We start from the raw sequence: 72,089 nt of genomic DNA on the forward strand, positions 1-72,089 counted from the left end.
TGCGTTGTTTTATTTTCAGCGGTGTTTCTTTTTATTTGCAGCGTTTCTTTAATTTGCAGCGGCGTTTGTTTCTGTTTGCAGCGTTACTTTTATTTTCAGCAATCGGCCACCGTACAAGGGTATGAAGAAAAGCAAAAAATACACTTAAAAAAATGAAGAATTTCAGTAAACGCAGAATTACAAGCTTTCCAAAAGCGAAACAACTTTCTGGATGGAGTTTGCATGTTCTTCCCGCAGGCTGCTTTGTACTCTCACTTAGAGGTGATGTGAGGAGTTCAGTGATTCAGGAAGCCCTCGGAGCAGAGTCGGGGTTCCTGCACATCAGGAGGAGCCTGTCGGGGTGGTTCGTGCAGCTGGCTAGCACGCCCGCCGGACGCCTCCCTGGGGAGGAGACTCCGAGGCAGACACGAGACATGCTGGACAGATTATATCTGGAGCTGGAGGAGTCGGCCGGGGAGAGGGAGGTTAACGCCAAATGTACTGTGGATGAAAATAATCAAAATCTCTAACTGAGGGTGCAAATATCATTTTTCCATTCGCTTTTTCTTTCAACGGCTGTAATTCTGAAACAAAACTCTGGTAGCTCAGTGGCTACTGGACGACTCGGCGCCTAGTTAATGACGTTATCACGTGTGATCAAGTAACGAAAGACCTTAACAACAATGATGTTCAATACCACAGATTTTCTTTCCGATCAGATAGGCCTATATATAAAATTCAGGCTGGTATCGGCAATACCGATTCAATACTGATACATTGTGCAAATACACCTAATGTGCCCAGTAAATCTATTTTAGATAGTTTAAGAAAACAAGACATCAGAGTCACTTATTTAGCCATTTATTTTAAACTCAGAAGTATACTGAGGTAGTGGCCTCATTCACAATATAGTTGAGCTATTACAACAACAGGAAAAGCAGAGTGTTTGAAAAAGGTGTTTCCATCACTGAAAAAGTCTATATCTAATCCTAAGTAAAAAAATAAAAACCATAAAAAAATGAGAGAATAATAAAAAAATAAGAACTACTATAAAAATGAAAATGAAAAAAGTAGTTCCTACCAGCAGCGTGTCATTTAGACAAAAACTGAATAGCTTACTTACTTTCCACCGTATTCCTGTTAATGACATACATTACCACAGATGACTGAAGTATCAAAAGTATCTATTTTCATTTGAGAATCAATTTTAGAGCATACAGATCTGGTATCGGAAGTATCAATATTTCAGTATTGATCCACACATCACTACTTAACGATGTACCTCTGATCGCGGGTTCTCTGTGACCGTGACAAGCAGCTTTTCAGTGATCTGAGATCTACACACGAAGACTGAGAAAGATGGTTTGAAAAGGAAAAGTGTAACCGAGGAAGATGGTTGCAGTCTCAGTGAGAGATTTTGACTTCTTGGTCAAAGTTTCTGGAATCTGTGTTTTAATTTGAAAGGTCCCAGAGGTCTGGGCCTCTCAGTTTAGGATGCTGCCCCTGTTAATGGATGGATGGACGGCAACAACAGAAAATACGACAGAAAATACACCATTAAAAAAAATAATACTACATAAAAACAAAACTTTTCTATCATTTATTATGTCTTGTCCCATGTTCATTGTGATTTACTTCTTTGGACCCCCGTAAAAGAAATTTAAACATCCTACAAAGAGGTGAAAACATTGAAATTCCTCTTTAATAATCAGTTTTTTCCTTCTTTTGGTTTTACATGCAGCACGAACAAAAGTAATTTGGTTATACTGCGTTCTGATTTTCTCATTACGACATTCGCCCCACGGATGAAACGTGCGGTTCTGAACACGTGCCAACACGCAACAGTTCATCACAGCGAGCTCCGCTGCCAAAGTTGCAATTCTGCTTATTTAAGTTTTGCCTGGAAATTATTACATGTCATCAGAACGGCTACGTTTCTACAGAGTCTACATGTAAAACAATATCCCCCGAGTCCGTTCTCTGCATAAACATGGGGGTGATGGTAGGAATTGATGACTGCAAACTGAACCGTTGTCCTTTTTGTTCCTCACCTGTTCTCGTCATTACAAGGCCGGGGGTTAAGCACACTCTCCTGTTGTGAAACGCTTTAATAACGCTTCAGCTGACATAAAAATGAAGCGTCCAGCCTCCCGCCAGCAGCCTTTTAGGAAACGCATTCCCTCAAGTTGTTATCTCGGTTAGCTTTCGTAAGGCGACCGTCAGTTCTGCCCGGATTGTTTTCCATGTAAATGTTTTCCTATGGCTGCAGCTGGAGTTAAAATTATCAGTATTTTCTTTCCTCCCATCTTGACTTCATCATTTTCTTCTTTCATGCAGACGCACCGCTATATTATCGAGAATGTTAGTTCAGCGGTGATTGCCCCTGACGCTGTGTTTAGGGTCTGTCTTGCACGTGATAAAAAAAGAGGCAAGAAAAACATCCCCGTCTCTATCGCTGTCTGTTACACTTTTCTTTTTGTCTGCGTGGTGTCAGTTTACAGGGAGTTTCTCCCTACATCACCAAGAGACTCACACAAAATCTACGCCCCGAGGTTAAAGGCAGTGTCTCCGTGTCATTCAACAGCCAGTTTGGAGCAACTTGGCTGCTCTGAAAGCCGCCCCCCCCCCCCAGAAACACCAGAAACACCTCCGCCACACCTCCGGCCCTGAAGCAGAGAAGGCTCCACGGCTTCCCTGCAACACCTCGCCACTCTTCCTCCATTAGGTTGTTTTGGATCTGAGATTCCCTCCGGCTTCAACAACCTGTGATTTACACCCCTGCTGCGATAAGACAGGATTCATGGCCGAGGATTCCTCTCAACACACCAAACAAGATGAACTATGCTTGACTGTTGTGAAAGCTGGAGGAAAATAACGTGATGCTGAAAGTGAAGCTTGTCACCGTGGTCAGGGATCAGTGCCGTTGGCCCGCTGACAACAACTTCCATACTTACGTGATTGCTTTCTCTGCGATTCTTATCTGCGTGTAAAATGGGAAAAATTACCTCACGGGTGTTTTTCTTCGCCTGGGTTCACAAGGCTCAGCGAACTTTTATGTGCCTTGACAAACGTGTTTATGAAAGAGTTCCTGAGAAATAAAACAAAATTGGAGTGAGATGAATAGGGGGAGGAAGTTGTAGTTTCCGGGTGGTGGGTGAGGGTGGGGGGGGGGGCTGACGGCAGACGCGCCCAGGGTGACACCGAATCTCAGCATTCACCCGCACAATTGACCGCATGAGAACACGCCACGGGTTGCGTTTCCCCCTCTCTGGCGTTCAGCGATGAAAAGAGAGCGTTTGTCCTCTCTTGCCCCGTTTTCATCCCTGCAGAGGCTTGTTTGCTTCATTGTTGTCACAGCTGCAGCTATTTTATTTTTCAAAGACGATAGTTTTTTGAAAAGAAGCGCCGTGGAAGCTGTAGGAGAAATGTTAACCGTGTAATTAAGGCCCCCAAACGTCTCGATCTCTTGTCAGAAATCTGCTAAATCTGGCTGATGAGTCTGTTTGTCGGGAATAATCGTGCAGCAGATCAACACATCCAGATGTTTTAGCACCAGAAGTATGAAGTATGTAGTATGAAGATACAACCCCGTCTTTTTCATTCCAAGCATTTCCCATCATGCAACCCAAACGTATGATCTTCATAACTTCCTATAAACTCACGGTAGGAGCTCGAAGCATCAAAAGGAGCATAATTTGGGGTTTGGACCCAACAGTGCCAGACGGATGACAGGAAAGATGGGAGAAAGAATGATGAGGAGAAAGCCTTTTGTGTCTTATTTTTCTTATTTTAGTGGAAAGCCCCTGAACGAAAGTGCAGATTCTTCAAAGAAAGGACCGTAATAACATGAAATGGGGAAAATATTAGTTATTCATTTGAGTGACGTTGCTTTATGAGGGGCTTTGATTTCCTTCTGCATCAGTTTCTGCATATTTTAATATCTGTAAACGTGTCTGGATGTAACTGGGTCCACTGCTCACCATAACCAGGAGGACTAACACCACCCCAGTCTATTTGCTGTTTTTGTGTAGTTTCCTTTGTCCCTGTGCTCCGTTACGTTCCACCTGTTTCACACTGAACTAAAGGAGTAAATTATATTTTCACGAGTTTCCGCCACTTTCACGAGTTTCTGTCACAGGCTATCCATTTTATCATGTTTAGACATTAAAAACTGCTGATTTACATTCACACAGCATCAATTCTCGTCTAAAAGTGTTACAGGCGTGTCTGAGGCAGGTTTTTTATTCACACTGGGGCAGAATGGGGGCGTTGATGAGAATGAACCGGCGCTGGCGACTAAGAGACAGCAGGGATGCTGAAAACCTCCGGTTTCACTCAGAGCTGTTGTCAGTCAGCTGATTCTGAAACTCAGGCTCGCTCGTGGTTCTGAGAGCTCTCAGAGACACAGAACCGTGCTGCCTTTGTTCAGTCCGTGTTAACGAGCAAAACTGAACACAAACAAACGCAACAACGAGATTGTCTTTTTTATAGCAACACAAGGAACTAAATTCAGATCTACAACTACCATATTGATGGAAGCTGTGGCGTCATACAACCGCCCTTTGAGATATTTATTGCCACGGGAAGGAAACAGTCTGGTCTGACCGACTGGCTTGAAATGAAATGATGCTGCTCATGGAAGAGGATGTTGTAACTTTCTCTGCTACTTACTGTAGGAAGGATTTGAACACAATTCACATTCAGCCAGACGAGGCAAATGAGCTGCTTTCACATAGTCCTAGTCTTGTTGACCACTCAGAGGACACATAGGGCCAATCCCAATACACCCCTTACTTTTTACCACTAGCCCTCCCTCACTACCACTAGCCCTAAAAAAGAAGCCACAGATTTTAGGGCACTTGAAATCTTCCCAGGGCCCTGTCCCAATACACCCACTACCCCTACTTTTCAGCACCACCCCTAAATTTTGCATGCTACATCACTGCGTGGTCACGTTCGGGTACGTAAGCGACTGCGTAGTTACGTTTGCACATACGTCCAGTGTTGGGTGTAACGCGTTACTTAAAACAGTAACGCGTTACTTAGTAACGCGTTACACCCAACCTAACGAGATTACATTTGCCAGTAACGCAGTAATGTAACGCGTTACAGTTGTAATTTGGGTAATCCCGTTATAGTTTCTCTAAGACAAAAAAAAATATGTTACTTTAGTTACTTTAGTTACTTTAAGCTTTTCAGCTACATGTAGAACGGGAGAACAGAAAAGAAAATCAAACCTGTTAAGAAATTTGCTCCGAAAATTTCGGGATGATGATGCCTGCCGGCTCGGGAGCTGATTTATGGTTCCGCGTTAAATCGACTCAGAGCCTGCGGCGTAGGGTACGGCGTAGGGTACGGCGTAGGGTACGGCGTAGGGTACGGGGTACTGCGCGCTTGGCCGTGTAACCTATGCCGTAGGCTCTGCGTTGGTGTAACGAGGAACCATAAATCAGCCTTTATTCTGGGGAGGTTTGAAAAAGACTTTGCAACAACGGGCAAACGAGTGATTATGTACATTCACTGAGTGAATATTATGAAAGTAAAATATATATTTCTCGCTAGAAATGTAATCAAAATTCATTATTATGCAGAAACTAACTCAAAATATTGATTTTATTCACTAAAAAATAAGAAATGTTTTTTTTTCTGATTCAATCCACAAATGACGACGAAAAGCATTCTGGGAAATTTTTCTGGCCCTAGGTCAGCTAGGGTGCACCTGAAAACCCTCGCTCTGCAGGCCCCCTAGACCCCTAGATATGTGCTCTCCCCCTAGGTGAAAAGAGGAATTGGGACACCACTACCCTCACGGGAACGCGCAAAATTTAGGGGTAGGGCTGAAAAGTAGGGGTAGTGGGTGTATTGGGACAGGGCCATACTGTTTCTTATTTATCTATTTTCCCTTTGTTGATGTTAGTCCCTATCATATACACAGTAGATGAACACCAGATGAAAGCACTGTTGGGGTCGTATCTTGCCCAAAGACACTTTGACGTGTGTAAATGTCACTTTCTCACCATGTGTCGCCGACAATCGGGCCCTCCGACGGTGTGCTTGGGAGATAGGCGCTCCAATACCTGAGCCGCAGCTGCCTCGGGCTGACATAAGACCCTCTGAACACAGCACTTTTGGGTTATTGGATTTTGGGAAGAATTGCCGACCATAGGAGGACCTCGGGAAGATAAAACCCTGGGAATACGGGACGCGTGGAACATAAGAACCCAAAGTAAGAGCTTGGGAACGCCAGCGTTTGGTATTAAGTTGCTGACAGTCAGAAAATGGAATTATAATCCCCTTAATAGACTTGTGCATTTGAGTAATTTTGGTGTTCAATTATTGAAGGATGCACAAAGCTTTGCCGGAAAAGAGCGATCCGACTCAATCTCAGGATTTGAGCCCTGACCTAAACATTGCAAAATAAGCTTTACTGGGAAAACTTGATGCAGAGAAAATAAATGTAATTAATTGTGGTTATGACAAGAATCCCATTTCAGCCCTCCGAGCATCCCTCCCTTCACCCAACATACAAGCTGTAAAGAGTATTTTCTTGTCAAGCGGGTTAATTTATTCCGTGTCAGCGTGATACTGTAGACTGATGGATGAATATTTTCACTGAGGCAGAAATGCCACAATTGGAGCCTGCAACCTAAACTCGTCTCTCCATCCTGGTCTTACGCTTGCTATATGGTTTGTAATTCTATAGGAGAAGTGGGGGGTTTGAACAAACACACGTTTAAGGGAGGAGACGGGGTCGGCGGTGTGCGTTTCACCGCTCCCTGCTACAGTATTACATAGCTGCCCTTCACATGCCTGTCACCTCATAATCAATAACGTTGGAATAACACCCCAAACACGGCAGCCATCGGTAACCTGCCACGGTTTCACGCCCGGAAACCATCCACACTCGCATCACCCGTCCACCGTCGCTGGAGACGTCGCCGCTGCAGCACTTCCAGGCGTCGTCCATCATCTCGGCCCACCCGAGGGGATCTGTGGGTGACGGGACACATACTGGCAATAAACCCGATCCGTCCCAGGCCGGACTGGACAAACACGGGCTTATCTCCGGGTGCGGGCGCACACGAACACACACAAACACACAAAACCGGGGGACACGCAGGTGCCCCTCTGTTTAAGCTCCGAAAATAGCCCGCTGGCCTCTCCCTCCTCCCACTTTTCTGACTTTAATCCACATTTCTTAATTAAGTTCTTGCACGTTTTGTTTCCCGCCGTGCGGATTATGTTTGCAGCGCGGCGTATAAATAGCGCTGGGTAGGTGGCCTCATAATGGAAACACAGACATGCAGATATCAAAGGCCTCGTTCCCCCTCGTTCACATTCAACACACATCATTCAGGATCTCAGTGCTTCACAGATGTGTCTGAGCACATGTGTGTCTGCGTATCCGAGGCAAACATTCGTGCCTGCCTGGAGGTGTGTGTGTGTGTGTGTGTGTGTGTGTGTGTGTGTGTGCATGTCTTGCAGCAGGTGACAACATATGGCAGCTCTGTTTACATTTTCTCACAGAAACAAGGCCAGTAAAACTTTTATATTGGCTTGAAAAGGTTTATACGAACGCTTCAATCTCCGCAGGGATCTTTGCGTCCACGGAACGACTTTCCTTTCACGGCAGAGGTGACGGCGGCGGAAAAGAAATATCGGCTTTGCTTTTTTTATTGTTGAATTTTCCTCTCTTATGAGCCTCTTAGTGCATCTCTTTTTCTTTGCCTGATACAATTCTCACGACCTGCTTCCTCTCAAACGCCAGGTCTTATCTTATAGAGTCAAAACAGCCTTACATGTTCTCAGTGGAGAGCCAAAGAGCTAAATATGGTTCAGTTTCTTTTCTTTTCCACTTGGACACGCCAGACATCGTACAGCTCGAAGGCGACTGGTCGACGGTGGCAACAAAAACCTTTCAGTTTCATGTCGTGACCAAACCAATCATAACAAATCCCGTAGTCATCTGTCGTGTGTAAACTGGTGACATCATGTTTTTTGTGATGTATCCGGCGTCTCGTGTGGGAGCGTGGCCCGGCGGCGGAGCGTGGGAGTGACGGACGCGGCTTCAAACGCAGTGGACGTTGCGTTTTCTGACAGCTGTGTCGCACCGGCTGCGCTGGGACAAACAGCTGACTTGTAAACTGGAAGCAGAAGTGTCCAAATGACCCAGATCAGCATGTGGAGCGGGGTAGAGTCAACATTTGAAACGTCCCTCTGCAGTCCTCGGAAAGCCATAACATTGCTCTCACACTTGGGCCCCGCAGAGGATTACAAATGTGGTGTGTTTTCGGCCACTTGGGGGCAGCGATATGGTCCATGTGGTGAAAGTATCAGTAAGCGGTTGCACACGCACATCCAGCTCTGTTTTTGGGTCCCCGTCAGGTCTTGAGAGGAGAACTCAGTGCGGCTTATTTTAGTCGGATTGTTTTTCCAGATGGGGAACTTGGCTTTCAGTCAGGGATGAAAGTTAAAAAAGAAAAAAAAAAGCAGCAGGGGTACAAACACAAAAACAAATTACCACAAAACGCTTCCTCTGCATACCAAACACAGAGCGAAGTATAATACAATGAAAAAGGTCTGAAGTGGTGAAGTTATGCGCAAATGGAACAAAGTTTGGTCAGAGGAAAACAAAGGATAAACGAGTGGTCCCTCTGCGGTGACGAGAGCACGGATGAACAGTGGATCAACAGTGATCTTGAAAAGAAATGATGACTCTCTTCAGATTGACGGACAGCAGCAGTTGCTTTGCTGAGTTTCACAGTTATTGGAAGACTGACGGGTGAAAAGATAACCGGCTCTAGCCGCTGGCCCACCACCGCCGCTTGCCTTTCGTTCAGATCCAGCAGAATAATGAGAATAAAACTGCTCCATCTGCATACGTAGGTCTCAGGTCGTTCTTCTCCACACAACATTCTGCAGACAATCAACAGGATTAACATCAAAGAACAAAGAGGTCGTGTGTTTAGGTCATCTTCCTGTTGGATGTTTCCTCTGAGTCCTTGTGCTTTTCATCAGCCTGGGGCTGTATGTTCTCCTGCAGTTGCATCCTGGGAGGTTGCTTATAGTCTCATGGACCCGATGTCTCCTAATAATACTTGTGGCTGTGGTCAGAAAGGAGAAAGTGGATCTGCAGGGAGATGGGCGTGAAACTCCTCAGCTTGTTCTGGTCCACGTTCAGTGTTCTGAGCGCACAAAAAATGTAACTACGCAGAAGCAAGTTTCTAACCCCCTTTAAATAGGCTGAATTGCTGAACATATTGAAAACACCTGTAATACTAATTAACGTTAAACTGCTTAAAACATGACCATAAAGTCATGATTTAAGATGATTTTTAGGGGAACCAACAAAACTGTGTAAAATAGAATAGAATAGAATAGAATAGAATAGAACAGAATAAGCTTTATTGGCCAATTATGAACATGCCAGACAGGGAATTTGTTTTCGTTTTTTTTCGCTCACTGAACCCAGATTTAAATAAATACAAACGGTAATAGACAAATGGCTCCTATTAACATATCCATCCATCCATTATCTATACCCGCTTTATCCTTTGCAGGGTCACGGGAGTCTGCTGGAGCCTATCCCAGCTATTTTCAGGCGAGAGGCAGCACAGGTCGCCAGTCCATCGCAGGGTCACATATACAGACAAACAACCAGACACACTCACACTCACACCTACGGGCAATTTAGAATAATTAATTAACCTAGCATGCATGTTTTTGGACTGTGGGAAGAAACTGGAGTACCCGGAGGAAACCCACGCAAGCACGGGGAGAACATGCAAACTCCACACAGAAAGACCCTGCTTATTAACATATACAATTTAAAAGTGAAAGGTGCAGCAGTATGAGGTAGTCATGTGTATTAAATAATAAATTAACAGTAATGGCGAACATGCAAGTATACACGAGACAACTGATTTTAATTCATTTATTTTTCTGAAGGAATTAAGCTTTTATTATAAGACCTACCAACAAATTAGTCGACTTCTTCAAGCATCCTGCTGTAAAAAGCATTTCTTCAAGCTTATGGGAATTACACTATCAGAATATGTTTTGTTTAGTTTTTTATGTTTTGTAATTTGAGTCTTATCCAATTATGGAGTGGCTGGGATTGTCTCGTCCTTCGGTCTCTCCGTCCGCTGCAGATAGGGAAGGTGGGGCACGGAGGGAAGACATAACAGTGTTCAACATCTGGACTTGACATCTCCCATCGCCTCTCTGGAGCGCCGCACAAGGAAAACAAAAAGAGGCCCCGTACTTGTAACCCACGTCCCCATTCCTCCCATCTTCGCCATCGCTGAAGATGTCAACGCTGAAGGAAGATTTGACTTGACGTACCGTGGATTATAGTCCACATGCACCCATAAATCTCTGTGGTAACTCAGCTGAGTGACAACTTTGGACAGACTGATGAAAACTGAGCTCTGAAGGCGACTAAATATTCTTTACAAAAGAAAATAAAACGCATTGACAAAAGACTATGACGTTATTTACTAGCAGTTTTACTGGTATTTCACAAGTATTGTAATGTAATATAATTACTACTGTATTATCTTAAGCCAGAGTTTCCTCTTGTACTGTTTTATATCATTTTATTTCCCGTGACCATAAAATATATCATATTCCTGTTTATATTTCACCTCCGTGAAACAAGCAAAGAGCCACACATATAATTTCAATTAACCCTAGACCAAGGAGCCTGTTCAAACAATTAGTTTTTTCCTCCCTGAGTTCAGGCATCCACGAAGGTGTGGGACGAACCATCGCAGGGAAGGATAATGATGCTCTTGCAGATTCCCGATTTCTTGTGGTTGAACTTTCCCTCAACTCCAGAGGCAGCGCAGGGGCATGACAACTAGGGGAAAGGAAAAGCTGGGGGAAATTCCTGCCAGGGATCTACGAGTGTCTTAATACCACAGGAATGCACAACTGGAATGGTCTCGACTGCTGCGAACTGTCACGACAGCAGCAGATACAGAACCAACGACGCTGCGGTCGCTGTTTCTGCTGGTAACAATTATGAGGGAACAGCTAATAACTTTCATTTTATCATAGTTTTAAAAAAAAAATTAAGTCTTTAACATGATTTTTTAAAATGTTAATATACTAGAAACAGTAGTCAAAATAATATAAATCTAATCATTAAACTAGCAAAAGGGCTGACAGGCACTAGTTTTACTAAATGATGGATTTACAGTCCAATATTTCAGTAAATCTGCACATCGATAACAAATACATCCCTAATTAACATTTCATTCTTTGACCACCTTTATCCGTCTTTGAATGACAAACTGATCACTTTTTTCCCATCATGCAATCTTGACATACTGTACAGTATGATTGTATTTTGATGAGAGAATGAGGCGGGTGGTGGTTTCAAAAGAAATGAATCGTTACTGATTTTTGGCTCAATCAGACAAAAATGCATCCAAAGGTTTCAGTAGAGCAAGTGATCAGTGAGGAAATGTAAGCTTTAAGTCTTAATGGTGGAAATGTAACTCACAAAAGGCACCTTGTCAATCACAGCTCTCCTCAGACCACATCTGGTGAGGCTGTTTCCAGAGCCACACGGTTCCTGCAGACAGCAGAACGTGACGGCTGAAGAGAAACAGCGGTGGACTTCCACCCTGGAGAGTGTGGTTTGAGGCACATGGCTGGTAACCTGGTATTAACACGTCTGACGCTCACGTTTATGCTTGTGGTTAACTGGTGGGAGGAGCTTCGGACTGAGGTGGAAGAAAGAGGAGCTGCAGGAATTCTGTTGATACAGTATTTGCTCAAATTCAAGGCCGGGCCCATAATTAAAGGCATGTCTTTATTTCAAATTCTTCAATTTTATTTGGACGGCTTGTCGGATACTTCTACAATATCTTAGTCTGCTGCCTCAAATTCAAAATGAAATCTGGAGCCATGCATATAAACACTGTGTGTGTGTTCGCATGTGAATCAACCTGCTATTGATCCCTCTAGGATTCTTTATAATCTCATAGGTTTTTATTCTCCCCCAGAATTTGCCTGGAGCAGTTTGAAAACCTCTGCTTTTATGGTGAATTTCAGAGAACGAATGCACTGTGTGACTGGACTCCTGCTTCGAATGACCTTTTCAAAAGCTGCAAACTACTAGCTGGACAGAAAATTGATTTTGAACACATTAGACCAAAAACTTTGGGAATATTAAAACAACAGTAAATCCTCTGCACTTTTATGGCACTCTTGTTCTTGTTGAGAATGTTTTCACTCTCACCAGAAATCAGTAAAAGGCCAATATGCTCATTTGTCCTTTACATAAAACATGGAATTGTAAATTTTTATTTGTTTGCTTACTTTTATTACTGTTTTTGTGGAGATAAATGACAATATATGAATGGAAGTAACTATAATACCACAAGTTAAAATGAAAGTGAGAGGAACATTGTTTATTACTCATTAACCCAAAGGGGTAGTTATTTTACTCAAGAGAAATCCACCCTAACAGACCTAATGAACAGCCTAGACCTTATCTGACCCACTGGAGGAACACCCTTGCACAGCATGCAAAACAACAGTGATTTGTTACCTTACTGAACCTCATTGCTAGGTGGATCTCCTCCCAAACTCACAGTGTTGATGTTCATCTCTAAGAAGGTCTCTGCATAGAAAGATATTTGTCAAGGCTTGTGCAAATTGGTTGAGAGGCTTGTGGGCCTCTTTTTATTTTGGTGTTGATGGAGCAGCTTGTGTAATTTTCTGGCAACGTTCCCAACGAACCTTGCCGTCCAACTGGGATCCATATTTTTTGACTCAGTGCCACTGGGGTGTTTCCTGGAACAAAACTTAAAAATATTTCTCCATGAAGCCCTTCCGAAGTGTTGTCGCCTAAGGCAGAATCGGGTTAAACTATCTGTTAATCTACACAAGGCATGAAACTCTTTTCAAAGTCCTTAAAAGACCATATAGGCCTATTATATCAGAGGGCCGGTACTATCATTGCTGTGCATATTTCTTAATCAAAATAGATCAATGGGGCCCTTTTCTTTCTGGCTCCCTCTTCTCTCATCTATCGAGTTGGGATGTATATTTAGCAGCTATACATGTTGGAGCTCTTCCAGGCCCCTCTGCTGAGCAGCTCAAAGGGTGCAGCACCAGCCAAAGCCTCAAGCGTTCCCATGCCAAACCAAAAAAAAAAAAAGTCAGTAGAGTCAATATTAGTGTTTCATGCTGCCAACCAGCAGAAATAAATCAGAATAAAAGAACTGAGAATACCTAAGCGGATATAAAAAGGCTGAATGCAAACACTTGGACTGCTGGAGTGCTGTTAAAGTGCTCTCACAGGTCTTCTCCCCCCTGGGGGGCTGTAACCCCGCACACTCCTTCACTCACTTCCGTCCGTTCTCTGTGCAAAGGTTAATTGGACAGTGGGACAGCACGTTGTCAGGAAGTGCTCATACGTCTTAAGAGTTACTCACACAGCCCTCGCAAAAAAAAAGAGAAAATGAAACAAGGGATTTCCCCTGATAATGGCGGTTGTTTGCCTCCCTGCCAAGACAGAAGATTCACAAGGAGCGCAGAGTTTAGCAGAAAAGCCAAGCCACAATACTCTTGCAATGACTGTACTGTACTTTTCAGAGCAGCTGTGAATTTATACCTTTGGACTTTCCCCATCTGTGTACTGGGTGGCATGAGTTGTAGTATCACTTTTTAACAGCGTGTCTTGGTCTGTCAGGTCTCACGCTTCAGCTGCGTGATGAAATACAAAGACTTTGGGATTTGAGAAGGCATGCGCTTGTTATTTGCTCAAATCTATCATGCATGGTTATTAAACCATAGTTTCTTTAGTTTAAGACTTAAGATTATGAGATTAAATGAAGGTTTTATTTAACAATGGGGAATCTGGAGAGCAGCCACGAGCCTTGTAATTTGAAAATCCAACTTTAATAGCTGATGACTGAACTATGTGAGCACTAAAAATACTTGGATAAATAACATTTTCTCTGTTTGGCCCATGTGTTGTAAGCAAATATTTCTAGATAAGAAAGAGTAAAATACAGTATCCTCTACAAACATATGTCACTTTTTTGGGACTTTCCAAATAGTTTCCCCTTTTTTTTATTAGTGCAACTGTATCTGCCCTCCCTCCCTCCCTCTTTTCCCCACAGTTGGAAAAGTCCTATTTTTCTAACAATGATGTGATGTGCTTATGTAAGATATTTATGACAGTGATTGATAAATGTTGTTGCTGGTTGTTTAGCAAAAAAAAAATATTTTCACAGTATAAGTATGGCTGACAGTTGGCCGGAACAGTCGGGGACTTTATTCCAGTGACAGACTTTTTTATTTTTTTTCAGGTATTTAGTCCAGGAAAAGAAGAGAGCAGCTTCTTATCCAAAACCCACAAAAACACATCTGCTAACCTCATACTATCTTGGCAAAATATTGTCTTTTTATTAACTTTAATAAGTAAATTGAACATTAGCTTTGGGCAACGTACTGTGACTAATCCAACTTGTTTCAGTTTTCGGTTTTGTGTGGTTTAGTATATGTGGATGTTAAACTAAACATTTGCCTTCATGAATGTAAGGACAGAGAGTTGACAACTGGGTACCTTCAGACTATTATTCAAAAACAGGCAATCCAGATTTTCCAGAAATGTATAACAAAAGCCTTCAACGTACTGCTGAGACTTCAGTCCTTTAAACTTTGATCTGTTCTTGAGGTGATAATAGGCTGACTTCCCTAGTGTCTTAATGCGGCTGTTAAAATTCAGATTTGAGTGCAGAACCACTCCCGGATTTCTGGTCTTGCTCTTGGTTTTTAGCTTCACTGCATAAAGGTGAGTGCTGACTTTAAATCTTTCTTCCTTGGACTCCAAACATTATTATTTCAGCTTTGTCTTCATTTAACTGAAGAAAATTCTGGCACGTCCACTGTTTAGTATGATGGGTGCATTTGACCAATGTTTGAATTGGATAACAGTCTCCTGTTGAGACGGTTACATACCGGTATATGTGTGAGTCATCTGCATATGGTAACACATTTTTTTATTTATTTTTTTTAATAATTTGAACAAGTGGGAGCATATAAATGTTCAACAACAAAGTCCACAAAATTGAGCCTTGGGGAACTCTACACATTATTTCTTGTTAGTTTATATTTGTAGTTTCCTAAAGGGACAAAATGGTCCTTGTCTTTTAGACAGGACTCAAATCAGGTGTTGTACCAGAAAGTCCCGCCCAGTTTTTCCAACCAGTCTAGCAAGAAGTTCTTGTCGACCGTGACGAATGCAGCACTGAGATCCAGTAGGACCAGAACTGGAAGTTGTCACTATCCGCATTGAAGCAATTTCATTAAGAAATTAGAGCTGTCTCAGTGCATTGTTATGACCACATAACCTTACTAGAAAACATCAAAATAGTTATTTAGTGTCAGGAGGTTGTACATATGTAGAAAGACTACCTTTTCTTTGATCTTACGAAGAAAGGGAAGGTTTGGTACAAGTCTATAGGTCTTCATTTGTGGCTTGTCCAGATTGTTCTTTTTTAAAAGTGGCTTAAAAACAGATGTTTTTATGCACTAAGGGAGGATAACTGACAGGAGAGATTTATTTACAATGTTTAGAAGATCTGAGGCGAAACCATGTGCAGGGTTAAAGAACCTTGTTGGCGGAATGTCAAGGCAGAAAGTGGTGAAATGATGTCATCTAGGTTTTTATGAGTGACTGGATCATTTCTGCCATGGGTTGTGTAAGTGGCACATATCCTGCACCTAGCATAGGAGCACTTACTGACGGTCTTTATCGAGAGGATTTTCAACCAAGTCTTAAAAACTATGGTAGTATTTACAGTTTTACCACATTGTCTTTGTACATCTGAGCCCATAAAAATGGAGGTGCTTTGCTAAGAATGGCTTCAAATCCAAAAAAAAGGATGCCTTTTTGATTTTCAAAATAAAGCAAAATAACAACAACACCAAAAGTACAACAACATTTCAGATAAAGCAAAATTCATAGAAGTCAATGATAATTCAGGCAAAACTTTAACACAACAGAAAATGCAGCATTTTATAAAACACATTTAAGTAAATCTTTTCTAATGGTACCCGATTGAAAGGTTTTTATAAATGTTTGTCGTCACTCATTCGCTACACTAGCTGTGAAATGTTTTAGATGATTGATTTGGGCAGTTTGACGTAGTTCACTTAGCTCTCCACCCCCAGAGACGCATTCTCATCAAATCCTGTCAGGATGCCATTTCAACCTCAAGGACAGGAAGAGAAAATGTCACGGAGAGTTTGCCGGTGCGCCTTCAAGATGTGAACAAACATACGTTTCAGTGTGTGTACATCTGCATCCATCCTAATCACCTTTAAACTTGCTGCGGTCAAAATCCTTAAATGGCACTTTGCTTTGGGAAGAGGATTTTGAACAATTTGTTCAAACTGCCACACTATTTTGTACTTTCCAGAGCAGCTGCTGGAAGCTCCAGATGGGGTCGGGATCCACGCTCCCACGAGGATTATGTGATAGTTGAAAATAGGAAAATAGTGAAGTAGTTCTCGTTATATTTTTCACAACAGATTTGTCTTCTCTAAAAGAGGTTCACATTCAGGGCCAAGAGTTCCCCACTTGATTGTTTTATTTCCACAGCTGAGAAATGCTCGCAGCTGATGTTCCTTTTGTATGCTGAAAATTACAAGCATTTACTGTACAATTCTTGCCAACAGTGAAGAAAAATCTTATGATGTAAAGTCCAGGCTGGATGTGGATGCAGACCAGGTGGTTCTCTGAGAAACTTAAATCAAAAGCATCCTGAAACTTGGACCAGATTTCCTTTTGATTGACTCCAGGAGTGCACTGCATTGAAAAACCCCACCAGAGAGAGGTGATCTCATCGAAATAAAGTTCTGATCTAAAGCTCGCACCACAACATACCTCCAGAGTTTCAGGATAACGATGGAATAAAAACCTCTCTCTGTTCTCAGGAAGCTACTTTATGAACGTGGGTTTCCAGTTTTCATAAACCAAACCCTTGAACTCTGAGAACACATGGTGAGAGAAAATATTAAACTTGGCGGTGGTCATTGTTTTCAGCACTTGCATCTAAAATCTTCAGATATTAAATATTGAATAAGAGGATATGGCTCTTTTTGAAGTTGGGTGGTACAGTAATCTTTGTCCACATGAACAGGTCAGTGGCCTACGGATATTAAATCACAAAACCTCCACTTTACCTCGCACTCTCTGCTCCTAGTTCTGGCATTTGAAGTGAAAAATTGCTCCCCGTATAGCACTAAAGTGTGACTGATGGTGGGCTCAATGTGTCTCTTGAGTGGGTTTATATACTGATCACGAAGGCTCAGATGTGTGACGGAGTTTTATAGGTTAAGTCACGTAAAAAGGATATAGGTAATGATAGAAAACATATTTCATGCTGTGAAAAAAAAACTCTGTTATATAAGCACATTTACTGTAGACATGGACCATGATGACAATAACACGCTATGGTTTGCAAGTTTACAAATCATTATGATGCATATTTCTATTGCAGAAAGCAGAATTGATCCCCAAAAGACAGGTTATGCAGAAATGAATAAGTATTTTCTGAAATATTTGAATATAACCTGAAATAATCTGACCACTGTTGAACATTTGTCAGATAGAAACCTCAGCCGTCTACCCCACCCATGGTAGCTTCAGACATTTGAAAGCAAACATAGCATCAAGTCATTTGGAAACAAAACCTATTGATAAAGTTACAAAAGAACTGAACAATATTCGAATATAATGAAAATAAAACCTTTTTCATTGTAAAGGTCAAGAACGGATCAGTGATGATGTGCGGTTGTGTTGCAGACACTCCACTTAATTACTATAAAATTCTAGCAAACATTAAAATACTAATGTTGACAATGAAACGGATTCTATAATGAGATAATTGAACACACTTAAAAAACCACAACAGATGACCAGTAGAGCACAGCCTCAAGGTTTTATTATGAAACTCAGTCTCCTGACACAAACATGATCAGACAGAACCTCTGAAAAAACTCACAAAATTAGACCCCTTTCGTAGGAACAGTGTTTACAAACCTGGCAACCCTCAAGTGGAGCACTGTAAGCTGCAAAAAAAAAGCAGTATTTACAAGCAGTGGCATTGGAAAATGGGACGTTAATCAGAACTGACAAGGTGGAACAATCAGCTTTAAATCTAAGCTTTGCTACCATTTTGAGTTCATCCTGCTACAGATATCCGCCCAGTTTGATCCCAAACAACATAAACAATCAAGACTCATATATACAGACAAGGGGAAAAAAAGAAACATGGATTCATCCGTGTAATGCAATCCCTCCTTCAAGCTTTGGCATTCCTCCCCGGATTCTCCTCTCCTACAAACACGGTGTTGCCAGATACCCCAAACCAAATTATTGTACAGAGAGCCCGAAACTATCGTATTTCAGCAAAAGTCATCATACGCTAGAACAACGGCGGTTCAGAGACGAGTTTCCTGGTGGCGTTGGGCAGGGACATGAGGAGGCCTGTCTGTGTGAGAGAATACGTGAGGAAAAAGTAATTCAAACGTGACTTAAAAGACCAGATCAAGCGCGAAAAAAAGGAATCTCCTAAATCTGATTTCAAATCAGACTAAAAGTGAGGAATAGTCGTGAAGAAATATTTGCTTTTTGAGAGGCTTTGTGAAATTATCGTAGGCCTAGACTTCCCACGATGGATCGTACAGAGATTAAAATTATTGTACATTCCCCACTATGGATTGTATAGAGGTTGAAATTATCGTACAAATACGATAATTATCGTACAAATGTGATAATTATCATACATCTGATAACACGGAACAACATTTTTCCCAAATTTCCTTTATGTTTTTAGCTCCACCCCCACACCTGTGTGTAATGCCAGGTGACAGGAAACAGGACCAGGAACTGACCCTCCAAAATAAAATCACTCGCATACTGCATACGACATACTACATTTTGGCAAAATCAGTATGTACTAGTAGTACAGTATGCGATTTCGGATGCGGCCTAAGTCACAATGGACCATGACTTAACCTTGCCAGGATTTATTTTTTAATCACACCTATTTTGACACATATTCACTTACTTTTTGTGGGCCCCCAATATTTTCCTTCAGACCAATTTTGTTGTTTATATTTTTGAGTTTTTACAAAAAAAAGGACTTAAAAGTAATCTTGTTTGATGTTGTCTGATATATTAATTAAATATTGCATCGCTGATGTCTTGATGAAGATCCAGTTGTGTTTTTGTACCTTAGGTAGGTATTCATGTTGGCTTAGTGTTTTGATCTGAGGTGGACAGACATTTGACAAAAGCATGCCCCTGTACGTTGATCTGAGCAAAATAACAGCGATGATGATGTATATGGTATGCTGTTGTGACATGTTTTATGGCTGAATAAATCAAAATGGATTAATCACAGGTTAAACATCACATGAAAAGAGCACTGCTGTGGGTTTTGTAGTGACATGGCCTCGCCTCATGTGATTAATGATTACAGAGGGATGGGCTTCCCTCACTGCTCTGACCCTGGACAAGACGAAACAGGGATGGAAAACACATAAAGGGATGAATGATTACACATCAGAAGATGACAACAACTATTTACGCCTGCTGCGTTCCAGGTGAGCGCGTTGTCCTCCGCATGGAGTAAGTCTTCAGTTTTCATACAATATTCAGTGACTACAAGTGAGTGAAGTGGGTGAAGCTGAATATTTTCAAACATAAAAACTGCATAAATATATTAATCCCTGAGATGCAGCGATGTTTTTTCTTGTATTTTATCATTTCCGTACCTTCCTGTTTAGCTTGCCAGATTTAACAGTTAAAGGATGCAATGAAAATTGCTATTCATCACGGATATCCCCCATAAAATATTTACGCAAAGGCTGTTTCTCTGAACAGTTCATGTGGAATACAGATACACAAACCCTGCTCCTTCCCTTGACCCCCCAGCCCATGACACAGGAAGATAAAAAAACCAGGCTTGCTCATTAGCATTAACCTAACGCAGGAAAAAAGCTCCCATCCACTCCCTTCCCTTTCCACTTGCAGGTCCCAACCTAAATTATATAAAACCAAGGAAGGGAGAGGCTACAAAGACACGCTCCCAAGGTGACCATCAAAAGAATCCCGGCTTATCGCTGCCTTGTTTACTCAGGTCTCCAGAATCAACAGGTGGCAAGAAGATGCAGGAAGGAGGAAAGTTTTCGGAGGAGATAGTACATGAAATATTTGGACCGGGTCCTTCATCGTCAGCTGCTGCAGAGGAAAAAGCCCACAACTTAGCAGCATGACCACCATTTGTGCAGTTTTGTTTTATTTTACAGTAGGGTCAAGGGTCACATAAAGCCAACTAACCCCAGGGTTCAGGAATTCTGTCCGACTTGAGCAAACACGCTCACTCCCCTGCAGATAAGTGATTGTTATATGAAACAATGCTTTCGCAATCTTTCAAAACATTTCCAATCTCCTCTTAACTGGAGCCGAGCTTGACATTCACTTCAGTTGATAATCATTTCACTGTTCGTAAAACAATGCACTTTAACACGCTGCTAAATGAATTCAAACTCGCTCGGCGCCCACTGCTGTGTGCGGCTGTTAATCAGCCACCTGTTCAAGCAAAAATCGAAGCCTTCGGGGACTCCGCTGAAGGCGCCGGTGAAGCCATCTGCCAACGCGGAGCCGATAGCTTGTGCGGGAGAAAAAACAAATATTCATGAAATGAAAGCGCTGCGAAAAAATAAACAACTGCATAACTTGCCGCAGCTGATCGTGGAGCTTAAAATTCCTAAAAAACTGCAGACGCTAGATTAGCCGATGGGGACTGGGACTGATTAGTCTTCAGCTGTTATCCACATTAGCCCCTAATTGTCCCGACGTGCTGCCGAAAAGACATTTTTGGCTGTCTTTACACGCGACTGGGATGCAGGAACGTGTGAGGGGAAGGGAGGGGGTTCATCTGCAAACTCAGTTGACAGCATATATATTTTATAAGCCATGAAAAGGCCTTAAGTGTCCAGCTCATTCATGCACACTTGAAAGGATGTCGATCAGTTTGACCCTTAAGTTACCTTTTTCTGTCTGATTTACAATATCTGTAACATTTTCTACTTCTAACTTCTCATCTAGAATAATATTTCTGGTTTTGTTTGAAAATTCTTGGATTTCTTGCAGAATTTCATATAAACAGTGCATGTAATCACTATATTGTGTCATCAGGAAAACACCGAAATATGTGAAGTGATGCAACTTGTACCGAGCTATAAAAATGTTTTTAGGTTGAGCCTAAGTCAACAAAACAGCAACAGAGAGCTGCCTGGAAAAGAAGAGAGCAAGTTACATTCCTGAGCTGTTTCTACGCCACTAAACCAAAACAAGGCATTTTTAATGGGGGCCTCGGGTACACAGAAGCCAGCGATTGGCTGGATTGATGTGCAATGTGCTGTGGCTGTTTGCACTGAAGGCCAGGAATGTGTTCATGTGAGCTGCAGGTAAAAGAAACATCCCTCTAATTCAGCTTTGCCCATGACCCAGACGGCGAAAACATTCCTTAGTTTTCATGTTGCTCAAACCGACTTAATGAGCTGCTGTGATTCATCTCTCATTTACAGAACCAGAGAGACACTTTGTATAGATGAGGGACTTTTTTGTATGGGCAGGCCTATAAAACTCCCCTTGCAGCTATACCACCCCTCCACAATACAGCTGTCTTTGCACAAAGCTCTTTTTTTTTACTACTTTCCTCAGTCTCTCGAGGCCCCACTTCTCTGGAGAGGTAACTTACTGCCTAAGCCCTACACAGACAACTGCATATATCATGTCTGCCCGACCACTATGGTACTCTGTGTTACCAGTGTTTTCATCAGTGCTGCAGTAATGCAAGGCCAAACTAATAAATTGCATACGCTCTTCAGCCTGTCTGGGTGAATGAATGTAGCTCTGACCTCCAGAAGAACGACGGATTAATTAAAACTTGAGTGTTTTCTTAACTGACAGGTATATTTACAATCCTGTTTTCAAAAAGGCACTATTTTACATTATTAAAAGGGATGTGTTACACAACAAATATAACAGTATGAAGATATAATTGAGCTGGAATATATTAGACACCCGTTTAGATTCAGTTCAGGGTCATGGCGGACTGCAACCCCTCAATTCTGGCACAGGTACGTCTTGAACTCCACACCAGACCATGCTAGGGTCACGCAGTGGGAGGCAAATGCGGAAAAAAAAAACTCCCCTGCATACTGACCCTCCTTCCCTCCTGCGGTTCATTAAAAATGACCATTTAACTATGCATGTTTTTTTTTTCAGACAAAACCCATGAAAGCACGAGAAGAACAAGCAGTATATACAGCTGACATTTTCTTTTTCTTTTCTTTTCTTTTATTCTTTTATTTGAAGATTCTTCAAGATGATATTATAATAGCAATAATATAGTAGGCGTAATGAAACACGAGTTCAGTAAATCAAGATCAAGATAATATCCAACATGGGTAAAAACTGTCAAGATTATGAACACAACATTATCCCAGGGGAGATTATAAAGCCCTTATATAAATGTATATCACCTATTGAAACTTAAATGACAAGCATAAACTTGCTGTATTGGTAGCCTTTTTGTTTCAGGAGGAAAATTATTATTTTCTTATTTACTGTTTCATTTAATGCAGAAGAGTAATACAATGTAAATATAGACATACCTGACACAATGATTAAGAGATTGACATAATATTTCCTGATTTTATTACTGTTATCTTAAAAAAAAAGTCAAATTAGAAATGTAGATCATTTAGTCATTTAAGAAGTTTGTAAGAAGTCCATATTCTTTTAATGTGATCACAACTCTTCAAATAAAGAAAAAATATTTCTGGAAGTAGAAAACAGAATAAACAATTCATATTTAAAACTTGTCATCTGAAACTTGATAAGGTAAAAATGTGTTGTAGTCCCACCTTCTGTTTTTGAAGGTTTTCCAACATTTATTTTACAGTCGTTGAGGGATTAACAATGAAAAACGAGCAGTTATTGCAATGGGAGCTCTGCGCCATCCAGTGTTCAAAAGAGAGCAGTGAATCATTTAAAAGGAAAGAAGTGTGAGCTCAAAACGTGGACCACAATCCTGTAAAACAGGATTTTTTTTTTTTTAAATGTTCCTCCAAAATAAAACACATAGACGTTGTAGAGTAAAAAAAAAACTTGAAGAAAATAAAACAACAATTGATGGGTATATTTTCTAGACAATAATTATATTTATGACAGGTAATTGGGCTTTATATATATATATATATATATATATATATATATATATATATATATATATATATATATATATATATATATATATATATATATATATATATATATATATACCAAGCCCATTTACCTGTCATAATATATATATAACTTAATGGGTATATTTACTAGACAATAATTATTTCATCATATTTCTAAGAGGTAATTGGGCTTTGGATATATATATATATATATATATATATATATATATATATATATATATATATATATATATAAAATTATTTTACTCTATATAATTTGCTTTGTGGTAGAACTTACTTTTCTTAACTATATACTTCTTAACTATATATATATATATAACTATATATATATATAACTATATATATATATATATATATATATATATATATATATATATATATATATATATATATATATATATATATATATAACTATATATATAACTATATATATATATTAACCATTTACATTTTTAACCAATTTTATATAATAATAATAATAATAATAATAATAATAATAATAATAATAATAATAATAATAATAATAATAATAATAATAATAATAATAATAATAACAATAATAATAATAATACATTTTCCTTATATAACGCTTTTAAAATATCTCAAAGACGCTTGAATATATGTATAATTTAGGGAAAAACCAGCGTCGTTTTTTTTATAATTAAAAAAAAAAAGTTATGTTCTTCATTCGACGCTCGCTGGATACTGTCCTGACTTTTATTGTGAAGGCCACTGGCGGAAGTTACGACGTTGTGTTTATCTTGACGTCACATGCGGTCCTTCTGAGCAGCAGCAGCAGGAACAGAAACAGCAGAACCAGCAGAACCAGCATGGCGTACCTGGCAAAGATCGGTCCGTCCATCCTGAGCAGCAACCTGTCCTGCCTGGGCAGCGAGTGCGTGCGCATGATGGAGTGCGGGGCGGACTACCTGCACCTGGACGTCATGGACGGGTCAGTGTCACACACTTCCTCACCCAGCCTGCTAAAGCCTGATTTATGGTTCTGCGTTAAACTGACGCAGAGCCTACGCTCTACTGCGTTGGTGTAACGTAGAACCATAAATCACCCTTAACGCTGTGCAGGCCCTGAAACTTATCTATGCTTAACTTGCTTCCCTATTAACAAGTGAGAGAAACTGCAACATAAGCTTGTATTTATGTTTTGTATTGTTTCCTTTATCTTGTTTTTATGAAAAGGCACATTTTTTTTTATCCTTTGGCTTGGTTTGAATATTTTAGTGTTTTTTATCTACTGATGTTTTAATTTATCTTGCTTCTTATCTTGGGGCCGTCCTTTTTGTTCTTTGTTCTTTTAGCCAAAGCACTATCTTGTCCTTATCTTGTCCTGTGTTGTTGAGTGTATGGTTTTGGATTGTATGTATAATTCGAGATGACTCACTGTAAACCAAATTTACCCAAGGGTACAATAAATAAATCTAATGTAATCCCTTTTGCAGACACTTTGTGCCCAACATCACCTTCGGCCATCCCATGGTGGAGTGTCTGAGGAAGTCAGTGGGTCAGCAGCCTTTCTTCGGTGAGTTCAGACACGAGCGGCTTAAATCACATGACTGCTGCCCTGCGGTGAGCTGGAGCTCCGTGTCGTGTCCGTGTTGCAGACTTGCACATGATGGTGTCCCGGCCGGAGCAGTGGGTGAAGCCCATGGCTGCAGCCGGAGCCAGCCAGTACACCTTCCACCTGGAGGCCACCACCAACCCCGGAAACCTCATCAAGGAGATCAGGGAGAGCGGCATGCAGGTCACACCTGTCCCATAACACATGCTATTACATGTATAAAGTCACTTTGTTGCATTTCTCATAGGATACTAATAAAAAAAGTAGTTAATTTTGACATATTTATGTTTTAAATTAGTGTGAAGTTAAAGTAAAATGATCAAAGCAAAGCAAGATGATGTTTCCAGCCTTCATATCACTACGTACAAATAAAAAGTAGTTAATTTTGACATATTTAAGCTTTAAATTACTGAAGTTGAAATAAAATGATGAAAGCAAAGCAAGATGATGTTTCCAGCCTTCAAATCACTATGTACAAACCACTTTAGTAAGTAAAGTAACTAAGTAAAGTTTATTTATATAGCTCCTTTCACAGACAACGGAAAAGCTTTAATGAAATTATCAATTGACTTATGGTTGCTTTTAATCATTAACCCGTATCCATGTGATTTTTTTTTTTTTTGTCAATACTTATGTGGACTCGAGCCCCCCCTCAAAAAAAACCAAAACATGTGATGCATTTTTGCAAGATGTTTCAACAGATTGCTTGTAGTTCCTCCGTAAATGAGGACAATTGTTGCAACATAGACAGATTGTTGTGTCAACAGTGGTTGTGAAGTGTAACCACACTTTTGAGCACAAAGTCCTTTCGGCTTTTGTCTCTAGTTGTGTGTGTGGTGTAAGTGGCAGAAATGCTTTCGATAGCCTTCGATCACATGCTCTGATGTAAGCATCTCTCCTCTGCAACAGCAATAGTTAAAATCCAACATGGATAAATGCATTTTATTGAAAGTATTACAGCTGGTCTGTAAAAAGGTTTCCCCTGAGTCCATTTAATACCAAGTCCCAGAACATCTTCTTGTGCCTGTCGTGTCGTAGGTGGGTGTAGCCATTAAACCAGGTACCACGGTAGAAGAGTTGGCTCCCTGGGCGAACCAGATCGACATGGCTCTGGTCATGACTGTAGAGCCTGGATTTGGAGGACAGAAGTTCATGGAGGACATGATGCCCAAGGTAAGATCCAACAACACCAGACATTTTGAAAATTATTGGCAATGTGGAAAGGACACGTATGGTGTGTGTGGTCCTACTAGAGCTGGGCGATATGGACCAAAAGTCATATCTCAATATTTTCTAACTGAATGGCGATACTCGATATATATCGATATTTTTTCTGTGCCATAATTGGGGTTTCCCCCAAAGCATTATAGCATAGCATCTCTGTTAGCTTCATTTTTTTCTGAGGCAAACCCTTAAAAAAAACAGTCAGTTTTAATACAAAGCCTCGTGCCAAATGTCACAAAGGTACCTTTATTAACAGAGGTCTGCACAATATCAAAATGTATAAAACAAATGAAATAAAAATAAACTGCCTGCATATATAGAATAAAAATGCTTCTTGAATAAAATAAAACAAATATCCCTTTCCTGCATAACAATTAAATTAAAATACACTGTGCAATTAATACAATGTAGACAGTAACAGGCAGACTTTTCCACTGAGGTTGACAGTTGTGCAAATGACAAAACATTTGTGCAAATCTCAAATAAAACATTCAAGTCAATTTGTCACAAAATAAGCTATATCAAAATCGTAAAAAAAAAAAAAAAAAGATTTTTTTTTTCTTTTTTTTTTTAATAATCGATATAAACGATATTGTCTCGTACCATATTGCGTTTGAAAATATATCGATATATATATATTAAAATCTCAATATATCGCCCAGGCCTATGTCCTACATATACATTTGATACACAATGGTCACTTTTTGTAGACAAAGTACATCGTACAGACTTGATGCCGTAATGGAGAGTAAATTTGATAGATGTGAGACAGGAAAACTCTCCCTATAGTGTTATAGACCAACTACAGTGTATTAATGAGGCCAATTACGGCTGGAAACTAGATTTTGATGCCTTTTTAGATGCACCGTCTACGTCACATCCAGAGATGCCAAGTGTGAAAGTGTGTCTATTACAGATTTGTGCTTAACGGATCAATGTCTGAAAAACACCTCATAAAAGCATAACTTTTTTTTTTTTTTTTTTTTCGAGTTCTCATTGTTTCCATTTTAGGTTTTTCTTTGCAATATTCATAGGTTTTGCAATATCCTGGTGGTAAACGCTATTACTGAACCCTGCATAGATAGATAGATATACTTTATTCATCCCATGCTGGGAAATTGTAGTAAAAGCCTCCGATGTGTTATTCTGTTTCATATTTTGTTTGTATGATAGAAAAGACAAAACAAAACACTGTATGCACTCATTAGATGAAACTGTTGGGACTGCGGATGCATGAATATCCGACTAGAAAAGCCATTTCTCATTGGTATGCAGAGGTTAACATCCATCATTGTTTGGTCTTTTAAACACTAGTGGGCTCATTTAAATGTTGCTGAACTGTTTAAATGTTATTGAATTGTTTCACAGCTGATTACCCTCACAGACGCTCCTGTTTACTGAAGCGCAGTAACTTTTTATATGATGAACCCCTCAGCCTGAAACACAGCCCCGCCCCGGTCTTTTAATTGATTAACGTCGTCCCGGCCAGTTTTGAGCCCTGTCTTCTTTCTGTGCTCGTGACCCAGGTGAGCTGGCTGCGCAGTCAGTTTCCGTCACTAGACATTGAAGTAGACGGAGGGGTCGGCCCTGACACCATCCACAAGTGTGCAGAGGTGAAAAAATGCAAACAAAACACTTTTTTTCCCCATTAAACACCTGGGTTTGTTTGTTTACGTTGTGTCCATGGTTATTTCTGCTCCAGGCCGGGGCTAACATGATCGTATCGGGCAGCGCCGTGATCGGCAGCGACGACCCTCGCTCCGTCATCGCGCTGCTGCGAACAGCGGTGGCCGAGGCGATCCAGAAACGCTCGCTGGACCGCTGACGCGTCCACACAGCTGTCCTGCTGGAAATGAGTCAACGCGGAGGCATCCGGGGGCTTCGGAGGATTTACTTGGCTGACAACTACATACCGAGTCGCTTCGACACGAGGGACGTTGCATTGTGCCTGTTTAAACTTTGTCATCTCCGGCCAGTTTCCTTTCTGTCCGAGTAGTTGACTCAAACTGAGTCTGATGTCGGTGCAGGAGCACGAAACGACTGGAGCTCTCTTCCCCCGATTAACTCCACAAACATTCCACTACTGCTCTTAACTTGACATGATCTATGGAAACAAAGTGATTCAAGATGCAGTTTGTTTAGTACGACTCGTGTTTTGAAAGTTTGATTTCTCCCATGTGTCTCAAATCATGTTTCAAATGTCAAAAATCGAGAATCATTCACCCTTTTGTTAAAATCAGAACCGACTTACTGAACTACTGAGCAAATATACGGTTTTGCAGAATAAAAAGGCTCAAATTAAGCGTGAATTCCTTGTAAGTTTGTCTTTGAGTCTGGTTCATTCTGGCAGGTCTGTGTTTGCATTTGTGAGGAATTTCAGTGGGAAGAAATGAACACAGTAGGTTACAAAATGAGATTTATCCACAATCCACAAATATTTCAATATATTGGTATGACCCAAATTAAAGCCTAAGACTTTCTTTAATGATTTATTCGGCTACAGTATCATCTGCACACTCAGTGATGTAGTTTTGTTGGTGTTTCCTTCCTACACCACCTCAGTGAGTGTAAGCTTGAACCTGATCCTTACATTAAAAAGAGCTGGTAGGAAGTAAACCACAAGTTTAGCCGTTTCCTTGATGAATTAATCGTGAGGTTAAAGTTGTGATGGATTTGAATCTAGTTGCTCTTCATCTCTGCGCCAAAGAGATGTCAGCATGAATGAGGGGAGCCATCGTTTGGATGAAACTTCAGAAATGTGGAAGGAAATTTGCTTCTGGCCAAACTTTTTTTTGAAAGATCTTGTCAAAGGATTCTGCCGTCGAGACTTTTTCACGAATGTACATACCGATACTTTAGGGTGAAAAAGAAATATCCAGAGTAAATGAAGAGAGATGTGTAGCCGGTAATGCATAGGATGGGGTTTAAAACCCAGCACTTGGTGTAGTGGGCGTGCATGTGGAACTGCTGCCTTTCATGATGGGACCAGCGATGGGGGAAGCTGCATCAGTTTTGACACGTACAGAGCTCTAGTCTGCCCTGATAACGTTGTAAACATCCACCGAGGGCAGCTCTGAGCTTCTCCAGCGAGACAGCAGGACTGACCTCGGTCCAATTGAACGTACGTCTCACTTCACTGAGCACAAAACCTGAAGGAGGAAAGACCCACAAATGAGCAGCAACTGACAGGGGAGAAGCATCTCCGGGAAGGAAAATCAGCGCTGATGTCTGCGGGCCGCCCCCGATGTCTGCCAGAGTTTGTGTCCAGCTTTTATAACAAGAGGAAGAAAAAAGAAAAATATTTTTCTGTTTTATTCTTTCAGAAATGCTGAAGCTGTAATTGTTTAAAAGTCATTCTCATACAACTTTCAGGTCCTTGATTTAAAGACTAAACACTTCAGCTGCTTCATTCGACACCAACGAAGCGGCTTAAAAAAGAAAATACTGTCAATGTCCAAATACTGATGAACACTTTCAGTCCTGGTCGATTCTTCACATGATCAATATTTTCAATTTTAATTCCTGTCTGTTTTGTTGGTTCATGCTCAGATTTTGGACATTAGACTCTTTTCTAGTCAGACTGTCAAAACACTTTCAATCAGATGTGAGAGTTGAGTCTTTCTGGGAAAATATTTGTTACATTTGCAACTAAAATCTTCCGTTTATCAGCTGTTGATAAAATTAGAAAAAGGTTAAACAGTTGGCTTTTATTGTAAAGCATTGAATTTGCACCTTAAAAATGGTTATTGACTTTTACCACTTTTCCAGTTCACACACTAGGTGGCGACGATGAGCACAAATGCCGTGTCAGTGGGAAAGATTAGGATTAAATTGTGAGTAGGAGCACTTTTTTTCTCTCTTTCCCAGTATCTCTTAATCACAAATGCAGCTCTTTAATCTATAATGCACTCAGGTGTCATCATGTGAACGACATCAGTAAGAGTTCAGTTGAGGTTTTACAAAAAAAGGGGAGAAAATGTGTTTCTCTCTGTCCTGACACTATTCTGATATTTGGAGTCTGTCTTTGGGAAACTGTTACCACTTTGTGGTCCGTGAGCTGCATGTTTTTCAGATTGATATATATATATTTCAGGTGCTGAGTCTGTCTTGAACGTTGGACCCCTCCAGTGGAGACACCCAGAAAGACTAAACACTCGCCTCTCGTTTCTCTGGTCTGCTGAAAGAATCCCATCTGTCAATGAAAATCACCCATAACACACTTCAAACCGCAAGCAGCTCACTCTCAATAATGCAGCAGGTCTTGGAGGCAATTCACAGAGCCGTTAAAATATTGATGCCAGAAATCTGTATTTTCATTTCAAAGTCACACATAATGGCTGGTAATATTATTGTTTTTGCTCCCTGGATCGGTGCACAGACAGGTTCAAACCGAGTGCACACATGTGGCGCTGCTGTTTGCAAATGATCCGTGCATTTGTAGATGATTAGAGAATCTCCTGTGACGGATTTCTGCTCTAATAGATCATGACAAGCGATTTGTATGCCCGTGTCACTGCCGCCTTGCAAAGAGACAGAAACAATTCATGCGAGGGAGCTGTCAGCACCTACACATGCTGCACACTTCTTGAGCTGTGTTGCAGTCTCATTATCTGTTAAATTACAGTTGTTGGGTTTTTTTCCCCTCATCAGATTGTCTTGTGCTGTTTGCACACCATTTTGTAATTATTTCTGAAATTATAAATGCACAAAGAGAAATATTAGCCCCGGCAGGAGACAGTGGAACACTCGTGTAATTGTATAAAGAAGAAAATCCATCCTCATTTAGTTCTCGAGTTTTACATGTCACAATATAATAAAGATAAAAAGATTATCTGGTCTTCACCGGCTCTTGCAATTAAACAAATGTTACCTGAGGTGAACAAGAACGTTATCGTCATTAATGGTTTCACAAAAGGCTATGCTGAAATGGAGTGTTTGAAAAAGCGAGCATCCCCTCGCCGCTTCACTCGTGGCCGTCACATGTCGCTCATCAATGAAACCTGCTCAACTGGGCAGCAGCAGTCGTGTTTTTTTTTTTCAATCCAGTGGTTTGGAGCGTTCAGGTGTGAACGCACTAATATGCCAAGAAGGAAAGATATCAGCAAAGATCTAAGATGAGGGATTTTTAATTTTTTGGCTTTCTATCAATCTGGGATGGGATTTTATTTCCAAATAAATTGGAGTCCATCATACTGCAGTAAGACAGACAGTAAGATGGAAAAACATTCAAGTTATCACTCGTCTCAGGAGTAGGGAGGGGAATCGAGAAACCGGTTCTTGTTCAGAACTGGTTCCCAGTGTTTCAATTCCTTTGAATCATTTGCAAATGTTGCAAAACAATTCCCTTTTTATAATAAATTATGTCATCACACACGTTGCTAAGCAACGTGCGTAAGCCAGCAGTCAAGAGTAAAAACGGTACCCAAATGATACAAATGCTCAAAAGTCTGGTTACATTTCATTAAAAAAGAAGACAAACAGGGCAACTTGTAATACTTGCCAGGTGAATATTTTGTCAACATGCAAAAACATTTGTGCTCACAGAACCCAATAACAATCAATGAATTTTCGTTGCGTTTTCGACCTGCTTTGGACCAAAGTCAGTAATTCTCAACCCAGCAACAGCAACGTTATGTCCTCGGCTAATAACACTGCAGGTAACTAATTAACTAACATTGCCTATCATATTCGCACTATTTGCCTCATCGTTTATCGCTTTTTTTCCAAATGAGAATCGATAAAGAACCGAATCGTTAAGCAGAATCGAAAATGGAATTGGAATTGTAAAAAACGTATCATTTCCCATCCCAACTCAGGAGTGGTAAGTCAGACTGTGCTTAGAGAAATGATAATAAAAATGATAATAAAGAAAAAGATCTCCAGGAGCTACATCACACTTTCTACAGTTTTAAGTTGACAGCAACAAGAAGGCTGAGCAAGTTCGGCCTCCACCGGGATCCACGGGTCACAACCCCCACCGTTAGCCAAAACATGTTGCTCATATATTGTTGTTCTATAAACTATGCCGCTGGAGACGTGGAAGTTTTAAAACTTTTGCCCTCTCCCTTCACCTTGGAAGTAGATAAGCTGTGCCAAAAGCTCCTAACTTAGCCTGACAACACTCAACTTCTGCAGTTTTTTTTTAAAGTGTTGTTCTACATGCTTTTTTTTTTCTTCTCTTTTACATGACTGCACAAGCTGGTTCCTAAATTCTACATTACAGTCAACTGCTGGGAAACTTCCTGCTCTGCTGGCCTCACAATTTCATCCCCAGCTACTGTCATGTGTGCTTTAAAGCTGAAATAAATGGGGCATGGCAGGGCCACGCAGGAGAATCATCAGACGATCAATCACAGCCTGGCTCTGCTGCCTGGTCGCATTCATCTGCTCCTTTCACGGCGCACCGACCGCGGCCAGGGCGTGCACGGGCCGCACAGGCGCCGAGCAGAAAGTTTATTAAAGATTTAACCTCAGAAATGAGTCACGCAGCTATCATGCAGAGCTTTTGATCAGAGAGCTACGGAGGACTATTACGCAGAAATGTTTCATTTCCGACCCTAGACGTGTGAGGAGCTTCGTAAGACGGCCACAGGTTACTCAAGCGCACGGTGAATGAGGTCAGATCAACAAACAGCCCGCCTTGGCGCGCGGCGGGAGCCGCTCACCTCAACAGGTAGCTGTTTCATGCTTGGATTGTGCGGTGAGTTTAACCGCAGGCTCATTCCAGTATCCGTTACTAGTTTCAGCATCACAACAGCTGGAAACCTCTGTGATGTGGCATGTCAAAGAGAGTCTGGTCAAAACCATACCGTGTAGTTTAACTGAGTCCAGGACCGTCATAGTTTGGATCAGAACCAAGTACCTCTCTCTCCCCTGGTCGCTCCAAAAGCGACCAGGAGTCAAATTCCTTGTTGGACAATGTTCGAACCTGGCCAATAAAGCTGATTTTGATTCTAAAGAAACTAATTTTAAGATTTTTTAATGATATCTTCCTTTGCAATGCCTTTCTTAGACAAAGATTTAATATAAATTGTAATAATTGTAAATTATGTGACCTAAATATCGAAACTATTGAATGTGTATTTTTTTGATTGTCATGATATCAGAACTTTTTGGGGATGTTTTCAAAGAGAAAAGCGACTCAAGCACCAATCTTAATCTTTCACACTATTAAAATAGGGGGTTTTGTTTGAGGAAAAAAGAGGGATATATTATATAATACTTTAATTATATTAGCAAAATATGTCATCCACAGACATAGGCTTTCAAATAGCACTCCACTGTTTTTGATTTTTTTTAATGAAATTCTTACTTTCAAAAAATCCTTAAAACATATACTTATGTGTATATGAAGGTTTAATAACTTTAATTCCAGATTAATTCTTTTTAACTAATGTTTATCACCTTACTCTCTGGGTGACTCTATGCTTGGTCATATATTAGTTACATGATGACCAAAATATTTAGATTTTTTTGTCTGACTCCTGGTTTTTGTCATTTAAATTGTGATTGAATTAAAAAAGAAAGTCAAGGACCAACTGATTTCTTAAAGTGAAGGATTTAAGGCAGACGGGGCTTTACAATATGAAGTAAAACTTGTTGCATACAATTTTAAAGCCAAAATTTAAGGTTTGAGCTCTGGGATATGATTTGTCAGGGTTTCGCTTCTCAGAGCTGTGAACTGTTCTGCGAGTAACGAGAGGAAAAAAGTCAGATGCTGCACATTTTCTTTAAAGCTTCATAAAAGCTCCCGTCTCCTGAAAACCCGGCCGACGCTCAGAAGCCACGGGCTCCACTAAGCAGCTGCCGAGCACTCAGCGTCCAAATAATTGATGACCGCAAAGCAAGACGAGGCCTTGAGACGTAGGAAGGAAGTGGCGTTAACAGGAATGGTGGGAGTCTGAAACACGGGAAAAAGTTCCTGTCCAGGACTCGGCGTGACATAACGACAGTTAGCTCAGAAACCCACCGGGGACGTTCAGCAGATGGAGTCGTGGACGCACCTGCACAAATGTGACCTTTTCAGCGGATACGAACAGCGCTTACAAGCTGCGGTACTTGGCAGAGAGGCTTCACCCAGGCTGACCACACACTTCGCCTGGTTTAAGCCATATGGGGCCTCTGATGTTTCCAGAGCGAATTTCACCCTCTTTTATTTTGAAGATCTTATCTTAGCAAGATATTTTTTTACTCTATCAGCCGTCATGTCAGGGAGAAAATGGTCTCTTACAATGGTTTTGTTTTTAATGCTTATCGCCCAGCAGAAATAAATGTCAGTGTTTGATTGATTAGAAAATGTCACCAAATAATCAGACATCAATTTGCTAAATAGAGAAAAACTATCATCATCTGAATCTGCAGGTCCAAGTGTTCGTTTCGATTGATATCGATGTGTTTGTTATACTTAATGAAGAGCGATAGACTATCAAAGCAAGAAGCATTAGAGAGAAAATGGATGAATTAGTGAAGATATTAGTTGTGTTGTTATGCGTTATCCGTCTTTGCGATGTCATTAAACATGATTAAGCCACTTGTTGAGGATTGTTTCAAAGCTCTGGTTCTGCTCTTTCATGTGGTGTTTGTTTCATATTCGAGCACCGGGGAGTCTGTGAGTGATCCGGTACAGAAGCATGGACAGAGCCGTGCAGATTGTGACTATAATAACAAAGATTTTGGTTTCTTTTGCTCGTGTTTCATGGCTCACGCATGCGGGTGGCACGGTTGGAAAGTTGGCCGGTTCCATCTGGTGTGAAAATAAGACGCTTCTCATTTTCTGCTTTGCTTTCAGCGGTTTTTACGTCATCTTTCTCTGTGTGCTTTTTAGTGAACGAGGCCACCGTGAAAAAGTTTGTGAAGTTCTGCATGCATCCATGTCACATGCTGTCAAGTCCAAAGACACTGTTTGAAGTGACCTCTGTCGTGATTCCTTTTTAAAAAAATTATCTATTCTTCTTTACTTTCAGCTTCCACTTATTTTCCTGCTGCATCCTCTCTGCCTCCCCGACTCTCCCTCCCCCCTTTCTGGGGATTGTTATGTAGCAGCATTGTCTCTGTGTGCCCGTGTCCTCGTCTCCGGCACTAAAGGCACATTAGAGAGCTCTCTGTCTGTTCCTGCTCATTCGTAATTACGAGGCGTCCCACAGGAGAGCAAGATGCACATCTTTGATTAGCTCACTGTTGTTCCCAACGTTACTTATGCAGAAAGGCCTCATTTAACAGTGTGCATTGTCTTATTAACCATTAAAAATACCTTGCTTGAGACAGTATTACAAAAGATCTCTTTGCTTTTGCCCTACGGCAAGGTGGGCTGCATTACGGTGCAGTGCATATAATGATGGGGAACCGAGCAGCTGATTCGCCGAGGGTAAAAAAGTGGGAGAGGACCAGCTCGTCTCTGTTCCCTCTCAGCGCTCTTTATAAAACTGATATGAAAAATACCTACAGGCACACTGCTGTGTGAAGGCATCGTGAGCTTACGTCTCTTTTCTTGAGGATTTGCTTGTATAGATTTTTATTTTTTATTTTAATATTGTCTCCAGCATACTCTGTTCTGGTTGTGGTTTCCTTTTCTTGTGTTTCCCCGGGTTTTTACTTAGTTCTCAGTGATTTAGTTTTCTTTTCTTGTAGTCCTTTGTGTCTTGTTATAGTCCTTGTTGCTTTACTTCCTCTTTCAGTTTATAAATCTGTTTCTCTGAGCGTTGTCTTCTGTCTGACTTCCCTCGGCCCCATCGTTGTCGCTTGTTCGTGCCCGAATCTCTTTATCGCATCAGTGTTTGTCAGTCTTTATCGTGCCTTTCGCCTCTCTCCCCTCTGCTAGTTTGTTGTTGCATCATCACAGTTTTGTCGTTAATTTACTTCTTATTTGGTTTTTCTTATGTTCATCTATTCACTTTAGTGTTTTGGTTGTTTGGTTTTCTCAGGTTTTCCTGCTTGGTGCAGTGCTGTTTTGTTTAAGTAAAGGACTTTGATTGGTAATCCTTTTCAAATAAATTATAAGCCAGTTGTTAAAGGCCATTGCAAAAAAAAAAAGCTTTTGCAGTGTCATGAAAATGCGTGCACTTTGCCAGAGGCTCTGTGATGTCACAATACCCCACATACATGAAAAGCTCACTGAATGACTTATTTTCTGTCAAGGTGTGGTTGTTGAGGACCCAAATGCAGGAGAGCAGGAGGCAGGAGTTCGCAAAAAGCAGGATTTATTAATACGAAGACAAAACCAAAAACGCTGCTGACCAGGATCAAAACTGGCAGAACAAAAACAGTGATCCAAAAACTAGAGGAGAACATGGAAGGAGCAAACAGTACGGACCAACAGGGAGCAGGGGAAAGACTGCCTTTGGGTCCTCCTTGTACCTCATCGTAACCTACCGTACTCTGGCTGTCTTCAACCCTGGTCCTCGGGACCCCTGTCCTGCATGTTTTAGCTGGACCCCCTGTCCTGCATGTTTTAAATGTTTCCCTGCTTCAGCACACCCTAACACAAATGCCTGGGACCTGCTGGCAATAATCATTAATCAGAATCAGGTGTACTGATGCAAGACATCTAAAAGATGCAGGACCGTGGGGTCTCCAGGACCACTGAGGTGATTGCAATGATAATCACTCAGCTTTCTTGTCCACCTGGTGTTGCCAGATGTACGATCAGTACATTTATATGATCATTTTGACCTGTATCTACTAACTATTGTGAAAATGTACCATCATTTCACAATGCCTCTCCAAAAGTGAGTATTTTCCATCAATATTATTATCTATTAGACTGATTTTACATCAGATTGACCAGATTCATTTGTTTGTTATGGATCTGGTGTTTTAAGTAGTGTTAATCGCTCCTCTCGTCCTCTCTCACCCCCCACCATCAGAATACATTGCAAACTCGTCAAATATGCAGCATATGTTAATTTTGGGGAAATACAATAGTTTCTCCGTACAACAGTTTTTGTTTTTATATCTGCTGACATTGGGTCTTCCTTTTTAGGGCTCAGAAATGTTGACTCTGGTGTTTGACTGGAAAGTTTAGAGCAGACTGGATAGATGGCCTATAAATTCCTAACCAAAGAACATTCCTCGTCCCAATGGCCAGTTTGGGCGGGAGCGGATCAGACCACCGAGCCCCTGCCTTCATGGTGCTCCAGCCAGACAGCTGTGGTGCTTTGGGCCTCTGGGAAGAGGTCTGAGGACACTGGTCCAGACTGTTGCCCCATAAACCACCATCAGATAAGCACTTGAACATGCAAGGACTGACGTATCAATCCAGAGAGACTGCTTTTAAACTCCAAAGTAAATGATCCTCTAACTTTTCCTTCAACATTCCTGCAATCGTGTGACCGAGGACCAGATTCTCCCACCAGCTTCCGATATACTTTTAATGCAGTGACTGTTGCTGTCCATTTATGGAAAGATGATCAGATCTTGAGATGGTGATCTTGACAATCGCGGGGTCTTAAAAGTGCAAAATGTAAAGTTTTTAGTTGAAATATCAGTTAAAATGTTCACAAACTTAGATGTTCATGCTTAACTGACACTTATCTGACATAACAATAAAAGGATCTTGGCTTGAGACGTGTTTCAGTGCACTTACACGCTCTCAAAACAAATACAAATATAAACATATGATGCTACGATAACCTTGATACGTGTAAAATTAAACTCCGAGCCATTGTCATATTTGCATAACCAATTAAATCCAAACAAAACACAACCCCTATCTACTTTCCTTCATTAGCAGAACACAAACAACCTTTCAGTTGTGTCCACTTGGGAGACCAGATACCCTTTCGGTCTATTGGCCCAGCCTGAAGAACTTACTGAGCATTTCATCACCGGAAATGTGAAGCTGACCTCAGAAGACTGATATACAAACATAAACTGTATATTAGTGGGTTCCAGACTAAATTAAACTAATTATAGTGACCTCATTTCACCCATCAGTTCTTAAATAGTTATATCTAGATGGATTATGTTATGAGTGTCTGTCTGAAATCGCATCTGGTGGCACTTTCCGCTCTTTCCGCTTCCTTTATCACACAGTTAAACACTAGAAAAGTGTTTTTGTAGAACATGTTGAGGTCAAAGTGAAACCGACCCGTTTAGAAGATAAATGCTATAAATTACACTTAAATATTAAGTTCTTCCTTTAGTTTAAATGAACGTCTTCCCAAGCTTGTAAAAATTCCTGATGCTTTGCCGGTGTGGCGGTGGGAAACTAGGAGCCTTCGGCCCCCCGGGGGCGTCGATGCATCATGATAGGACAAATAAAACGACGATAAATGTCCAGAACAATTGATTAGCTCTACACGTAGTTGTCCAGGCTTTCCACTTTCTCTCGGAGGATCAAAAGACTGAACACTGAGACTCCTGGGGGAGCGCTTAGTTACCCTGCACATCAGTCTGCTCCATTACAGCCAGTGGATGCACACGTTTGACCTTACCGTTGATCAATAATGGATGCAATGAGGATATTTCAGTTTCCGTGTTTGTAAATTTGGGCGTGTTTGTAATCTATAATGAATGTCGTGTGACCATCTCGGGCTTCTTTTGGTCTGCATAAGAAATGTGATTCGCCTGCTGTGCCGCAAACTCATCACAATTAACTTTTTTCGTCGAACATGACCTTAACTAACAGCCTCTCCAATACACCTACTGATTGCCCCCCGCCGGCCGGCACAGCCCACAAATCACATGGCCTGAGAGGTTATTGACTGCAGAGGATTCATCAATAGCAAATTGCGGTACAACTTGTAGCAGCACAGGTGCATCTGTTTCTCCTCTAGTCAATTCCTGCTGCCGTCTCTCTTCTTCTTTAATCATTTATGGAGAGGCTTGTGTATTACTTGAAACGTGGATGTTACAGTTCATTTATTAACAAGAGTGCCTTGTGTTCCATTTGACTCACCCTTGCATCACACGGTGAGTCACGCCACAAAGCATAGTCGTATCACACTGAGGCGAGTGCAACAAGCTGTGCACAGACCTCAATTACTAGTCACAGTTCACCCGCTGTTAATTTTGTAGCTTTGTCTCCTGTACGTCTCATCTCCAAGAACAAAGCAGCCCATCTGCCGCGCTTGCATCCAGCGCGGGGACGTCCATGTGTTTCCGTGCACGGGCAAATGTTCCCTGCAAAAAGTAACACTCGATGTATGCATGGATTTTCTTTTCAGTCTTTGTTAATGATGCATTCAGGTTCGCCACGGGGAAAGCAGGAGAGGACGAACCTCGCCTTTGCATTTCCTTCAAACGCCTTCCCTCTCATTGCTAATAAATTAGAATCCATTTGCCTGACTTGCTCTGGATCGCTAAAGTACTGTCTGCCCAAGTGTGTCCTCTGGGCTCTCAGCAAGAGCTATGGATTTGTGACTGTTGTTTACTTTTATGCAAAACATCTCTCCTCACAGGGGGTCTTGCTTTGGAAAAATAAATAAATATGGAAAGACAAAACAAAAATCAGGAATAAAAGTGGGTGCTCAAAGGGGAAAAGATTAGGCATCTTTCCATCGTGTGAAGATCCAACAGAGCTTACTGACTAAACATCAGGAAAGTGTCAGAAGTATGCTGCTCTCTCTTTGAGTGAGCTCTTGCAAAGAAAACCTGCATGCATTTCAAAAACCAGAGAGTGGTCCATAGCTGGGGTTTTTCTTACCGCAAATTCTTCTCCCTCTTTGTGCTACTGAGCCTTATGGAATAATGGCTGCAACCACACCGAGCCTAACCGGCTACTAGGGTATCAATGCAAGTTAATGTGAGGTTATGGGAGAAAGGCAAAAAGCATGGACTGGTGATGGACTGTACTTAGCGTTAGGAATGATTTGTGCATCGAGCCGGAAGTCTGGGATGGTGAGAAGTGAGAAGTGAGTACCAGGGCCGTCAAAACAGCCTGGACATGTTGACCCAACACGATTCTCACAAAACCCGAAAAAACAAGTATGAGGAGTACATAAACCCAAGTTTATATGGTTAGCCCAGGGGTCGGCAACCCGTGGCTCTAGAGCCGCATGCAGCTCTTTAGCGCCGCCCTAGTGGCTCCCTGGAGCTTTTTCAAAAATGTTTGACTTTTTTTTCCTTTTTTTTCTTACTTTTTTCTATTTTTTTCTCTTTTTTTTTTACTTTTTTTCTCTTTTTTTTCTTCTTTTTCCCTTTTTTTGTGTTTTTTTCTTCCTATTTCCTTTCCTTTTTAATCTCGTCATTTCGACTTTTTTCATGACATTTCGACTTTTTCCTCGACATTTCGACTTTCTTCTCGAAATTGTACTTCAACATTAATCTCGACATTTCGACTTTTTTCTCTAAATTTTGACTTTTTTCTCAACATTTCGCCTTTCGCCATTTGCCTTCATTCTAAGGCTTGTACAAGACATTTCATTTTTTGCGGCTCCAGACATATTTGTTTTTTTGTGTTTTTGGTCCAATATGGCTCTTTCAACATTTTGGGTTGCCGACCCCTGGGTTAGTCGGACCTTATTGTCTGCACAGAATTAATCTTGATTTTATGGTTAAATCAGAACTAGATGGCTGGAACTCTTTAATAAACTGAGGGTTTGTGAGAAACATTCATCCATGTGCTGGTTTTCAAAATGCTAGTAAGGAAAACTAGAAGATGATCTTAATTAGTTTTATTGCAATAAACCGACAATAGCTAAGTGCCTTTTCATTGGTCACAATGGCAAATATCTCATATGATGAAAAAAACTAAAGAAACAAAAAAAGAAAACCCACAAAAAACAAACAAACCATGGTTGTATAAAAATATGTGATTCAAAATAAAGCAGAACTGGCTCAGCTGATCACTTCAACACAAACTATTTTACACAAAAAACAATGTGGAGCCAGCCGGTCCATGCAGCTCCTCAGAAAACACAGCACCAGCGCTGCCGGGACGCGTGGAGGGATCCCGCCAGGCGGCTGTGGAGGAGTTTCCGTATCATTTTCACAAAAATACACCTGCGTTGGACTGTACAGGGCCATCGTCGGTGGTAGTGCAGCGCCCTCACCTCCACCCATTCTCCATTTCCTGGCACAAGTCTGGAGAGATGGAATGAATTTTGCATGAATTAAGTCCGGGGATATGTGATCTGCATGCTGCAGCTGAAGCAGCTGTCCGTGGCACCATTTACCCAACCTGGAATGTTTTAGATTCATGAAAGGCAATCATTCAACCAGCAAATAAGCTCATGTCTTGGCTTCCACATAAGGTTTATACCGATACCAGTGAAGAAGATTTCTGGGTTTCTGTCCACCACAGCAAAGATAGTTTAAGAAATGATATTCATTATATTTTCATACATAATCCAAATATTTAAATGTTTTTATTCCTTATTCCTGTAGATAATGGATGTTTTTTTCTTTGAAGAAGTAGTCGACCATAAAAATACTGATAAATGCAATTTCAAGAGGCAAACGTTTTGATCAGTAGGGTCAGTTAGAGAAAATGACTGAACAAATATTTAAGGCAATCAGTAAAGAACATGAGCTGAAAAGACTATTTGAACTGTAAATGTTTCCCCCATGACCATAACTTCATACTTATTTCTATTTCTGCGCATTTGCAAAAATACATATTATTCAATATATGCACCCTGGATAGTCAATGGACTTAAACATGAGTGGATAGGAATTTGAATTATACAGGTTTATGCTTTTTTTTTCATTTGAAGGCCAAGCAGGAAAGCAACTGGGTTTTATAAAGCGCTGTTTCCATAAAGGATGTGTGAAATGTGCCAAATCAGAATATACTGACTTAAAAACCATTTTAATGCCATATTTAATTGAAAACACAAATATCAAATATGAAAAAGAAACATGAATGCTTTCTCCTCCTAGCTTCAGAGGATTCAACTTTAGGGAACGTTTTTGTTTCTTAATATGATTCATTTTCAGTGTTGTTTAGGTCATTTTGGTTTAATGAATTGTTTCAATATTAAAATGAATTATGAAAAGATCAACATTCTACTATCGTTTATAATTTTAGTTTTTGTTTTATTTGAATGCTAAATATGTCCATAATTTCCAAAAATGACGCCCTGTTACAATGAGTCAGACTTTTTTTAGTTGGTCATACCATGAACTCATTTGTTTAGTGATGTATTTAAAAAAAAAAGAAAAAAGAAAATCAGTTAAGGGGTTTGAAAGAATCCAAGATACATCCCTATTAGCTTTACTTTCTGGACCAGGATGTTACATCCATATTTGATCTACAGTCTGTGTTGAACCTCTTGTTTAATGGTCGTGGAGTTATTTTCTAGATGGATTTTGTGTTGGTTTTATTTCCTTCCATGTGGTTATCCATTTGAAAAGGATCTCAGTAAAGCAAAAGTGTTGCCTCATTAAATTGCTGGGATCTTGAAGTTTTTACGTAGTGGACTGCCTTTCTCTTCAGCACTTTGTATTTGAGACTTTATGCACTGCAGGACTACCCACATTCTCTTCTTATTTATTTAAAAAAAAGGAAAAAATATTAATATTTATCTTATAAAAACACTCATGAACACCTGGTTAATAATGAATAGAACATTAATAATGAATAATGAGCTTTAAGTCCTTCGTTGATGACACAGCTCTTTCCAGTTGCAGTTGGATCTAATGCACATGCGTCACATCTTTAACTCCCGTGACTAAACAGCACCAGCGTCACACAGCCCGAAATAGTGGCATTTTTCCATTCCATGGTATAGAATGGCGTGGCGTGGCGTGACATGGGTAGCAGGCATGTTACTTTTAACTACAGGCAGTATCACCTTGACATAGGCACAATGTTTTACAGCAGAGCCGCATGAAACCTGGAATAAGGAAGAAATAACAACAGAGCAATGGAGGCTATTTGAATAATGCAAAGTTGTCCTTCAAGAGACAAAGTGGTTCACCTCCACCTCCGATACCTGTGGGATCCCTCAAGGTTCCATCTTAGGCCCCCCTTCAGTCTTCTTGTACATGCTTTCCCTTGGTTCAGTCTTAGACTAATACTTCCTGCTTCTGCTATACATGTAGGCAACTCAGCCCAACCTTTCCAGACTACAATCAACTCAGAACGCACCCGCCGAACTTCCACCTCCAACAAAGACAAAGCAGCACGACAATTCAAGTCTGATTCAGTTTCACTAAACCAATCCACGATGGACTTTAATACTGATTGATTTTGTAACTAAAGCCCATGATTTAGCTGCACAGTTCCTAGCTGATATGTTGACCTTCTTCCACTTTCAGGTCATCATCACTTTTATTACTTTCAGTCTGTTACTTATGTGTTAAAATCGGCTGCTGTCATTCACTACGGTCCAAATGACCTGCCTTAAGCCGGGCATACACTGTGCGATTGTCGGCTCGTTTGGAACCGATTTTCCAGTCGTGAGACAATTTTTTGGATCGGGCCGGATTTCGACCCAATCGTTGGTCGCTCCTCGCGAAGGTATCGCACAGTTGAAGCAGCTACGACCCAATTGGCCTCATCCTTTCGCAGAGGAGTGACCAGGATTTCAAACATGTTTGATTTTCTTGCGAGCACACGATTTGTGATCGGGAGCTCGTCGTGAGGTGTTAATCTCTCGTCGTTAGCCCACGTATACTGCACCAGGCACGACCAACAATTGGGTCGAAATCCGTCCCGATCCAAAAAATAGTTGCACGAATGGAAAATCGGTTCAAAACGAGCCGACAATCGCACAGTTTATGCCCAGCTTTAGTGAAGGCGCTCAGTTCTCTCAGAGGGCTTGTCTAACCATCAGTGCCTTGCAAGGGTCAAGCCTTTAACCATCACTGGTCATTTTAAATCAGTTAATAAACAAAAAAAACCCTATCACTCATCGATTTTTAGCAGACTATCATTTTATAGTGATTGATTAGTGGGAGGGTCTAATTCATACCTTTGAACCCTAAGCCTATTTTGCTCGTACTTGCATTCTCTAATCATCACCTCCAGATCTGGGGACTTTAAGGTTTTGAGGGTTAATTGATATGTTTGGCTTCGATTTAGCTTTTTTTTTTAAAGTTTTTATTGACTCTGTAATGGAAAATTTTGGTATAACACTGTCTGTTGCCTGTTTTCATTCCTATGCCAAGGTCATGTTCCTTTGACACAGATCATGGCACGGTTGCCAGGGTGATGGGTGATGTTTTGTCTTTTCCTGCTCTCAACTATAAAATAACCTGTCGCTAATCTTCTTCAGCGCACTCAGGACTGTCGGTTCATGTGACCGGTTGGACTGTGTGGCTCCGTTCAATTGAATGTTTGTCCTCTTTTCATTAAATCTTCGAAAGACAGCTGAGGTGTCCTGACATTCTTTTTGAACAACAATTTTTGCCACCACAATTTGGCGACCACGAAGGGACTCCATCTGTGCCGGATTTTTTCCTTCTCTCCTCCGGAATCGAAGGTGTTTTAAGCATGCAACAACCTCGTACTCCCCCATCAAGTGAAGGTCGAGGAGAGGGCCTCTCGTCCGGAGGGGGGTTGGGAAGGTCCCCGCACCGACTGGGGTCGAACGAACCCGGTGGCTTCAGAAACGCCTCGCTGTTCTTTTGGGTGAGTTTTGGAAAGAAAACGGCCGAAATAAGCTGCGCGCTAGCGTCTCCTCTCTGCCTAATCAGCTGATGTTGCCAGGAGTGCTTGGAGCCGGAGAGGGCTGGTCCAGCCGGGGTCTGAGTACCTCTGCTGTTTAGTACTGACCTAGGAGTTAGTGACGTGTTAGACGTGGTTTGAGGTGAGGCTCCCCCAGGTTCAAGTCCTGGGGTGAAGTTCCCTCAGGTTCAAGTCCTGAGGTGAGGTGAGGCTCCCCCAGGTTCAAGTCCTGGGGTGAAGTTCCCTCAGGTTCAAGTCCTGAGGTGAGGTGAGGCTCCCCCAGGTTCAAGTCCTGGGGTGAAGTTCCCTCAGGTTCAAGTCCTGAGGTGAGGTGAGGCTCCCCCAGGTTCAAGTCCTGGGGTGAAGTTCCCTCAGGTTCAAGTCCTGAGGTGAGGTGAGGCTCCCCCAGGTTCAAGTCCTGGGGTGGAGTTCCCTCAGGTTCAAGTCCTGAGGTGAGGTGAGGCTCCCCCAGGTTCAAGTCCTGGGGTGGAGTTCCCTCAGGTTCAAGTCCTGAGGTGAGGTGTAGCTCCCCCAGGTTCAAGTCCTGGGGTGAAGTTCCCTCAGGTTCAAGTCCTGAGGTGAGGTGAGGCTCCCCCAGGTTCAAGTCCTGGGGTGGAGTTCCCTCAGGTTCAAGTCCTGAGGTGAGGTGTAGCTCCCCCAAGTTCGAGGCCTGGGGTGGAGTTTTCCCTCAGGTTCAAGTCCTGAGGTGAGGTGAAGGAGTTTTGTGTTTTTGCTCTGAGCTGTCTGTTAATGTCTGACTAACAATCTTGACTGTACGGGTGGATGACAAATCATTTTGAGAAATAATTGGAGTTGGAATGTTTTTCTGTTGATTAAGTCGTGGGTTTTTCCCCCCGCTTCTGCGTCTAGAATCCGGTTCGAGTAAAGTGGGTAATCCGAAGTATACCTGGTAGAATTTAAAAGATGCAGCATTTGGAAGCAAACGGGTAATCCGAAGTACTGCTTCTGTAGGGTTTAAAAGATGCAGGACTCCAGTCAAATCTGAACCGTGACTTTTTCTAATATATTTTTGATCCAACTATGTCTGTGAAAGAGCTGCGCGAGTGCTCCGGCTGTTGTGACGTCACAGACCCTGATAAGCGGAAGACCTTGGTTAGCCATTGTGTTGTTTTTTGTTTTTTTTCTCCTTCTGAAAATTTAGACTCGCAACACGTCTGAGAGGATCAAATAATCAGTTGTGGAGGCCAGTTTTTCAACAAGCCTTCTGGGAGTAATTTCTCCGAAGGACCAAATTTGTCAGCACTAAATGTGAGATATATGATAGTTAATTATGGAAAAGAATAGAACTCACAACCTTTGTCGGAACTGTGGGTCAGACAACTTAAATTCCCAAAATAAAGAAAACACAAGAAATAGAAAGCCTGAGCGTTAAGCAGCTGGAGGCTTTGCAGGTTAGACCAGTTATCACTCTGACAGACTGTGCCCCAGTGTGTGAAGCTGGACCCGGTCTGGACTCTGCGCCCCCCGCCCCACCCGCCCCCCCCAACTAGCACCAGGGCCTCAAGCAGAGCTCACCAGCGCCTGGACTGCAACCAGCTGCGCCCGTTTGCCCCCCACTGCCCCCAACCCCACCCGTGGGAGCACCCCTCCCCCATCTTCACCCGTTTCACCCATCGGAGAGATGAGGAAAAGTGCTGGAAAGACTGGCTGTCTAAAGAACATTTTTGACTGGCAGAAAGCCCGCGTTTCGCCAGGAAAAGGGTGAGACTGTTGCTGCCATGCCCAGAGAAGGGAGAGATGAGAGAAGCCTGAGTCGCGCGAAAAGGGGGGCCGGACTGTCTAGGGGTGGCGAGGAGAGCCGGTGAGGTGTCCGGCGGACACGCGGAGGCCGGCTGTGGGGTCTGCAGAACACGTGAGCACCTAAATACTAATACACATACACACAAGAACCTTGTTTTTCATTTATTGTAATAATTGTCATTAAATTTAATCGGATTTAATTAATCTGAGCATCGTCCGGTATTTTGGATGGCTACGCCGTAGTTTCGAGGGAGCTAATAATGCTCACTTTTGTTCCCGAAGAACACCATCTTTGCTGCTTTGATTTAACAGGAACATTTAACATTTAACAGCAATTTGCAGGTCTGGATTTTATGTTTAATGTCCGAAGGGAAGGAAAATCAGCACACTCGTCTGTATGAGATTATGACGTAATTTATTAAAAGAAGTTTGGATTGTTATTGTGTCAGGAGAGATTATTCATGACGTGTGGGTACACACCCCAATGCTGTTGTAGCTGCTTGCCCGTGATTAGTATCTTCTCAGACGTGGTTATTAATAAATAAAGAACTTCAAGTTACGTGAAAACAATTGTAAAATTAATTAAGTATCTGTAATTTTACTCATGCCGAATTGTTGGTGAGTTAAAGGCTTCATTATAATACTTTCAGCTGTTAGAACATTGTTGCAGGGGACTTTTTGTTTATTCTGCAGCAGGAAAACTCTTGCATCACATGCCAGACTGGTACGCCTCATTCCCGGTTAATTAAAAATGAGGTACAAATAAGATGAGGTGATATAAATGGACTAGAAGTGAAATGGACTCGACCTGAATTCACACACTATTTTCTGTCAGGTTCCGGTAGAACGTTTTGGTTTTATTTATTTTTTGCTCGGCATTCCAGTCCATCCTAACAGTCAATTTTGTTTGCTGTTGTTTTGATGGTAAAATTTTTTTTGCTGTTGTTTTGATGGTAAAATTTTGTTTGCTGTTGTTTTGATGCTAAAATTTTGTTTGCTGTTGTTTTGATGGTAAAATTTTTTTTGCTGTTGTTTTGATGGTAAAATTTTGTTTGCTGTTGTTTTGATGGTAAACTGTTACACGTTTGTTTTGATGGTAATATGTTATACGTTCACTCGTGTGGGGACGGCTCGACCGGGGGTCAAGAGACCCGGTGACCAGCAAGGAGGAGGGGTAACTGATGTAAGAGACACTCCTCTCGATGGATCTAGTGGAATGGGAATTTTTGTTTGCCTGTTTTGGCTAATGGTTCTCCTGTCCAATGTTTTTGTCTAGTGTTCATGACTGGAACTGTTTATTGAATTGGGATTCCTGTAAATGCATTAAAGTGGGTTTGAGTCCCGCTGAGGGGTTGAGTTGAAGGTCAGGGACCTTCGGGGGTCTGGGACCCCCCCCTTTTTTAGCTAGGGATTTAAATTGCCAGATAAACTTGGATGTTGATGGCGTGGCTTCGTGAAGATACTATGTTGATACTTTACTATGTTGACATGGGCCTGAAAAACATAAACAGAGATGTTGAGGTTGTGAAATGTATGTGAAATTCAGCATTACCTGCTGATGCGCCTGCGCTCTGTGTGTGCGTGTGTAAACGCGTGGGTGTGTGTGGGTGTGTAAGCTCCGTGTTGCTTGTCTGACTGCGCGTTCACGCAGGGAGTGTTCACGTGAGGCTGCGTGAATGGGAGAGAGATGTTGTCTCGTTTTCCTTTCTGTTGACATTTTTTTTTTGTTAAATTGGTACAAGTAAAATAGTTTTTTACTCATTCTTTTCCCTGTGTGGGGAATTGATGATGTGGAATTGTCAGAATTGGGTTGATTTACCGTTCGAATGGTTGCAGGTCACTTTTGTGATACTGTATTTGAACCGGATTGTGGGTCAAGGACGTATAAGGCCTTTGAGTAGCCCATTTTTTAAAATACTTAAAATAAAGATATTTTTGACCATTTTCCAAACATTTGAAATGTAGTGTACACGTACATGTATGTGAAAGCTTCAAACAAAGGTATTTTAGTGTTTTTAAACCTACATCTATAGGGCAACGACCCTGGTTTTTGTTGTATGGAAATGGGATTCTTGCCGTTGAGCTGTGTATGATTGTGAAAAGCATGTTACATATCAATCATTTTCCTTTATTTTGTCTGTCGTGAAGTCATATACTGATGATTGACGGTTTCATCAGGGGTGGGTTTCGTCCCGTAAAATGAGTGCCCTGTGTTTTTTTTGGATATGGGTCAATGACAAATAAGGCTTCCGCAGAAGGTATTTTTAAAAGACCTCTGTTGTATCTACAATATTTTAAGATTATTGCATTCCAGTGGCCAGGTATTTAGTATCTTTAGCGTCCAATTTTACATTTAAAGACGGAATAATAATTATACTAATATACAAATGAGTGCGTTTAATACAATATCTATTCACATCATAGTTGTCAACCATTTGTTCACTTTAACCTATTATTTATTGGTTTAAATGAATGTTTTATGTGGTCGCACCACCTGACATCAGTTGTGCCACCTGACTTTTACAGCTAATTTTAAATTAGACGGGCTTCTACTTGGACACCTGTATTGGCTACCTTGGCTGTCAAGTTCATACATGTCATTTTTAAATAGAATAGAGTTTTATGATAAAATCACATTTTCCTAGTTTTACATTGGTTGTACTATTTGACATTTTGGGGGTTTGAGATGCCGAAATGTAAAGTAACATATATTATCTGAATGTACCTGGAAGGTATTCAAACTAAATGGGTTTTATAGAATAAAGTGATATATGTCATAAATTGATTAGAATTATTTTAAAGGGAAATAATGCACCCGGACACCAAAATATGCATGCCATGTCGTTGACCCATATAGTGTTCATGAGCCTACTGTCATTGGCTCTGAGGGGCAGTTTGGAAGTGCTTATTGCAGTATGTTGTTGTTATCTTGGTTGCGAGTGAGTCCTGAGACGAGTGCGTTAAAGCTTCTCTGGACCTGTTGACCCATTGTTGACAGGGGCATCAAGCCGGCCTGTCCGAACTGCAGTTTGTTGCCACAAGGGTTGCGTTTCTGGGTCATGTCATTTCGGGGGAGGGCAGATCCCTCTCACCTGGCAGAATTAAGGCCATTCAAAAGGAGAAACGCCAGAACTGGTCATTAAGAAACAACTTATGTAAATTCTGGGCTCCACCAGTTATTGTCGACAGTGGGTCTCGCATTATGCAGAAATTGAGGCACCATTGGCAGCAATTGCCCATGGAGAAGGCCTAAAAGCATCAGACCCTGGTACCTAGACTGACAAGGCTGACGACGCCTTCACTGACCTGAAACTGACGTTACAGACGCCTCCACTACCTGGACTGCCTGACTGTTCACGACTTTTCGCCCAGACTGTGGACGGAAAGGGGGGTTACATGACTTACAAGTGCTACAGCAAGTTCTTAACCCTTACCCTTTTGCCAACAGCGGATGATGGAGAACCACTCGCAACGCTAACATCCATTTGTTCCCCAAGACCTGAATTTGAGTGATGATGCTGTTGTAATGATGTTGTCTTTGTTCCCCAAGACCTGAATTTGAGTGATGTTGCAATTGACAATGCTGACTTTGATCTTTTTGTTGTTGGTTCTGCTTCCAGGGCTCCTGCTACGTGAGTTAACATTGCAGGTTTTGCTTTATGGGGCTTTTGTCCCCGATACGTTTTTTTATTTTTCCACAGGTAGACCCATAGCGCATCACGTGGATACAATGTTCCTGCCTACACAAATTGCTGTGTGTAAATGTGATGATCACACTAACAATCTGATTTTGTCTCTCAATGAAATGTTCAAGCTGACGCAGCTGCAAAAGAAACTGCGTCCAAACAACCTTTGTCTCTCAAAGTACGATCTGTCTCCCTGCTACTTCCGTCCTCGGCTGTGACCTCGGTTGAGATTGGTGAATTGTAATTAAGGGCTTTGCACACTGAAATATGGTCCTGGGAGGATGCGGACTGCAGGGTAATTAACAGGGTGTGAATGGGGCCCGACGGCCGGCCATGTCTCCCCAAGAATTTTTTCCCTCACTTTGCTTAATTGACACAAGGTTTCATGTGTCAAGGGGTGGGGGATGGTGAGTGAAATACGCAATAGGAGTGAATATGAAGACACAACTCGCCCCCACCAGACAGACGTTTCAACATTTGCAGATGGATTTCATTGAACTTACACCCAGTGAAGGCAAAAGGTTTGTTTTTGGTTATCATTTGCATGTTTTCTAAATGGATTGAAGCTTTTCCCACAACAAGACAGGACTCCGCCGCAGTGGCCAAGGCTTTGATGCACCTGATAATTCCCAGGGATTCCCGGGGGATTCTGGCGAAAAAATCAGTTCAGACAATGGCGCTCCGTTTGTGAGCGCGGCACTGAAACAGGTCGGTGAGTACATGGGCATGGATATAAGACAACATTGCTCCTACCACCCAGCTTAATGTGGTGCTAATGTGGCGCGCCAGAGAAGCAAAAAATGGCCTGAGCCCCTTTGAAATCCTGTTTCAAGAGACCTTTAAACAGGGATTGGGCCCGTTTAAGAGGCAGCAGCAGGAGACTGTCCTTTGTGAAGACGAAATGTTACGATATTGTGCAACCTTGTCGTCTGTTTTGTCTGATATTAACAAGCAGGTTAAGGCGACCCTCCCCAACCTGGCAGAGACGAAACTCCATGACCTCGGAGTGGAGACTACATCGTGGTCAAAGACTTCAGAAAGACTGGAAAGCTCGGAGGTGGAACAGACCGTTCCAAGTGCTTCTGGTGACGGAGACAGCAGTCGAGGTTGCAGAGAGACGTACCACGTGGATCCACGCCAGCCACTGCCGACGGGTTCCTGATCCACGCGCACGCCATGCACCTGATTGAGAGGCCACAGCCGTACCATCCCCTTAGGCGGCTCGGATGCGGCCTAAGGGTGGCGACCAGCGTCCTGCTGGTCGTCTCCATAGGGGTGAGGTTGCTTCTGCTGCTGTTGGAGAGCCTGCACGATCACACGTCACAGACCAACTGCACGACAATCTCACCTCCCCCTGACCACGATTCTGAGGCGGCACCTACCCCTCTTTGGCTGGTGAGAAGGGCTGCTGTTAACACGACCAACATGACCAACACGGCGTTGCAGCTACAGGACAACATATGGTTCCGTACCATGACCACTGTGACGAGGCAGCTGACCAACGAGATCGATGTGACACATGTTGTCGGACACCTGAATGAATTGTTGCATTTGCAGAGGAGGTCCTGGTTTTCCATTTCAGGGTGGAAAACTGCACTGTTCAACCTCTTTGCCCCTGAACTGACTATTCTTTTGGGTTTGTGTGTTTTTCTGTATTTTATTGTGCCATGGGTGAAGAAACTAGTAGCTTCTGCCATTCCCACCGCACCTCGACGGTTTGCCCAGGAGATGGACCACAATGATGAGTGGGTTCCTCCTTCCATGGAGGATCCAGGGCTACTTTAATTTATATTCTGCATTAATCCTTCCTCAGGTTGATGATGTTTTTTTCATTTATGCTGTTTTGAACTGATTATGAGCTGTTATGTCCTGTTGACAGGTTGTGAGGGAATCAAGCATTAGCCCTGTGGTACGGTGGGTTAAACCATGGAGGGTTTTGCCAGGACATGTGGGGAATTTTGTCATTTTTTTTATTATTATTATTATTATTATTATTATTATTATTATTATTATTTTACATGTTATCTCATTTTATCTTTGAACTGCATAGTCACACAGTGCCTTTGATTTTTTTTCTCTTCTCCTTTTCCCTTCATGGACTATTGTGCTGAATGTGATTTGTTTTGGTATTGTTTGAAGTAGATTAGTTTTTCCCCTACGGGGGTTTTTTCCTTCCTTATCTATGATAGGGTAGCTAGACAGATTGAGTCTTTTGACTCTCCCCTTTTGCCTAGTGGAGGGAGAGGTTTTGGCTCTTCTGTACCCGTGACCTAAGATCCTCTGTCGGGGTTTTCTGTGACTCCCGCGTTGGAGAAGGGGTGTGCTAGCGTTTGGCTGGTGCGCGACAGAGCATATTGGTCGCGGGGTAGGTCAGTGCAAAATTTCCTATTTTATTATGGTTTAGCATACAATGCTAAAAGGGGTGGAATGTAATGGAAAATTTTGGTATAACACTGTCTGTTGCCTGTTTTCATTCCTATGCCAAGGTCATGTTCCTTTGACACAGATCATGGCACGGTTGCCAGGGTGATGGGTGATGTTTTGTCTTTTCCTGCTCTCAACTATAAAATAACCTGTCGCTAATCTTCTTCAGCGCACTCAGGACTGTCGGTTCATGTGACCGGTTGGACTGTGTGGCTCCGTTCAATTGAATGTTTGTCCTCTTTTCATTAAATCTTCGAAAGACAGCTGAGGTGTCCTGACATTCTTTTTGAACAACAATTTTTGCCACCACAACTCTTAGGTGTAATCTCTTTATTTTATTTCTTTATTCCCCCTAAATCGAGCATATGACCCAACTTGTTGTTTTTAAACGTCCCGTGTAGAGAAAGTTCATTCGATTTGATCTTTATATTTGATCATAGCAGTCTTGCCGAAAGACATGCAGATCAAAGAAATTCCTTAGTCTGGCATCTCTTCATTTTAAAAACACTGTTTATTTTTACACGATCACTGTGATTTTTCTGGATTCAATTATTCATTCTGGGCCGCAGTTATTCCACATTGGCACAGAGAAGTGGCAGCTTGTTTAGAGCCTTCAGTCTGAGGTTAAAAACAAACACACAAAAAAAGTAGCATCAGTCAATATCAGTCAAGTGGTTCTTATAATAGTTTTGCACAAAAAAAAAAATAAAGAAACAAAAAAAACCAAAGGCGTTGTCCCACACGATACCATGTAATAGAAAAACTTACTTGGAATAGGAAGTTAAAACCTTCAAACTGAGTGCCTTGTGATGGTTTTAGCTTTTTTTAAACCATTAACTTGTTTAATGAATGGATGCATGAAAGCAAAGGATCAAAAAGACAAGAATGAGCAATAATATCAAACATAATCTCCACAACACCCATTCTTAAACTGAACTACTTCACAGGTTTGAAGGGCATCCAGGACTGGCAGTCAGGTACGGACGAGGGACTGAGCTCTGCGTTGACTCTTGGCTCAGGAAGTCTGGCGGCGGGGAGGGAAGGAGGGAAGGAGGGAGGAAGGGAGGGAGGGGGAGGCAGGTTGTCGTCCCTCTCGCACAAACACAATGCCGAAACAGTTCAAAATCTACAAAACATCAAAATTCCTCCTGCGATTATTGTCATGCAATATACACGTGGATACGACTGAGACAACAATGTCGAGTTTTTCAAGAGTTCTCGTGTCCAGTCTGGCAGTGAACGGGTTAGGCCCATGTCGTGTCGGGGGTAGGGCGGGGCGGGCTCACGCCTCTCCTGGCAGAGAAGGTGACGCAGGTTTTCAACGCTGGGGAGAACACCTTCAGCCAGAATTCGCAAAGAAAAAAGTAAAAAAAAAACAACCAAAAAAAACCAAAAGGACATTTCAGCAGTTCAGATTCAGCCGTCTCTTTGATCAAACGTCCTACTTAGGTGTTACATCACATTTCACTAAATCAACGAGCAAAAAGCATCAAGTGAATGCATTTTTTTAATGTGACTTTTCTATCTAACTACTGTACATTTAAAGCCACAGCAACGTCCGTCATAAGTAGAGATTAAAACAGTGTTAGGACACCGACCAGACCCGGCAGCCGGCTGTGAAATGCTACAGACTCAAACGCGCAGGACAGATCTAGCAGTTAGACTTCTACCACACGGCCAACACGCAGGCAGCTGACGTAACGCGCTTGCTGTGGTCGCCTAGCAACACCAGCAGCACATATTATCAGCGAATTTCAAAGCAAAAAAAAAAAAAGGAAATCTTACAAAGCTATGCAAAATAGTAGAAAACAATAAATAGAAAACCTTTTCAAATAAACACATTTGCCCCTCATCTGGTTTGCTTTTCTTTGTTTATGTGCAGGTTTTGTCGTTTTTAACAGTCTTCGCTGTGGTTATGAACAAATCCAAGTGTCTTATTTTGTATTTAAACCAATATATCTGTTAAAAGACCGGACTGGAGGTGGTCAGACCGGTTAACTCAAGAGAGATGTATTAGTGTTTCATTCAGTTCAGGGACTCTAATTTATAAGGGGCATTTCAACTTATTTAACTGCCAATAAATTCCCAGCGTGAGACATATTAACAATCTGCTTCCAGAGCCGGCAGCTTCCCCCTTTTCCTTTAAAACTTCAAACATTAGCTGCAGAGGACAGCATGGTAATGAGGAGCTCTTGGCACTGAAAAAACCCCCCCCACTTATGTTAAAATACACATTTCCTCTATGGAAGAGCACTGTTCATTTATTCTTTATCATTTCCAAGCTCCTTTTTCCTCTATTTCGCCGTCTCTTTCAGGAGAAGAGGAGGGTAGAGGAGAAGAGTGGGACAGTCTTTAACTCGGGCCAGAGTGTCTGGCAGTGTTTAAGTGGCACAACAGGACTTGTTTCAGTCTGCCAAGGCAGGTGGGCCAGCACACATCCTCACTCAGGACACACACTTGTGTGTCCCAGCCTTTGTCTCCGTGCAGCTTGGCAACCAAGTCAGCAGCTCCGAAGTCAGTGGGAGCAGAGCATCGCCATGGCAACCGACATAGTAGGCAAGGCTGCGGGTGCTCTTGGATGAGACTTTTTCCTGGCGTCCACTTAGTGCTGGAGTTGATTGTAGAGTTCCTTTATTCAGACGCTCCATCCCAGGTTGGCCGGAGATCTCGTGTGTGTGCAGTTCTATCCCTCTCCTTTTTTTTGTTTTTTTTTCCACTTTTGAAAAATAGATAAATATCTAGAGTGATAAAAATCAAAACGCTGCTTTGAGATCAAGTTTCTCAGAAAGAAAAAAAAAAAAAAAAGGCTCATGATAATCTCTTATCCTTCACTTCGCGACTGGCACGGTTACACGTGCTGAAATGGTACATCCATACCCGTCCACACACCGACTAAACGCACACACGCACGAGTTGTTCACATAAAACACACGGTCGTCAGGGTAGAAACTTTTAAACGACTAATTCAACACGGCATCGAGAGACGGTAAGGTCTGAGGGTGGAGTCCACGTTTGCTCCCTGTTTGAGTCTGTGATGTGCGTCAGGCGGGAGGGAGGGGAGGCGCCCGGCGCCCGCTTAGTCCACCGAGCCGGGGTGCAAGCTGAGCGCTGGAGGGTCCAGACAGGTGGGGGAGTAGCTCAGGTGCGGTTCCTTAATCCACAGCAGGGGGGCGCCGTTCTTGCCCTCCTGGCTCTTGCTGCTGCTGCGACTCTTGAAGCGCACGAACAGCAGGGCGATGACGAGGATGCCAAAGATGGGGAACGGGTAGAAGAAGATGAAGTAGAAGAGGGAGGTGTTGGAACACACCACCGACTGGATGGTAGAAACTGCGGAAAGAGAAGAAAGTTAAAAGACATCAGGGTGACAAAACTGCTGACAAACTAGTGGGAATTTTCCAGGAAAACTGCAGGTTTGTTTCTGGTCCTTTGCTGCTTGTACGATGATCTTACAGTCAACCATTGTCACTTATTTCATTTTGCTTGTACATGCATCCATTTGACTTTTTTTTTGTGATCAAATGTTTTTATTTATATTTCTTTTCTTTTCTTTTTTCCATTATGAACGGTGGCATCCACAATGATGTCAAACAAACATTATACACATATTTCACCCCCTTCCAAACTCACCCCTTGGACCTAAGCATTCGATGAAAATAATTAATAATAAGGAAAACAGAAAAAAAAGATAATACAACAATAAAAAACATAATATCCAAAACTGGACAAGGATAGCTGCAACAAGATAGTCTATATCAATTTTAAATATGTCTTTCAAGTCTGGCTTTAATTTGATCTGCTGCCATATACCAAAATAAAATATTTTTTTTGCATAATGGATTCGGCTGTAGATATTTCCAGATAGATAATATCAAGAAAAGTCAAATACCAATGGGAGATGTTAAGCATGTGTTGTGGTTTCCATCTTACTGCGATTATCTTTTTTGCTGCTGCTAGGCCCGCAAGCAAAATTAGTTTTTGACATAGTAAAGCATTAATTATGGATACATTTGAAATAAGTGTTTGAGGGTTTACTGGAATATTCTGTACTGTTATCGAGGATAATGCAGTTGCAACCTGTTGCCAGAAGTTTGCAACAGGTTGGCATTCCCAGACCATGTGCATGAAGGTTTATTCTGAGAGCATAATGTACATAAAGAGCTAACCAGGATCTTCATATGGTAAAGCTTGCAAGGTGTTAAATAAGTTCTGTGTACAAATTGATAATGAATAAGATGATGTTCTGGGTTTCTGGAAGATGATATTATATTAGTCCATACATCATTCCAGTTGAAATTTGGATCCCAGTCAGGTAAATCCCTTCTTCATATTGCATCTAGGGCTAAAGGTTTATATGACATTTTTACCATTTCACATTTTTTAAGCTCCAGTTCTGAGATCTTGTGTGGACCGGGTCTTAATTTCTAGCATATTCACATTTGGCCAAAATAAAAAGGTCCATCATGACTTTTGTATTTCTGCAGTGAGAAAAAAAACAAAGATCAGACCAAAAACACACGATTTGTTCAGTTTGTTCCATACAGTTTTCACACTGCCCCCGGAAAGCAACAACAGATACGCGAGAGTCTGCTAAGCTGTCTGGACCGTTAGTCGTCATGGACACATAATCGAGGGGACGAGCAGATGTTGATGATCAGGAAGTAGCCGGGACGTCCCTGTTCCAGTGAATGCATCCCTGCAGAAAGTGGCTGCGGCTGAAGCTTCTGTCAGTATGCGTTTTATCAAACCCGGCACACACACGATTGTGAAAAAACCCTCATCAGCGAGGAGGATGGTGTCTGTAAGTGTCAAGTCCAGTCGTGCTTTGTCAGTTTTACAGGTTTCCCATCTTGCGCATGGAATTTAATCAGCTTGAATGTGAAACACAGGATATATACGACAACTCCAAAGTCGCCTTTAGTTGCCTTCACAGCGATATCAGGAAGATATCAGAAAGATGCAAGGAAGATATAAGGAAAATATAAGGAAGATGTCAGGAAGATATCGCGAAGATATAAGGAAAATAAAAGGAGGATACAAGGAAGATATCAGGAGGATGTCAGGAAGACGTCAGGAAGATACAAGGAAGATATTAGGTAGACGTCAGGAAGACGTCAGGAAGATGTCAGGAAGATAAGATGTGCAATAATATCACATGTGCAATAATATATATAAGATGTGCAATATCTGTCAATCTACCTCACAACACTCCACCTGCTTTTCTGCACAGTTTAACTATACTGTTGTTGGACCACCGTCCATATGGTTATGAATTCATGACATTTATGATTGGGTGAACATTTATTTTGGACCAGTAAAGGGCCGAAGCCAAAGCTAAAGTCTCATGATCCCTGCCTCATGGTGAGTTTACGACACCTCCAGCGTGGTCTGGAGAACAACCCCATGGACACCAGGATTTGCATATGTGACCCTCTTGGTGATAAGGCACCACACTTTGATTGGACAAGGACCCCGAGCTGCAGGAAGGGGTATCAACTTCCTGTATGCAGCTATAAAAGAGAAGACCGCCCTCTCTCTGGCCTCTTCTCTCTTTTCTGCTTCTTCCTTCTCACCCACAGGTCTCTGTAACACCAGGGAGCCAGCCAAGGGCCGGCTTTCTCCTTCGTGAACGAAGGAGCGTCCGTTTTGCAGCGCTGCACGAGCGACCCACGCAGTTCCGAGCCCAGGAAGCCGAACTAGGGACCCTGCATTGCCTCGACGTGAACGCGACGCCGATCCGAAGTTGAAGGAAGCCAAGTGCTGTGCCCAGCTGCTACCCCCTCATCTGCAGCAAGGACACAGGAGGGAGTGATAGCCGCTTTATCAGGATCCCCTGCTGAGCGTAAACACCCAGCTGTTCCCCGAGGAACGCTGACCGACCACCCTTTTTTCTTCAACTGCAAAGATTCACGTGAGAGGCTGTTTTTGGTGTCTGGGCAGAGAAAAACTTAGTAATACACTTTAAAAGTTGGTTTACGCTGTGAGCTGGACTGCTGATCCCGTCATAGTTGTGTTTCTTAACTTAAGTGTTTTTGTTTATCTTCTTATTGGTCTACTGCTGCATCCACATTGCTGGATCGTTATGACATGCTTCTCGACAACCGAAAACAAGGCCCTTCTAAATTTCCCAGTTGAATGACCAGAGCGCACGTGTGAAGTTTAGTTTCACAGTGGGGCATTTCTGTGTGGGAAAGATCAGAAGGTCTTGGGTTTCTGGTAATGAGAAATTATTTAAGAGTGTCTATTATTTTACTTTTCTTCTGCATCTCTCTCTTTCTTCCTCTCGTACTAACCCCCCCCCACACGAACACACACACACGAACACACACACCCAGACGCTCCCCTCGGTCATAAATTCCCGAGCCGTTCTGAGATCCGACACACACACACACACACACACACACACACACACACACACACACACACACACTAGTCACACCCCACACAGATGACTGGAACTTTTGCATTGTATAATTTCTGTCCCTGTTTACGTAGTGTGCCATCAGGATTTTATTTGGGGTGTTGCGTCTATCATCTTTTGACACCTGTATGTAAATAAATCCTGATTGATTTTTAATGAGTGGTTGGTTGTTATTTCATACAAGTTTGGTCACAATTGATTTGTTTGACAGAGCCTAGTGCTCGAATCTCACCCTTCAATTACTGTATTAGGCATAAACCTTAATTTCTGAGACTGATATTCTGCTGTAAAAGTTATCATTTCCCTGCTTAAGGAACAGGGTGGTGCCCCGAGGATTTTATTTATCATATTGGTCATTCAATTTGATAAATAGTCGACTTTATTAATTATTAATAATTCTTGAATAAAATTATTAATAACCCTTCGATAACTGGACAGCCAAGCTACCTGAGTTGCACAACATAAATGGTCCGCCCGTGTGGGGCTCTAATAACGACATTGTGACTGAATTTGTATGAAATAACAGAACATTAATTTTGATCGGGAACGAAAATATTTTTATTTTTCTTCCCCTCTCATTATCTGATTCCTACGGTTATTTTAAAACCTGTTAATGGCAACCTCGCTTCACTAAGGGTTGGTCGCTTTAAGTTCTTTAAGTTTATTAACTTGAACTTTTATTTTTATCACTACCTTTATTAATCTGTTTGATTAATTTTCCTCTGCAACCTTACTATCACTGAAGCTAATGCTACTGCTTCACTGAAGTTAATGGTTGGTTTTGCTTCAAGTTCTTTAAATTCTATTAATAGAATTTTGTCGGGATTACCCCATGTGAGTTATTAATCTTTCGGATTAATTTCTATCGTGTTTGTTAAATTGAATCTTTAATTTGGGTGGCATTTAAATTTGAATCCACTTCATTGATTCTTTTATTTTATTTTTTTTTTTGCTTCCAAGGTTATCTCAATTCCTTTTATGATAACCAAGAACCCAACTGCTTTCAGGCACATATCAGAGTTGGCTCAGTCTCTCATGCTTCATTTATTGGCTCATTCCTCCTAATCTGGGTGATAACGTGAATCTACTTCATTACTGAGTGTTAATCTCTTGGCAGAGTCGCAAGCGAAACATTGGTGTCCGGTTCGTGAACTGCGTGTGGTGTACAAGGCAGGAAACTCATCGCATTTGGACGCAGAGCCAGCAGAGGTGACCAGAGGTTGACTAAGAAGGACCTTCAGGCAAGTTCCGTTTGAATAGGAAGCTTTTCGCCAGGTACCCTTCAGTCCCGGGTCCCCTGGCCAGACGCGCGATGACTAGCCCAGGTAACCATGAAGGGGGGGCCGAGGCTTCCCCCAGCGTCACTTTTACCGACACTCAAGAAGTAATTTCTAGTATTATGGAAATACCCAGAGATGAGCTGAGCATAATAAATAACTATGACCTCCAGACCTGCGAAGAGAGGATAGCAGAGCTCACTAGCTTCGCCAAGAAACCGTATAAAAAAGCCCGTGTAGCCAACGTTCTGGGTAAACTGGCGTTGCTATGGCAACATAAGGCAGAACTCCATGCTGGGGAAAACAAACACAGGTGGCGACAAAAATACGAGGGGGAAGTGTTGGCGCACTGCGATGCGCAGGAAGAGATTGAACGCTTGAAAAGCCTGTTAAGAGAGGCTCAAGCACGAATCCGAGAAACTAGTCGATGCTCCTCAGAGGAGGTGAATAACGTCCATAATTATGAACGTAACGCTGGTGATAGGATACAAGAGTTGATCTCTTTAATTAAGAGTTCTTCCAGAGAAGCATTCTTCTCTGATGTGCTTAGTTGCAAAACCCAGCTCCAGTCACATAAGTTCAGCCACGTGGAGGAACGCCATGAAAAGTCATGGCTGCTCCGTGAGCACGCACTTTGCCTCCGGGAGAAGGCAGTAAGCCTCTATGAGCAGTCGCTTAGTCTCCGCCAGCAGTCGCTGGATTTTCGTCAGCAGTCACTGGACTCCTGTAACGGGTCCACTCGAAGCGCCGAGAAAATGGAGCCACGATGGGTTGAAAACAAGCATGGGAACCGCGAGCCACGGCTCGAATCAGATATTAAAGTAGATCAACTCTCCAGTGTCCCGATCATTAACAATTTGCAGCAGTGTGATGAAAGGCGTGACCAATCTCACACTGACCCACGGCCAGCAGGGGGCCAGAGAAAGGATCCAGCAGTTAACCTGCTTATCCCGTCTGAGCCCAGGGGGACAGCCAGTAGCCCAAACGCTACTGACACCGTTCCAGACCTTATCACCTGGGATGAAATGAAAGTGCAGCCACCGAGGTGCAAAATGAGGAAAGGGGGGTCAGACTTAAAGCGTGCCCCCCCGTTCACCCTCAGGCCCACTGCTCCGCGTGTTCAAGATGGGGTGCTGAGTCCGAAATGCGGCCAACCTCATAATCTGAAGGCCGTAAATCCAAATTTCCGGGAACCTTTCCCTGAGGGACAAAAAGTTGTGTTAGGTGGTTTAAACCCCCCCTCCGACCTACCTGTTCCACACAAGACGAGAACTAATTATTCTTCTCGGCACAGGGACCGGTTGTATCAGGAATGTTCTGGTGGACCAGACGACCCTGGCCCGCCACATAGACAAGGCTTGCGTCTCCGTGACCTTGAGTCCCTGGCCAATGACATAGAACACTTTGACCCGGATGATTCAGGGTCAAATATTGAGAATTATCTCGATGAGGTTCAGGATTGCCTCCGAGATTTACCTCATGCATCCTCTAGTGAGAAGGTAAAGCTTCTTTGGAAAACCACAGCCAGGAGCGTTCGTGTTTTCATAAGATCCCTTCCAGCTAAAACCAGAGACTGCTATGAAGCACTCCGTCAGGCTTTGCTAGAAGAGTACTTTTCTGAAACCGACTGGGCTACAGCTACTCTGGCTGCTTCTTCAATTAAGCACCAGGAGTCAGAAACCCCCAAAGATTATTACTGGCGTCTGAGAGCTGCGTTTTTCCAGGGACGCAACACTCCCGGTTTGGAGAATGATCGTCATTTTAAGTCTCTATTCCTACATAACCTCCATGAAAGCGTGCGATGTAAGGTAACTCTTTACTGCAGCGGGAGACGAGATCTCAAAATGCGAGAAATCCGCGGGTACGCTGAGCTGGCGTGGGAAACACAGAGACGTCCCACCGTAGATTCTGAGAACGGTGCACAGAGTGACCGAGAGGTGCTCCACCCCGGTGCTGACGCCCAAGGGGTACAGCCAAGGGTACAGCCCAAGAGACGGCGCAGACGTCGTAGATCAGCAGGCCGGGGGGGTGCCATATATACCCTGTTGGCCAGAGCACTGAACGAGCTGCATGAATCGTCTGCAGCTGACTGACAACTTCTGACCCAGAAGTGCAGATCCCCCCACCCCTAAAAAAAAGGGGGGGCAGGGATCTTGGAGTGTTAGGGAAGTAAAACTCAGACCTACACTCACAATTTTATTTAATTTGTTCTGTTTTTGTTTTTCCGGGTCTAGCAATTAATCACAGAATGATTAAATTGTTAGGGAACAATACTTTCTTCTTCCGTTACCCGAGGTCGGTTCTGTTACAGGACGGACCCCCTCCGATCCGTTTCCTTCCTCAGCACCGCTCTGCCAAGGGATTAACACGTAGTGAACTGAGCCTGGTCTGCTTTTGGCAGTTACGTATCGAGGGTCCGTAACCTAACTAACCTCCCTTCTTTTTATCTTTATCTACCTCATTCTGCTAGTACTGACACTGAACTGCATAATCGAATCCCTTATCGTTTCTATATGTTTTATGTTTTATGTTTATTGTTATGTTTTATACCCTAGTCTCATATAGCATAGCGTATTTCCGTCTGCCCAGACGTGCCTCACCTCTGCCCAGACAAAGCCTCCAGCGCTATGCTAACCTCTGAACTTTTAAGTACTGTGCCCCTCTGCCAACCAGGACTGCATCACATGGACTGTTGCACCGTTGGTAGATTTGACAACCAGACCCTGCATTCCCGCCGTCAAATCTAAGGGGGGATGTTGGACCACCGTCCATATGGTTATGAATTCATGACATTTATGATTGGGTGAACATTTATTTTGGACCAGTAAAGGGCCGAAGCCAAAGCTAAAGTCTCATGATCCCTGCCTCATGGTGAGTTTACGACACCTCCAGCGTGGTCTGGAGAACAACCCCATGGACACCAGGATTTGCATATGTGACCCTCTTGGTGATAAGGCACCACACTTTGATTGGACAAGGACCCCGAGCTGCAGGAAGGGGTATCAACTTCCTGTATGCAGCTATAAAAGAGAAGACCGCCCTCTCTCTGGCCTCTTCTCTCTTTTCTGCTTCTTCCTTCTCACCCACAGGTCTCTGTAACACCAGGGAGCCAGCCAAGGGCCGGCTTTCTCCTTCGTGAACGAAGGAGCGTCCGTTTTGCAGCGCTGCACGAGCGACCCACGCAGTTCCGAGCCCAGGAAGCCGAACTAGGGACCCTGCATTGCCTCGACGTGAACGCGACGCCGATCCGAAGTTGAAGGAAGCCAAGTGCTGTGCCCAGCTGCTACCCCCTCATCTGCAGCAAGGACACAGGAGGGAGTGATAGCCGCTTTATCAGGATCCCCTGCTGAGCGTAAACACCCAGCTGTTCCCCGAGGAACGCTGACCGACCACCCTTTTTTCTTCAACTGCAAAGATTCACGTGAGAGGCTGTTTTTGGTGTCTGGGCAGAGAAAAACTTAGTAATACACTTTAAAAGTTGGTTTACGCTGTGAGCTGGACTGCTGATCCCGTCATAGTTGTGTTTCTTAACTTAAGTGTTTTTGTTTATCTTCTTATTGGTCTACTGCTGCATCCACATTGCTGGATCGTTATGACATGCTTCTCGACAACCGAAAACAAGGCCCTTCTAAATTTCCCAGTTGAATGACCAGAGCGCACGTGTGAAGTTTAGTTTCACAGTGGGGCATTTCTGTGTGGGAAAGATCAGAAGGTCTTGGGTTTCTGGTAATGAGAAATTATTTAAGAGTGTCTATTATTTTACTTTTCTTCTGCATCTCTCTCTTTCTTCCTCTCGTACTAACCCCCCCCCACACGAACACACACACACGAACACACACACCCAGACGCTCCCCTCGGTCATAAATTCCCGAGCCGTTCTGAGATCCGACACACACACACACACACACACACACACACACACACACACACACACACACACACACACACACACACACACACACACTAGTCACACCCCACACAGATGACTGGAACTTTTGCATTGTATAATTTCTGTCCCTGTTTACGTAGTGTGCCATCAGGATTTTATTTGGGGTGTTGCGTCTATCATCTTTTGACACCTGTATGTAAATAAATCCTGATTGATTTTTAATGAGTGGTTGGTTGTTATTTCATACAAGTTTGGTCACAATTGATTTGTTTGACAGAGCCTAGTGCTCGAATCTCACCCTTCAATTACTGTATTAGGCATAAACCTTAATTTCTGAGACTGATATTCTGCTGTAAAAGTTATCATTTCCCTGCTTAAGGAACAGGGTGGTGCCCCGAGGATTTTATTTATCATATTGGTCATTCAATTTGATAAATAGTCGACTTTATTAATTATTAATAATTCTTGAATAAAATTATTAATAACCCTTCGATAACTGGACAGCCAAGCTACCTGAGTTGCACAACACTGTTCATATCCTGTTTATACATATTTTATACGTATCTTTTTGTATTTTTTATATATTTTTTATTTCTGACTTTTCAGTCTTTCTACCCCTCCCCTATATGTGTGTGCTAAGTGTACTGCTGACGACAAATACGTTTCCCCACTGAGGGAGAAAATAAAGGATATCTTATCTTAAGATACAGCAAGATGTCAGGAAGATGCAAGCAAGATATCAGGACGATATCAGAAAGATACAAGGAAGATATCTCAAAGATATAAGGAAAATAAAAGGAAGATGTCAGGAAGATACAAGGAAGATACAAGGAAGATACAAGGAAGACGTCAGGAAGATATCAGGAAGATGTCAGGAAGATGTCAGGAAGATGTCAGGAAGATGTCAGGAAGATGTCAGGAAGATGTCAGGAAGATACAAGGAAGATACAAGGAAGATACAAGGAAGATACAAGGAAGATATCAGGTAGACGTCAGGAAGATACAAGGAAGATGTCAGGAAGATACAAGGAAGATACAAGGAAGATACAAGGAAGATATCAGGTAGACGTCAGGAAGATACAAGGAAGATGTCAGGAAGATACAGAAAGACACAAGGAAGATTTCAGGAACATGCCAGGAAGATACAAAGAAGATATAGGAAGATACAAGGAAGACATCAGGAACATGTCAGGAACATACAAGGACAACATCAGGAAGGTATCAGGAGATGTCAGGAAGCTACAAGGAATATATAAGGAATATGTCAGGAAGATACAAGGACTCATCGATGCAGCAGTGCACAGGCCGAGGTGCAGCGTATCTGCGACACACAACTATAGTTTTTATTTTTGCCCTTTGCAAGTTTCAGAATGGTCGTTAAACGATATTTGTGTCATGTACTAAGTGAATAAGTTATCCTTAATCTTAATCCTCTCGTGATGAACATTTAAGCCTGAAATAATCCTAGTTTCATCAGTTATTGTTGCTACAGAATCGGTGGTTTCTGATTCTTCGCCGCTCACCTTGTTGCACGACATTGACGATGGTGAACCCAGAGTTGTTGGTGGCCAGGCGGTACCAGATGTTGCGGGGGTTGAGCAGCCACTCCTCCACGTGGCAGTAGTAGCGGCCCGCGTCCGCCGGCCGGACGCCGTGGATGGTCAGGCTGTACTGGTCGGTGGTCATCTTCTCAAACTGCAGGCGGGAGAAGGGCCCCGTTTCCTCCTGGGGGCTGCAGTTTTCATTCCTGAAGACAAAGTCGTGGGCGACGGAGAACACGCAGTCCCGCCCGCCGGCTTCCTCGTCCAGCGGCTCCTCGCTGCCGGCGTCGTCCTCGGAGCGCTCCACGTACCAGGACACGGAGAAGCGGGAGTCTGGAGACGACTGCGAGGGGATGCTGCAGCCCAGCCGGATGGAGCCGGACTCCTCCACCGTCACGTTGGACTCCAGCTCCTCCACCTGCAGCCGAACCTCTGCAGAGAACCAAAACACGTGTTGAAATGTGTTTGCAAAAGAAAAACATACATTTTGGTGCATTTGGTGGTTTTATTTTATTGAACACAAACAGATTAATACACATTTACACTCTTTATCCATGTTAACAGATACTAACAGAAGACGTGCAATCGTGTACAATGAAATAAAATACATGAAAAAGTAAATGATAATAAAAAAAAAAGACGAGAGAGAAAAATAAGAAATACAAAAGGTTAACAGTAGGTGTTCATAGGTTTGTTAATGCTTCTGTTACTAGCAAACACTGAACTGGTTATTTTTTAGCCTCAATCTTGCTGTAATTTTCTCCATCATATACACATGTCTTATCCTCTCTCTCCAGTGTGTCATGCTTGGGGACTGTGGTTTCAGCCAGTTTACTGTTATCATTTTTTTGCCCACTAAAAGCAGAATTCTCAGTAGAGAAGCCAGATCTCTCTCCATCATATCATCTGGAAGTATACCTAGTATAACTAGGGCCTCATAGTAAAGTCAACATGCAGATTCTGTTTAATCTCTAATTCAACCTTCTTCCAGAAATCAGTGAGTTTTGGGCAGTCCCAAAATATATGTGTAAAGTCCCCAATCAGACCACAGCCTCTCCATCACAGCTCAGACATATTGCTGTATTTTGATGTTATGTTATGTTATGAATCTTTATTTCGGCTTGTACACACTTTTTGCAGAACAAGATGAAAAGGAAAGAAAAAACAACATTTCTTTTGCCGAAAAGGTGTAGGCTGAAGCCGTAGCTTATAGTGCCGACCCTTTTTTCTTATGATCAGCAAAAATATTAGACATTAGCTTTTACTCCGTGGAAACAAAGAATACATAAAGAAGACAAAAATAAGTAAGACAAAATATAAAATTGACGTTTCACATTCTAGAATGTTTTAGATAGTATACTTTATAATTATAGTGTTTTATATTTATTTACAGTATTTTCTTTAAACATTTCCTTAAACTTGACGATAGAGCAACACATTTTTAGGTTGTTATTACAACTATTCCAAATTTCTCTAGCCTTAACTGATGTACATCTCTTTTTAATATTGGTTCTTGCTGTCGTCATCTCAAACATGAGTTTCCCCCTCAGGTCATAGCGGGTTTCTTTTATCTGGAACAGGTCCTGAATGTAGTTTGGAAGCAGTTTCTGCTGGGCTTTAAAGGCAAATAAAACAGTTTTCTGCTCTACTATATCATGGAATTTTAAGGTATTATATTTAATAAAAAGATTATTTGTTGGTTTATAATAGTCAGATCTATTAATTATCCTTATGTGATGACAGGCATCTTCACCTTCCAGTCAAATTCCCTCCATAATGAGCTATTAGTTAATCTATGTCCTGCTTTAAATGTTTCCTCCCATTGGTCATGCATTTGGTGGTTTTTGACCACCAAACACTAGATAACCAAAAACAGTCATATTTTAAACCTCATTCTGGAATAATTCAATCTAATTAACACTCTAAAAATGGTCAATCGAGCAAATAGGACACCAGATGTACTAACAAAATAGGAAAGTAAACAAATCCCCCGGCGGCGCCCGTAGCCGTCAGCAGCCTTTCAGCTCACCAGCAGAGTGGGATCCACCTCAGGGCCCGTGTGTCTGCCTGCGCTGGTACTGCTACAGCCCCTCGGGGGTGGAACTATGACCCACTTCTACTGCAGTTTTAAAAAAGTGATAACAAAGACTCGGCTTGCATAACCTCCTTCCGTACGCGGCTTGAAATGTTGTTCTTTTTAAAAAGGAAAAATGAGAAGCCAGATGAACAGCGGGAGAGCGAGGAAAAAAAAACAACATAACACGAGTTCTGGCTCACATTTTATTTCATTTCCTCTTGCTTTACACGGTTCTGGAGGACGTATTCTGTTTTAACGGATACTGACGCCACTTTTATAGTGATATATCCCGCAAATATCTCAATCAATACATTCCCGAAGCGTCGTAGAAAGTTGTTCATCATTCCGGATCCATTCACTTCCAAGAGAGAGCTGCGGCCTAATTGATCCTGAGACCAGAGTCAGCTTACAAACGTTTTACTAAACAAGTGTTCTCCTCGCAGGCTTTTGAGCAGCTGGTCTGATCCTCGCAGTCTCGTTGGACCGATGCCACGTCAATGATTTCCCTCTGAACTGTAAATAGGACACCTGGGAGGGAGAGCAGGGCTGCACGCTGCAGAGATGCTCGGAGACAAAGACACGCCGACGAGGCTGAGCAGTCACTGCCACAGCTAGAGTCACGTTTACAAATCTGCATATACTGAAATAAATCGTGGCATCAGACTCCCGTCGCTTTGGTCTGTGAGTTCCTCTGAGGACAGGAATGGCAGCGCTCGGCTGTCTTTGATTGGATCTGGGTCAGAAGACGCCGGTCACCGCTGTTCAGAGTTTAGGCCTTTCTCTTGTGATGACGCTGTCAATGACTACGTTTACATGCAGTCAAAATTCGGGTTATTACTAATATTCCGGTTACTGAAACATTCGGAATAATCTGTTTACATGCGTGAGCAAACAGGGTTATCCCTGTATACATGGTGATTTATCATTCGGGATATCCCGATCAAACCAGCGACTCGCGGAGAACGTGATGACGCAATTAGCGTAATTTCCGCTTCTTCTTCCTGTATCCAAATTCAAAACAAATGCTGCTTCGCGCAACTTTTTGCTCACCTTCTTGTAAATCTCGCTATCCCCGTACTTTCTACCGTCTACAAATGCCAAAATGTTCATATCCTTCATTACATTTATGAAGTGATTAGTCTCCTCCTCACTCCAAAAGTGTGGCGTGGTCTTGCTTTTCTCCGTGTTTATAAGAACTTCCTGGACTCAATAGACCAGGATTCCTTGTGAACGGAGCATGCACAGAAAACAAATTCATGTTCCGTTTGATGGGGATATTCCGTTTGGCGTTTATATGACCGAATATTCGGGTTTTAAAAGGAGTAACCCAGGGGTCATATTCGGGTTTTTAAAAACCGAATTTGCCGGAGGCAAATCATTTCAAGTTCCTTCCCTCACATATAAAAGACGTCTTAAAAGACGTCCATATTTACCTAACAGAGCGCTTTGCTCTCAGTTGCTTCGTGGTTCCCAGAGTTTACGAAAGCAGAACGGGAGAACCTTCGGTTATCCGGCTCCTCACTGGTGGAACCGGATCCCAGTTCCCGCTTTTCTCTAACTTTAAGCTTCACGCTTTGTACTTGATTAAGTTTAAGTGGAGGCTGGCTCAAGCGACCCTGAATAATCGCTTTAGTTATGCTGCTGTTGGTCTGGACAGCTGGGGGACTTCCCGTGATGCACTGGGAACTTTCCTCACTGTTCGTGAGCTGTACATGCCGTTGTTCTTGCTACAGTCTCTTTGTGCTGTAAGGAAGTGAAGAAAGAGAGTCCTCAGAACTTTCTGATGACGGGAACGCCGTTGTACGGAGCGCAATTATCGTTATCTATAGTTAAAGTGAACTAAAGGATCAGGATTAGGTCAACTGGCAGGGCTGCCTTCCCCCCTGTAAAGCCACCTGAGCCTCTGCCGGGGACAGCTGTGAAGCCACCGGAGTGAGACGGAGTGAGATGGAGTGAGACGGCCTCCAGGCGTCTGACCGAACACGTGGCGGCGGGAGCTACCGCTAACGTGTTCGGCCGGTGTGAAACGGGTCAACATGTGGCAGCTGCTGCTTTCGCGCTGCTTTACTTCTGGTTAAAACACGATAAATGACACTTATTTACTTCCTGCTTACTAGGAATGGGTGATATTTTACCGTTCACGATATACCATCAAAAAAATTCCCCACGGTAAGAGTTTGTATCTCACGGTAAAAACGATAAATTCCCGTTGATGATGTTTTTGTGTAAAGCTGATTTATGGTTCTGTGTTAAATCCACGCACAACATACAGGAAGGAAGGAAGGAAGGAAGGAAGGAAGGAAGGAAGGAAGGAAGGAAGGAAGGAAGGAAGGAAGGAAGGAAGGAAGGAAGGAAGGAAGGAAGGAAGGAAGGAAGGAAGGAAGGAAGGAGATATGAGCCTGAAAGAAAGAAAGAAAGAATAAGCCAGAAAGAAAGAAAGAAAGAAAGAATAAGCCAGAAAGAAAGAAAGAATTAGCCAGAAAGTAAGAAAGAAAGAAAGAAAGAATAAGTCAGAAAGAAAGAAAGAAAGAAAGAATAAGTCAGAAAGAAAGAAAGAAAGAAAGAAAGAAAGAAAGAATAAGCCAGAAAGAAAGAAAGAAAGAAAGAAAGAAAGAAAGAAAGAAAGAAAGAAAGAAAGAAAGAAAGAAAGAAAGAAAGAAAGAAAGAAAGAAAGAAAGAAAGAAAGAAAGAAAGAAAGAAAGAAAGAAAGAAAGAAAGAAAGAATTCTTTTAGAGCAGTGATTTGGGGGCTCCAAAGACTGAATGTGGTGATAGATTTATAGTTACCAAGGTGGAGTTGAATTGGTATTTTTTTTGTCGTCATTTTTATCGTTATCGGGATAAATGCCAGAAATGATATGATACATTTTTCAGTCCATACCGCCCCTCCCTACTGCTTACCTGGCTGTCTGACCAGAACCTGCGTGTACCCCGAGGACTCCCGCGAGAGGCGGTACCAGGCTCCGTCCGGGTCGCTCAGCCACTCCTCCACCAGGCAGTAGTACGTCCCGGAGTCGCTGCTCTCGGCCCGGTTCAGCGTCAGCACGTAGAGGCGCGGCGACAGCCTCTCGGCCTGCACGCGCAGCCGCAGCCTCTCCTCGTCCGCGTAGGCGCCGTACTCGAAGGCGCCCGAGCGCTCGATCCTCAGCAGCAGCTCGTCGGCCTCCGAGCCCTCCGCGCGCCTCACGTACCACAGCACGGCGTGCTGGGAGTCCTGGCTGGTCTGGGAGGCGATGGAGCAGTTGATCCGGACGCGGCTGTCCTCCAGGAACGCCAGGGACTGATTGGTCTTTTGCACCTTCAGCTTACTCTCTGCGAGGAAATGGAAAGAAGCAGTGGCGTCAATTCAGTGGAAGCTAAGGTATGGCAAGGTTACGAGTCACAGAACTTAACTAGAGTATCAATCAACACGTCCAGCAAATACTCATCACAGAAGTCTATGTAGCTTATCTGTGTGGTCAAGAAAATTGGAACTTTTTCAAATGCAGTCTCGCTCACTGCAAAAACTCAAAATCTTACCAGGAATATTTGTCTTATTTCTAGTTAAAATGTCTAATTTTTAGTCAAAAAATCTCATTAAAGGAGCATGAGGCTCCTTTTAAGAAATGAGACTCATTAGCGCCACCCTTCACCACGACGGCCGTTGGGGGTACTGCAGCCAACAGTGAAGCCGGTGTGGGTACCAGATTGTATCGGGCTGCAATATTTTCCCCGGAAGTGTGCATTTTTTCCCCGCGATGGTATTTTAGTCAGAAGCAGCAGATCATAGTGGAGGTAAAAGGGAGAAGAAACATATACAAGGAATTATCAGAATTATCAGTGATCTTACTGACATAGGCTAAAAAAAATATTAGAGTTAAAATATTTATTAGGGACTATTTTCATTAGACAATTGGAGATTCATCAGTGAGCTGAGAACAATAATAGCCTACTATATACAGTATAGGGTAAACAATCTTTTGCTTGCTGCATAGCAGTAAGCAGTTAAATATTTTGATCTTAATAGACATTTTAAATTATCGATTTGCTTTATTACATTTATTAATCATCAGTTTTCACAAGACGGAACGTCATCACGTACGGGGAGCCGGTAAAAAAAAGCAGGTGGGAAAAAAAAGCACCGACACCGGCAAGGGAGAACGGGGAGAACGCACATGCAGCGTCATGTGACGTCACATCCGCAGGACAGCGCGGGAAATTCGGGCCCGAATTGCAGCACATTTTGCAGCACACAGCCTGTTCAAGGCAACGGAGAGATACACTAGAGGGCTCATTCTTTTTGGTTTGGAACGCTTCATCTGACATTATTACTAGAAAACTTAAAACGTATACGAATTTTTTTCATAAATCCTGCCTCAATCTCCTTTACACTTAA

The 72,089-nt window shown here is 42.3% G+C and overlaps 2 protein-coding genes across 2 annotated transcripts in view; one reads left to right on the top strand and one right to left on the bottom strand.

Moving 5' to 3' along the window:
* Positions 1-24,067: 24,067 nt before the first annotated feature.
* rpe (ribulose-5-phosphate-3-epimerase) lies at positions 24,068-28,388 on the top strand. The gene is made up of 6 exons (XM_061724439.1): positions 24,068-24,244; positions 24,750-24,829; positions 24,912-25,051; positions 25,907-26,041; positions 27,619-27,705; positions 27,795-28,388. Exons 1-6 carry the CDS (start codon positions 24,123-24,125, stop codon positions 27,915-27,917), a joined length of 687 nt encoding a protein of 228 aa, XP_061580423.1. The 5' UTR covers positions 24,068-24,122; the 3' UTR covers positions 27,918-28,388.
* Positions 28,389-53,005: 24,617 nt separating this feature from the next.
* Positions 53,006-72,089, bottom strand: part of igsf3 (immunoglobulin superfamily, member 3) — a 118,855-nt gene continuing 99,771 nt past the window's right edge. The window contains exons 7-9 of the mRNA XM_061723388.1: positions 70,616-71,026; positions 65,621-66,070; positions 53,006-55,840 (exon numbers count right to left, since the gene is read on the bottom strand). Coding sequence (XP_061579372.1) covers positions 55,590-55,840; positions 65,621-66,070; positions 70,616-71,026 — 1,112 coding nt within the window. The 3' untranslated portion in view covers positions 53,006-55,589. The remainder of the gene's footprint in view (positions 55,841-65,620; positions 66,071-70,615; positions 71,027-72,089) is intronic.

Source organism: Cololabis saira, chromosome 6, assembly GCF_033807715.1.
Source record: "Cololabis saira isolate AMF1-May2022 chromosome 6, fColSai1.1, whole genome shotgun sequence".
In the NCBI taxonomy this organism is placed as follows: Eukaryota; Metazoa; Chordata; class Actinopteri; order Beloniformes; family Belonidae; genus Cololabis; species Cololabis saira.

Coding starts and splice junctions, on each gene's coding strand:
- rpe (XM_061724439.1), top strand. CDS start 24,123: ATGGCGTACCTGGCAAAGATCGGTCCGTCCATCCTGAGCAGCAACCTG. Junction 26,042..27,618: donor TGGAGGACATGATGCCCAAG/GTAAGATCCAAC, acceptor CTCGTGACCCAG/GTGAGCTGGCTGCGCAGTCA. Junction 27,706..27,794: donor CCATCCACAAGTGTGCAGAG/GTGAAAAAATGC, acceptor TTTCTGCTCCAG/GCCGGGGCTAACATGATCGT.